This window comes from Crocodylus siamensis, chromosome 1 (assembly GCF_052110815.1).
Source record: "Crocodylus siamensis isolate JL-2025a chromosome 1, ASM5211081v1, whole genome shotgun sequence".
NCBI classification, from domain to species: domain Eukaryota; kingdom Metazoa; phylum Chordata; order Crocodylia; family Crocodylidae; genus Crocodylus; species Crocodylus siamensis.
Genome location: NC_143395.1, coordinates 105,066,467 through 105,138,555, shown reverse-complemented (window position 1 = coordinate 105,138,555; position 72,089 = coordinate 105,066,467). Strand labels below are relative to the sequence as shown.

At 43.8% G+C, this 72,089-nt stretch overlaps 1 protein-coding gene across 3 annotated transcripts; it reads left to right on the top strand.

Moving 5' to 3' along the window:
* The first annotated feature begins 19,943 nt into the window (after positions 1 to 19,943).
* On the top strand, positions 19,944 to 71,885 carry SLC2A12 (solute carrier family 2 member 12). 3 transcript variants are annotated; one of them, XM_090039618.1, is made up of 5 exons: positions 19,944 to 20,233; positions 30,660 to 31,997; positions 60,082 to 60,204; positions 63,579 to 63,711; positions 67,590 to 71,885. In XM_090039618.1, exons 1-5 carry the CDS (start codon positions 20,110 to 20,112, stop codon positions 67,687 to 67,689), a joined length of 1,818 nt encoding a protein of 605 aa, XP_089895744.1. In that variant the 5' UTR covers positions 19,944 to 20,109; the 3' UTR covers positions 67,690 to 71,885. The 3 variants fall into 3 exon arrangements, with proteins under 3 accessions (XP_089895744.1, XP_089895754.1, XP_089895764.1); XM_090039628.1 differs by lacking the exon at positions 60,082 to 60,204; XM_090039638.1 differs by lacking the exons at positions 60,082 to 60,204; positions 63,579 to 63,711.
* The last annotated feature ends 204 nt before the right edge of the window (positions 71,886 to 72,089 follow it).

Genomic DNA, 72,089 nt, shown 5'->3' with positions numbered 1-72,089 from the left:
CACGTTGCCTATGCCAGGCATGGAGGGGGAACATGCCTGCCTGCCTCTGTCACTGTTGTTCCAAGCCTACCCCAACACCCACACAGCCCAGCTGGGGCTAGGGTAATGCCTGGGACTGGCTGAACAGGAAGAATGGGACACTGAATCAGTTCAGGGAGTATGGGGCAGGAGAGAAACAGGGAGAGTTAGAAGTCTATTAATGTGTGCATTGGAAGTGGATGAAACTGAAAGATGAGCTTTCGGGGAGGAGCATGACTAGACATTGTGAGATGATGAGGGCAGACAGATTGGATCATGGATTGGGAGGTGGAAACTGAAATTTGATGGGCAAGAAGCCTGTGATTAGGTATAGAAAGGAGAGACTGGGATCTTAGGGGCATTAGGAGTCAAATGGTGATCTTGGTTGGGGACATGAGGACTGGCTAGGAAACAAGACCCAAGGAATGGAAACTATACCTGGGTGGACAAGGAGAATGGGCCAAGGAAGTGAGAAAAAATCAGGGCAAGAATCTAGGACCTTCTGAGCAGAGAACCAATTTCTTCCCTGTCATTGCAGGAGCAGGGCATTGGCAGTGCTCTCCTCTTCCCTGCTTTTTATCTATAGCATGTTGTAAGCATTCATTTTTGTCAGTCATACCAATATATATTGGTGCCAGTGTTGTTTAGATGAATTACAGATTACAAGTAATGTGGTGGAAGCTGTGCCATCCTCCATGGGTCCCACAGAGAGAGAGTTGTTCAGATTTACATGAGGCATCAGTAGGGCAGAGAATTGAGCCTGGGTCTCTCATGTTGTAGGATAGTGCCTTTACCACATGACCATCCTTCCTCCCCTGTTTTTGCTATTGGGCCTTGTTGCTTGTGAGGATTAAACATGGTGCTTTTGGAGCTTCCTTGAGTAAATGATTGCCTGCCAACAAATGGGAATTGGCTCAGTTGTCCAGTCCTAGTCCCTAAGAACACTCCCATACAGAGCCTGGACCAGAACCCATGATTCTGGAGTCTCACCTTTCCTCTGTTGTCAGCTGTACCTGTGAACCACGTGGGAAGAATGTGTTTCTGTCTCAAGTGCTGATCTCCCATGAGGATGGCAACCAACTGCTGGTTCTGGATTCTGTTCTTGCTCCTGGTGGTATATCTACAGTTAATAGTCATTGGATAAAAATCAATAGATAACAGTGCCCCGTTAAGGACAAGCTTCCAAAGCAGAGGCCATCTCACTGAATCACCCCTTTTTCCTTGGGAATTTCCTTTCTTGGCTGGTTAGTGAGCCAGCTTCACCAAAAGGAGGGAAGGAGATGTGGAGGTGAGGGGAGGCTATATCAGCATTGCCTAGCCTGTGGCCTGGTGGCTAGAGTGCTTTGCTGTGAAATGGGGTTTTTGGATGTAGTCCTGTTGGTCTAAGGACATAGGTAGACAAGTTTCTTTGGATAGATGTGGTATCTTTTATTAGACCCCCTGAGTAGTTGGAAAAATGTTCTTTGCAAGGTTTTGGGCACAAGCACCCTTCTTCAGGTGTCAGGTCTCAGGTGTCAGGTCTCTGCTGTTTTCAAGATCTCTGAAGAATGAAAGACACTAAAAGTGTGACAAGATGTCAGTGAGAATGTAAATAGGTGGAAATCAGGAAAACAAACGGTAGAGCAGGGAGGGGAGGAGAAAAATAACAAGGGAGACTCAGCTGTAGTTGAGTTCTCCAAGGTAGAAAAAAGGCAGTCCATGAAAAAAAGTAAATAGCTGGAAATTAGGAAAACAAAGGGTAGAGAAGAAGGGGAGGGGAAGGGAGGAAAGGAGGAAAACAAGTGTAAATGGTCAGGTCAGGCAGGTACCTGGTGAATCAGATGTCAGGCAGGTTGTGATGTCACAGGGATCCTGGTTTTCCAGGATAAAAAAGTGCAAATTCTCTGATAAAACCCTCAAAAAGCCATTATTAAAATTAAAGACCCCCCACAGTCATGCCCCCTGGCCCTGCTGGTGCCCCTCACTCCCCCTACAACAGTCTCCCCAGCCTCACTGGTGCCCCTCACCCTCTCCACAGGCCCCCCACCCTGCTTATGCCCCTCACTCCCCCTACACCAGCCCTCCCATGCCTGTGTCCCTCACACCCCACACAACAGCCCTGCTCATGCCTTTCACTCCTCCCACAGGCCCCCTGCCCTGCTCATGCTCCTCAGACCCCCCACAACAGCCCCCCAGCCCTGCTTCTGCCCTTCACTACTCCTCCCCAGCCCCTGAGCCCTGCTCATGCCCCTTGCCCCCACCCACAACCCCTGCTCCCCCAGCCCCACTGGAGGGGGCCCCCAGCTGCCAGGGCTATAGGGCCAAGGACCCAAGTCCACAGCTCCTTGCCCCCAACAGAAGGCTGCTGCAGCAGAAGGAGCACGGAGCCAGCTCCCCCCCCCCCAGCTGCTGCCTGCTAAAGGCTCAGGCAGGGGTGGGACTGGCTGCAGCATGCACTCTTGAGGGACACGTGGGACTCACGCTCCCCAGATCTGTATGTGAAGTGGGGGCAGGGCAGGTGCCAATGACGGCTTCTGCTCCCTGCCCTGATGCCCTCCCCCAGGGCCTCCTCAGTGCAGCATGTGCAACCTGGCATGGCAAGGCACAGTGGGAATGTGCAGGAAAGCTGCTTGCCTCTGCAAGCTCTGCGATGCCCTGGTGACACTTCCCCTGCAGGCAGGGCTGGTAGTGAGAGGCACAACCCTGTGCTGCTGCCCATGCTGCCCCTGTGCACACAGGGAAAGTGTGGCCAGGGCAGCATGGAGCTTGCAGAGACAAGCAGCTTTCCTGCACAGCCCTACTATGCCCTGCCATGGCGTGTTACACACGCTGCACTATGGAGGCCCTGGGGAAGGGTAGCAGGGTGGGGAGCATGAGCCTGTAGTGCACACCCACCCTGCCCCTGCCCCATGCACAGATCTGGGGGGCATGGGTCCCCCCTGCTCCCCAGGACTGCACACTGCAGCTGGGAGCTGGCTCCGCCCCCCACCCCCAGACAAGCCTGACCTGGCAATAGCATGCTGCTCCTGGTCCATACGCCATCAGTGGGCACTCTGTGTGGGGCTTCCCTCAACACCTTCCTTCTCCCTCAGCCCCCAGCCACACACCAACATCCTATCCCCTCCCACCTTGCTGGCTCTTCCCCCAGCCCTGGCAACACTCCCACTCATATCTGCCACCCAGGCCCATCCCCCAGGCCTGCCGGTGCCCCTCAGCCATGACCTGCAACCCTCCATCCCTTCCAGAGGCATCCCCAAGTCCCCTACAATCCCCACTTACCTTACACTCCCGGAAGAACAGCAAGCCTGTGCCAAGCATTGGCTGACTGAGAGCCTCAGGCCCTGCCCTTTCCTCCTTTTCCTCCACCTCTGGACAGGGTTGGGGGTTTCCCACCTTTTTTGCAATTAGCTCTTTTAGGCTGGAACTCTGCCAGCCTGCAGATCGCTTTGCAAAAATGGGAAATCCATGGGTATCTCTGCTAAGAAAAGGAAGGAAATTGCTTCAGATAAAATCAGGAAATCCATGGTTTTCTCTGTTTTTCTGTGGGAAACATAAAACCCAGATCTCTGGTAATGTGTCATAAATCCAATGTCTGTATTGAGTCAATGATTTTTTCTTTCCAGTAGATTTATGATGTGGAGTTCGTAGGCTCATCTACAAAGGGTTTTTTGTAAGTTCCCTTTGAGGATTAGTGTGGCACATCTACCTTTGGTGCCTGTCGCTTTAAGAGCTAAGAACAAGCAACAGAGCAACCTGCAGGTGGCTGCACCCCTCCAGTCAGGAGTCACATGGCCAGCAGGAGACTGCCTGATTGGGAAAGAGGGCTCCACTGCTAGCAATAAGAGCAGGGGAGCCAACAGTTTGCTGTGAGCAACTGGAGCAAAAGCCACCAGAAACTATGAGGATGGCAGGAGTTCTAGGACATGACCTAAAACTACACCCTGATAGGGTAGAAATGGTGTGGTGGGGCAGCCTGTAGCAGGTGGTCCCCAGGAAATGCCACACCAGTTGCCACCCCAGTGAAAGGAGAGTATGGAACGCCTTATAGCCTCAGTCCCCTGGTAGGTAACCCGGCAGTAGGAACAGGAAGGGGGCCAGGCATGTTTGTGGACACCTGGGATTGTAAGGCCCTGATGGCCCCACTGAGGGGGCAGAAGTGGCCCCAGTGAGGGAACAGAATAGTGGCCCCAGTGAGGGGGTGTGGAGTATAAGGGAGGCTGCACAGGGTAGGGTTCACAGTGATGGCCTGAAGGACTGTTTATAAAGGAGGCAGGCCTGAAGGGCTGCACAGGGGCATGCAGAGTAGGGTCTGTGTGACCTGAAGGGCTGTGCACAGGCTGGCCCCAAGAGATCGATGACATGTCTTAGTGAGAGGGCATAAGTGGGAGGCCCTAGTATGAGGGTGTGAGTTGAAGCCCCAAGGAGGGGGCGTAGTGGCCAAGGTAAATCTATGGATACCTGAGGCCAGATTTGGGCCAGAGGCTGAGTGTGGCTCAGCAATAGAGTTGGGGGAGCAATAGTGGGCAGTTTAATGATTTTGGATGCCATTTGTGAGGCATGGGACATGTATAGGGAAGGTTGGACCCACATATAATGCCCTATGCATCAGAGTACTTAATGGGCAGCTTCCCATATTTTAATATCAGTTTTTAAAACAGCAAGACATGGCAAATAAGACAGGGCAGACTGTTGTAGACAGTTGGGCGGGTTGACTTTGAGACCCAGCCCTGAGTTGGCCCCCCTGTCGCAATTAAAACTGAGAGGTCAGAGTGGGAATGATCATCTTGTGAAAAGTGTACACCCACAGGTAATTGGATATTTTTATATGTGCAGTTATTGTTGGTTTCTCCTACATATTTTCCATCAGGGCATTTGGTACACTGGATGAGATGTATATCATTTCTACAGGTGCAGGTGTAAGATAAAGGAATGGTGATAGTTCTGTTGTGGGGTGTGGTTATTTTCAGAGTGGTGGAGATGTGTTGGCAGGTTTTGCATTTCTTGTCCTGGCATGATCTGGATCCAGCCATTCCCAGATATATAACATTTCTGGAGGTGCAGGTGTACGATCCAGGAATGGTGATGGTTCTGTTGTGGGGTGTGGTTATTGTAGTCCAGACCATGCCAGGACAAGAAATGCAAAACCTGCTGACACATCTCTTCCACTCCCACAATAACCATACCATGCCAAAGCACCCAAAACCCCCCCTACTAAAGCACCTATCTTTACAAGCATCAGGTGAACTGGGTTGAAATAATGTGTTGCCTGTTCTGGGCATGTGTGGAGCTTGTCCTTCCTCTTTCCTCCCCGCACAAAAAGCACCCACCAACAAAAACCAAAGCCAGTGCCTATGAAATGAAGATAAAGCTACCCCTTTATCTAGACATGATTTTGTGAAGATTAATTAATTAATGTTTGTGAAACATTAGGTGATTAGTGCCACAGGAAAGCCCATGAGAAAACAAATAGTTCTCACTTCACAGCAGGGTTTGAATCGTGTTTGGCAAAAGAGGCCAAGGGCCAAACACTGGACAATGAGGAGAGAACAAAATATTGAATAGATTCATAGATTGTAAAGCCTAAAGGGAACATTGGGATACCCTAGTCTGAACTCTTATACTACATATGCCATTATCTACAGTTTCTGATCCATCCTGTACATGGAATGGGGCAGGGCTTCTATAGAAAAAACGGGAAGTTACTGTGTAATTAAATACTGCATGTAATATGTATGCACCCAGAAACAGAATTAAGGATGCACAAGGCACCCTTCATTCCAGCATCTCCTAATTTCTGAGTACTACACATAGCAAGCTTACTACTGTTCTATTCAGGTTGTTTTTTGTGTGAATGCAGTATTTGTCACATCAGAATATGCACAAGGTAGGTCAGAACTCATTGAGTGAAAACTAGTTCTCATCAAGAGATACAATCTATGTATCAAAAGCTATTTGCTTCCTTTCCACATTCTGTTTGAAAGTGTGGGCAGAAGGTTATGGATACTGTTGCTGAGAAAACTAAGTGAATGTCTTATTCTCCAAGATCATTTCCTCCCATTGCAGTAGCATAGCTCTGTAACAGCTGAACTAGGATAAGCTTCATGTGTCTTGGAGACAATGCTTTCTCACTGACTGGCACATGACTGTTCTTCCCAAGTGACTTAACCTGCTTTTATTTACTGAGACAAATCTGACTAACACCATATGCCAGGTCCTTAAAAATCATGAGACTGGCTTAGAAAGTATTTTAAAAGTACATGGTAGGTGCTCTATCTTTTCTGGTTTTTTAGCCTTTACAATTCCAGCACAATTTTAGTTTATGGTTTTCAAATTTTCAAGAGCAAGCAACTTACTGTTTTTTATGGAATATGAGACTCACGTGACTCAGGGAGCTGGGGCTTTAGCCAAAAACATCATGTGTATCAGCATCCCCATACTGAAAAATGGTGGGGGGATGCTTTAGTTAAAGTGCCCCCACTGTTATTTTTCAGCTTGGGAACACTGATAAACATGACTCTGGAGCCTGCTGGAGCACAGTAATTACCACACTCAATTAATCGAGTCTGCTCTGATGTGTTGTAATTACTAGGGCTGCGCGAAATTTCACCAGCTGTTTTGTTTCAACACTATTTTGACTCATTCTGAGCTCGAAACAGCAAAATTGAAATGAAACAAAGGGCTTTGAAACAGCCTTGAAACAAAATGCAGCCAGTCAAAATGTTTAGAAAGTTTCGAGTTTCAAAGCAGCCAGGTGGTGGGAGACAGGGGAGAACTAGAGCTGCGCTCCCAGCAGCTCCTCAACTCCATGTGGCTCAGTCTGGCTCTCCCCACCTCCCATGGCTGGGCTACAGGAAGCCGACAGCAGCGCAGGGGAAGGGAACTGAGCCTGGGCTCGGTTCCCCTCCCCAGTGCTGTGATCGGGCTGGGGAAGGGAACTGACCCCCATTGCTCAGTTCCCCTCCCCAGCACTACGATCGATCAGGCTGGGGAAGCTCAATCAGGCTGGGGAAGGGAACTGAGCCCAATCGCACAGCCCCCACAGCCCTCCCAGGGTTGTGGCCCTCATCCCTCCAGTCTGCCTGCCAGATGAGAGAGGCTGTTTTGAGCTTTCCCGTTATAGTCTATGGGAGAAATGTCAAAACAGCATCACTATTTCGATGAAACAAAATGGAACAGTGGTTTTGAATTGAAACAAAATTTGAAATGAAACGCTGTTCCGTCAAAACTTCGAAATGCAAGTTGAAATGGAACAGTGCCATTTCGCACAACCCTAGTAATTACAGCATGTCAGAGCAGCCTCTCTGCATGTGTATAGGCACTCAATATGCTTGCTTTTAGAATATTCAAGGTAGGGAGGCACTACAGTGACGTGTAATTTAAGGCCACCTACAGATGTGCTAACTTGTGGTCTAATTAAAATATGTCAGAGCAGAATTGATTAATGCAGTGTGCTCCATGTTCTAATTAGAGTGCTCCATCACATGTATTAAGTCCCCTCTTCCCCCTCACATTGGGAGATGGCCATTCAATGAACTTTAATTAAAGCACCCCCATGGTCAATCTAAAACACAGGGAGCTTAATACATGTGACAGGGAGCTGTTTTAATTAGAGTTGCTGTTGGGGAACTACTTTAATTAAAACAGCGTTCTCCCCACCCCCAGACATGTGTATAGACATCCTAAATGTCTAAATATATTAGTCATACAGATTGCTGAGGGGCAGACAGATACTTAAAAATCTAATTTTGTCCTTCTAGTTGGGGCTGATTTGGGGACAGGACATTTTCATTTTAACTTCCTAAATTGCTGTGCCTTCTCGAGGAGTCTGTGAGAGCAAGGAAGATAGCAGAACAAGCAGCAAAAAAATGACTGAAGAGATAGAAGTTCCCTGCCAAGTTTGGCTCAGCACCTACACTGAATATGCATTGAGGAGGCAGGTGGCATAGTTCTTATCCTACCTCATGTCCTTGTCTCAGAATTGAGGGGCATGGGACCCCACTTTGGAGGAAGATAGTGTAAAACATCTTCAAATGCTAAAAGAGACCAAATAGGGGAGAAACCTAGAGATCCCCGAAGGGAAAAAGAGAATTGAGAGTGGGCAGTGGGAAATGCCCCCACATCTTGGATGGAGAGAAGGAAAGATGCCTTACAACCCCCAACCATCAATGAACAGAGGCATAGAGGCACCTAAATCTCTTCACTGTCTTACTCAAGGGGCGGGAGCAGCTGAATTGTTTCCTGGCAATACCGCTACGGGAGACTAGGCTTACTGTTCCAGGGAGAGGGTACCATATGCCATACAGCAAGGGCAACTAGTTGATCAATGATTTCTGATTCATGTTTGTAGTAAAACATAAATAAAAAATCCAATCTGCAGTTTAATTTACTTGCTTCTATCCACAGGAACCATGACATTCATAGACCTCAAGGTTTTTTCACACTTAGTGGCAAGAAGAGTTTAACAAAGAGACTGACTTCATTACGAACAACTGAGTCAAATAGGTTTTTTGTCCACGTTCTTTTACTGAATCTCTCTTGTCCAGAACAGATGGTTTACCTGAATTGAAAAGGTTTGTTTGTTCCACAATGACTGGACTATTTGTCATATTTAACTTTCATCGTGTTGTGACTCACTGTGCAAAGCAGTGCAAAGGTACAAGGGGATATGGCTCCCCTTTGCCAGTTACGGACTGCAGTGTGCAGAGGAGAGCAGGCCCTACGGAGTGGTAACCATGCCCTCCCCATGCAAACAGTTAGGAGGGAATGGGTGAGGGCACCACAGTCTGCTTCTGCTTCACCCCAGGGCATGGCACAACAATATCCTGGGTCTTGCAGCAAGACCACAATTCAACCCGGAGTGCTTCTTCACACAGATATCAAAAAGAAAGCTGAGATCATTTAGAATTTGAGGTGCAGTGTTACTATAATGTAACATTTTTTTTACTCTGTGGAATCTCAAAAAAAGAAAAAAAAACCCACACTTTCTTCATGGAAGTAATTAAAAACTTTAAAAGGCTGCTTTTCCTGCATGACCTACCAGCTATGGGGAAGTAATTGTTTCCTGGCAGACAAAATATGTTTTAGTAATTTACATCTGACTAAAAAGGCAGTCAAGCATTGGAACAAACTGTCTAGAGAAGTTGTGGATTCCCAATCCCTGGAAATTTTCAAGATCAGATTAGATGGACACTTGACTGGGGTAGTTTAGTCAGCGGCGATCCTGCCTTGAGCAGGGGACTAGACTAGAAGACCTATGAGGTCTCTTTCAGCCCTCCTTTCCTATGGTCTCTCTCAACATGCATGAGCAGTGAAAGTTACTACAAAAGCCTGAGGTACATTTCAAAATGAGAGTGATTTTAGGGACCTCAACTCTCAGGTGGCCAACAAGACATGCTGTAGAGAGGGGTACCATTTAAATCATTAAGGCTTAGATTTTACAACTCGCAGAACATAGGCTGATATCTGCACCCATGGAAATCACAGTGCAGCAATCTGCATCAGCAGCCAACACAACTGAGATACTGTTAAACTCCAAACATAACTAACACCCCCTCCTCCAGAGTGCACTTGAAAGGCATGTTTGTATAAGTTAGGTTTAGGACATCAGCTTTCATGAAATCCATCTTCCATTCAGTTACTACCAGAGAATATACATTGCTCACAAATAGGAAATGCCAATCTGATTTACCATGTACTATAATTATACACCAATAGTTCTCCAGATTTGTATCAGTGTAGGTGGGGGGGAAGTTAAGCCTGTGACATTTCCAATTTGACAGGCAAAGGGACATTTGCCCTACAAGCCAGTTTTATGACATTTCCAAGCAGGGGGCTTCACCTAAGAGTCAGATAAACATTTGAACTAAACTGCCTGAGACCCAGTCATCATTAAGGACATAGTCGTTCAGGCCCCTGCTCTAACTCATGGCATGTTGGGGTGCCCCCCAGACCCAACAGATGTTTGCAGGTCGGGTTGGGGGGGCGGGGGTGGGAGGAATTGAGCCAGTCTCATGAGGTGAGGGGGCTCTGATCCACCCCCCACCTTCAGCTCAGGTCAGGCAAAGCAGAGATGGGGAAGGGAACAGCATGAGCTACCAGCCTGCCTGGCCTGAGCTACAGTGTGTGTGAGGGGTGCGGGGGGTGGAATGGGAGCCCAGCTTCCCCCAGTACCCCCCCACCCCAGCTTAGTTAGGGGTGATCCTGCCCTCCAGCAGCTTCCTCCTCCCTCCTCCTCTCTCCCTCCCTGCTGACACCTGGGGGGGCTGCATGAAAAACTATCCCTAGGGGACACAAGTTCCTAAGGTGCTCTAAAGCAGAGAGCCTTCATCTGATCCCTCATTTGAGGAGAATTAATTTTTTGTGTGAGCAGCCATTTGCAGAGCACTCCACAGCGATGCACATGTCACAGCCTGGCTGTGGAGCACTTTCAGGGGCCCAAAGGTGACTTCTATCTGCTCCCCAATTTATCTTGTTTTTGCTTTCATGAATGCAGCTACTGTACCTGTTTGATTTAGTCGGAACAGAAAAGGTGAATGCACAAAGCTAGCTGATGCAAATCAGGAGTGGTAAGCCTCAGTCACATGAGTCAACAGCCATTATATGTGGCTTTCCAGGATGTACACTTTCTAGAAGGTCTTTCCTTTTACTTGATGGAAAGGCAAGTCTACCATAGAAGGCAAGGCTTGGAGTAAAACTCAGTTTCTACTTCCCTTTCCGAGCTCACAAAGCTCGGTCTGTCTCTCTTGTTACGTTTTGTTCCTTTATCATCCCTCTCCCCCTACAATTGGCTTGATTTGTTTTTAAAACGTGGGTCCATATGCTTCTGGCTCAGCCCCAGCCACATTTTCAAGGCATTTTGGATGCTGAGAGAACAGCAGGTGCAGCAGGAAGCTGTGCGGGTGAGTCACCAGGTGTTGTACAAGGCATTAGGGGGTGGAGGGGTTGCTATGGCATGGGACTGGCTGCTGGGCTGAGCTGATTATTTGCTTTGTTAACAGATGTCAAGGGCTTTTCAGAAAGGCATTTCTTAATTTTTTTAATAACGGAAATAAATACATAAATACTTAATACTCCTCGGAGGGGGAGAACCAGACACAAAAAATAGGGTCTTAACTAGTAGGAAAAGTACTGGGAAGTTCTCTTCCCAGCTCTGCCACAGACTCATTATATGATCTAAACAAACACATATAGCTATTATGAGCCTCAGTTTTGTCACCTGCAAATAAGATTTCCTTAGCTCCTGTATGTGCTGTGAAAATAACTTTGAGTTTGTAAAATGCTTCTTTAGAGGGTGGGTGCTGTTGATTTGCAGCATATTAACTAATGATTGCTTCTCTTTCATACAAGAATACATTTTCAAGCGCAATACTTCTTTTTTACTGGGATATTTCCTTTTTATTCTGGGTCTTTGTTGCTTGTTTCTTATTTCTTCTGACTTTGAATGTTATTAAACAACACTTACAAGTTAGCAGGGAGCCTCAGCTCATTTTTGATGAGTTGGAAAGGAAAAGGATATTTGTGCTTTTTTAAACATTGTTGCTCATTTTCTGAAACCACCTGCATGTGTCTTGGTTTTGCTTCACAATGTCTTGATTTACTTGGGGTGCATCTACACGTGCACTTTACTGTGGTGCTGACTAATTAGCTCCACAGTAAAAGATCACTGTCTACACATGCCTGGCACTAGGGAGTCAACTCTTGGTTTTAAAAACAAAGCTTGATACTCTAAGAGGAAGAAAACCCAGGTTTGACTGGGTTTTTTAGGTGTATTTTTTTTCAACTTTTGGCCATGATATTTTGTTTCCAGATTTTGAAAGAGCTTGAGGTATACTGTCTCACTCTTTGTGAGATACACAATCAAAAGAAGATAAGATGGGGACACTGTTTAGCTCTCTATAATAAAAAATATGCATAAGGGAACTAGCAAGGACCAGCCCTGAGGGTGGCCATGACACCCTGTGGTGGCTGAACTACTCCTGCCCCACGGTGGCTCCTCAGGGTATCCTCCTCATTGCTTCACCGGTTACGCTTTGATGGCATTTGTATGTTACTTTGAGAGCCTGCCTCCAGAGTCCTTGAGTGAGCCTATGTGCCCTAAACATAGCTCAATCTGCTTAGCTGGAAACCAAGGCCCTAGTTGCACCAATGGACCTCAAGTCTGTTAACAACATTCTGGGCCTCACTGACTCCTGCAATTCTTGCTGGCACTGATCATGGCCCTACTGGTCTTAATGGTGACCTGCTGGCCTGGATTGTGCCTTAAGCCACTTAGCAATAACTGTGGCCTCCAGCCTCCACCATAGCCACACCCATGCCTCATGGGTCTCCAACTCTAAATCCTTTGGCCCTGTACTGGCTTCAGCCCACCAGATCCCTAACCCTTGCATGTTTCAAAGTACAGAGTGCCTCCCAGGCACCCTCTGTGACTTCCCACCATCCCTACAGTCACTCCCAAACCTCTGGTTAAGCCAAAACAAAATTCAAATGAAACCAGTCTCTAACTTAGATCCCAAGCCCCACCTTGGGTCTCTATACTACCACAGGAACCCCATCCCAATCAGGTGTCTCCCTCCCAGCCTTCCAGGTACTTCTCTAGGTTTGCAGCTTTTACCCTGTAGCAGTTCATGCTGGTAAAGGAGCCTCTCTTTTCAGGGTCAGGGACATAGTGACTGCTCTGTCTTAGGAGTTGGGCTTATATCTCCCTGGGATCTACCCCTTCTGGTCATGTGCTCCTCTGACCAGCCATAGGTGTGTCCCCTCAGCTCAATGAGCAGTCTACTGCAGTTTGCTTAGCTGAGCTACAGACATTGTTCACCTCCCTATCTGGAGATCTGCCCTTTTTGCCCATTGCAATGCAGCTTGCTCCCAGTTAGTCACTTGGGGCATCTTTATGCATGCTCTGGGGTAGAAGGAGGGGGACGACATTTTAATTAGAGTGACTCTGAGAGAAAACAGAAAAACTAGTGACCTTATTGCCAAGCATGTACAGATGCTTCCTATGACAATGACGTATGTTTGGGCTACTGGTTTACACCTCTCATTTTCTGTTTTACTAAATACAGTCTCAGCCCTTCTGTCTTCTCGTGAACTTTTTCTTTCTTCTTTTGCCTGAAACTGCCATCTTGTGAAACAGGTACTTCTAATTACATTGCATCATGTAGCATTAGTTTGTTAATCTGACCCAGTGTTTTTTTAACCTGTTCTATACAGGTCTTTCTCCCTTAGCCAGTTCTAGACAAGAAGACTTTCATATGTAGCAATATGAGATAGGTGACAAGAGTTTGAAAGCATTCAGCCTGTTTCCAACCCCCTTGGTGGCCATTTTCCCCAAACTAGGAACTACTGGTCTATCTTATCCTGCAGACTGGATGCCAGTCATCTCAAGGCTGTAGGCATTATTATAGAGGAATCACAAATATTTTCATATTGATCTTGTGGACTGTTCTCCCTCTATTCACAGTAATACAGACCAGCTCCCTTCCAATGTGTGACTGGATAACATTATGTGGTCTTTGCATACCTGGAAAATAAAATTAAGAAATAACATTTTAGCTGCCCTTTAACTGTGCAAGCACACACTCTGCTTGTTATTTTTGTTTGAACTCCACCCTCATCTCTTTTCTGCTTTTCACCATTGAGAATAAGGAGGGAAAGTTAGCATTTTAGGACCAAGCAGCCCTCTTTGTGGACCATCAAAAATACTCTGTGGATCTCCTGTTGTATGCAAATCTCTTGCTTGTGATCTTGGCTGTAGAGTTTGGGCATGAATTGCCACAGTTTCCTCCCTTTGTTTATGTTCATGGACTATAGCCAGCCCTTTTCCAGTTTCTTCCTATGTTTGGATGTCAATTAATACTAATGATATTGATGTTTCAGCTTTTCAGCCACAACTGTATGAATAGATTCTCTCAGTTGCTGAGTTATGGATTCTGTCACTCTTTGCTTGGTACTGATGACTTGACAGAACAACCCTTTGCATATGGCTAAGTGCCAAACAATTGATCTCAAGATAAAGTAATAATTCCCATTCATACTTAATGAGAGCATTTTTTACTGAGACCAGGCATGGAAAAATGTTTATAGCTCAAATACAGACAGTGAATATGGTCCTGAAGTTTCTTAGATTAGGGCGTTTAAAGTCCTGGGAAAATGGTAATGCTAAACAAATCTGGAGAAGGATTACTTTATTCAACTCAGGGCATGTCTACATGAGACACTTTGAATGCAGCAGACTAATTCTGCTGCACATTAGCACAGCAGGCAAAACCCATGCTAATGTGCAGTAGCATTGGTCTCCTGTATAGTAGCGTCACCTAAAATGTTTGCACTGGCACGATTGCACAGTAGCATTGGTTAGTGAACATTTGCACAGTAACCACTACGCTTAATGCATGTGTAGACGTGCCCTCCCATAGCTACTTCTATCAGCACACCACAGCTCTCCAATTGTTTTAGATCATCAACTCAATCTTTGAGTAATTTAAGAATCTCCCATCTGCATCTCAGTTCTAGTTTCCTGTACCTCACCTCATCTCCAAAATGTGAAGTCTTCCTAAAATCATAGACAAAAATTGTTTTTGGTTCACTTTGCAAGTTATATCAAGTTTTTCCTTTATATAAGCATGTCCAGCGGGGATCGACAAAAGCCATTTCCATGTTGTGATCACTGGTAACATCTCCAATAATCAAGAGCTCCTGAATTGACAAAGATGTCAAAGTGCACAGTGGTAAAGATACAGATCCTGTTTTTGTCTTATGAAAGAAGAATCTTGTCGTTTCATCCAGAGTTTAAAAATTTATCATCATTGAAAAAAATGGAGGACCTCATGCCATCCCTGTGTCACTTAGACATTCCTACGTTTACTATAAAGGGCAGCAAAAGAGAGAGGAGCCAGTGACAATGGTGACTTTCTGTAGCATCCCCTTATGAATTCCCGGTGGCATCACTTTTGAAGGTCTCATATTCATATCCTCGGTACTGCTGTTATTAGTATATTTTAGCAAACACCCTATTAGGAAGATGGCCTACCAAGCCTTGAGGCCTTTCTTATTTTTTTATTCACCCCTTATTCAGGCAGAATCTTATTCAATAAGAGTTTTGCCAGAGTAAAGATTAAGGCCTCAAGGGCTGGCCCAAAGGGTATACAAGTATATCAACAAAGATGAGTGATGTGGAAGATACAACAACTAGAAAAAGATAAAGAGGATTTAACTTACATAGTTCAAAGAAACAGCTGAACAGGGCAGATAAGATCCCAAGAAATGATATAAAGGAGCTGGCAAGATTTATTCAACATTGACTAAGGACCTATTACAAACTGAATGATCTGAAGTTGGACAGGTACACACTTACATTAAATGTAAGGATAATTTCTTAATGGAAAGAGCAACTTAAGAATCTATACGGCCAGCATCATCTAGTATCCAAGCACATTGCAATATTTTTTGTATTGGTCCTCACTGTATTCCAGTGAGGTACAGCAGTGTTAGTATCCTTATTTTACAGATGGAAGACTGAAACTCAGAGAAACTAACAGACTTTTCAAAGATCCCAAAGGACAATTGCAACACCACAAGGACAAGATAAAGTTTTAAGAAAACCTTTTAACAAATTGTCTTTTCACTTTTGACTAAATAAGGGACCAGCCTTTAAGAAAAAAGGCCTTTGAGGCTTTAGCAAAGGAAATAATCCAGTGACCATTTGTGTCTTTTTCCCCTTTAGTCTTGAGTATTCTCTGTTATCATTTGTGTTATTTAACAGTTCACCTACATAACTTTGTGTACTGACTTCTCTAGCACCCATAAAGATAAGATCTTTCTTAAAAGGCTACCAGAGAGGAAAAAAGGTAAAGGCTACACCATTTTACAGCTTCAGAGTAAGATAATGGCATAGCTGGGGAAAAATGAGGACCTGATTCTGTAAAAAATACACATACGGACCTAACTTAAAGGGTAGAAGTCCACTGATTCCCCAGGTGAGCATTTAATGTAAACATTTGTAAGATCAGAATCTAGGATTATGGACTGTTACCCCTGTTGTCAAGAATAAAGTTTGGAAAATTTCAGTTGAACAATAATTAATTAGGCACTTATAATTCAAAATCCACATAAAAGTTCCAGAAATTTCCTGAGAAGCAAACTTCTTTTCCTTAACTAACCCTGGCTGCATAAGGGAAATTGCCAGGTTATGATGACATATAGTAGGTATCTATATGGAATGGTTTTAGATGGGGAGAGTGGGTTCTGCATGTTGGTGTCACCTCTTATATATGACACATATTTTTTCATTTAGCATGCAAAATGGAGAGTTGTATCTGGAAAGAAAGACTGTTTATGTTGTTTAACAAGTTCCATAAGTAATATGTTTAGAAGTAGAAAACCTAGGAATAAGGAAAAGTTACAATCATAGCATTTCTCTCTGATTGTTGTTTTTAAAAAAGGAAACAATGCCTGTGTAACTAGCTATTCAAACTAATGAATCAAAAGCAGGTCAAAGAAGAAGATAGACATTTTACAATCCTACAAATACAGGATCGCCACTGGGTTTTCTTCACTAAGTTTTGGAATGGCAGTTTTGGAAAGGAAAAACAGGGCTCTAAAAATTCTTAACATTTGAGATGAGGGTGAAGATAAACCAAATGAATGTTTTCAGTTTTCTCTACTTTGTGCTCTCAGATCATCTTGATAAATCCTCGAGGGCGTTTTCTGTTTTCAGTCAAACAGATTCCTATCAAACATAATGGTAACACATGAAAACAAAATCAGTGGTAAACTTTTGTATTTGCAACTGTCTGAAGATGTGTCAAATTTTCTGCCCTGCACTTTCATTCACTTCTGTGAAACCAAAATTTAGGATATGAAAAAGTGTGGATGATTTCCAGCCCCACAAGAGAATGAAATGGGGAAGTCCATCATAGTTAGTCCCCTGTCCCCATGGATCTCCAGTGGGTCCCCTTTCTTACAATCACCCCATTCTTTGTTAGCTGCTAAGACCACCTAGTAATCATTCTGTGGTCCCAGCTGCTACTAGATCAATGGTTCTCAATCTTTTCGGACTCAGGGCACCCATTGGAAAACACCAGCTCTTAGCTTTCACTTGCTTTTTGACCTCAACAAATAATAGAGCAATTCTTCTGTTGCAAAATACTCAGAAAGACCACAACAGGCCAGATGTTTTTGATAGTATGGATTCTTACCTGAAATCTCTGTATTCACCTTGGGAATCATGTGTAGATATTTGCACACTGAACAGTATGGCACCCTTAAAAGGATCTCTTAGCAACCTGGAATGCCATGACACCCTGGTTGAGAATCATTGGTTTAGACCAGTGGTACTCAATCTCTTGGTTGGTCTGTGGGCTGGATCATGCCCTATGCTCTGGGACTGGGACCTACACTGCCTCTGCCCAGACCCATATACCTGGATTGGACCCCACATGGCTTTGGCTGACCCCTGTCCACCAGGATTGGGTCTGGAGGCCCTGCACTGCCCCCATCCAGTCCCACATGCTAAGATTGGGCCCTGGGGTCTGGGTATCAGACTCCATGCTGCCCTCATTTGGTCCCACATGCTGGGATCAGGGCCCACATGCCAGGATCAGACCCTGAGGCGCTGTGTCACCCTGACCTAGCCTCATTCACCAAGATCAGGCCTTGCATGGTGAGATTAGGCGCTGCAGCCTTGTACCACCTCTGCCTGGCCTTACATACCAGGATTGGACCCTGCGCCCCACTGCCAGTCACACTCTAGGATCGGGCCCTCTGCCTCCCTGCATTCTGGATCCAGTGAACAGGACCGTGCGGTCTGGCTCAGGGGGCTCCCCACAGGTCCAGAAATTTGGCAGCAGGGAGAGATGTCACTGTTTCCCCACTACCAAACTTTCAGACCCATAGGGAGCGGGGAAGCTGGATCACATGACACCAGGGGCCAAATCTGGCTTGAAGACCTGGGGTTGAGCACCCCTGCGCTAAAGTGAAATCTTGCATGCCTCTGGGTACTCGGTATCAGCTCAGAGCTGGAGGAAATTAATTACAGTGGGACTGAATCCATCAAGAAATCTGACCTCAAAAACTAGCTCTTAAGAGTGGGCAAGGAAGCCACACAAGTTCTTCCAAGGATGAGAATCTCAGAGGATGAACTTTAAAATGCCACATGGGGCAAAGCCCTAGCTTCAAAAATATCATTAAAGACAAAGGAATTAAGGGTTTCAGGCTGCAGAAGGTCTGAATAAGGGGTTAGCTGAAAGAGTATGAGTTTTGCCTGAAGGCCCTGTTTAGGGACAGAGCTGAGTCATGCAATATGCCAGCCCTTAGAAAAGGCTGGCTATAGATCAGATTGTCACATGGGAATCTTGTTATGGATAAATTTAGTCCTTGAAAAAAGTTTTCAGAACAAAATTACAGTGTTTTTCCTCCCATAGGAAGAGCCCACAATTATTGCCAAATATTCACAACGAAAACCACTGCATCTTTATGTCTCACGTGTGAATGTAATACACAAGTAGTGAGGGGGTTTTTTTTGGCGCAGCTCTGACAGCCTCCAAAAACATTTGATTCTTTGATATGCTCTTGCTTGAATTGAAAACAAAATAACAAGTGAAGGAAGGATTAGTCTGATGCATGTAACACAATGCCAAATGGACGGCTGGAAAAAAAAATTGGCCAGAAGAAATCTTAATCGAGTGGAGTCCAAAATGTTCAACCTTCTGGACCTAATGGTGACACATGTTGGAAAAGGCATTTCATTTCTCTTTTGTTGAATTGTCTTGTGAAGCAAAGGCTGAGTGATAAAGGTGTTTTGTGCCTGTTGTAATTATAGCAAAAAATGTTTGGGATGATTCCTTCCTGAATATGTTACCAGCTTCCCACCTCTGGCCCCACTTTCACCTTCCCTCTCCCCTTGTTTCCAAATGTTGATAAAATAAACAAAAGTTAAAACAAAATGATAACAAGAAAAAGAAAGTAATCAATCCAACATCAAGTCTTCCCAACACTAATAGCTAGACTGTGTAATACTTCTTCACACTGGGGAAAATTTATATGAATAGTGTCAGTTGAGTCAATGGGCCTACTAGGAAGCAGATGCTTACTAATATGAATAAGAGAGAATCTAGTTTTACACATGTAATTCATCATTCACTGTTGTTACCTTTTATTTTCCCCTCTCTCTCACCTTTTGTTCAGTGTCCTCCCTTGGTTTCACTGTAGCTAATGGAAATTTTGACTCCTTAGCAGGTCTCAGGATTGAGCCTTTTGACTACCTATTCCTTGGCAGGAGGTTGTCTTTTTATTTATCCATAAATATTGTATAAATCAAGGTTCCCAAATTTTTTCTTATTGAGTACCCCCTTACAGATTTACCAGCTGCCTGCGTACCCCTAACAACATAGGCCTTATATTTTAACCCTTTAAATGCCAGTTGTTGTTATGAAAATGAAATATGTCATTACACAATTTTTCCCATGTACCCTCCAGAGATGTCTTGCATACCCCCAGAGGTACATGTGCCACAGTTTGGGAACCCCTGATATAAATTGTTAAAAATATGCTGCCACCACCACTGGGTACTACACTTCAGAACTGAAGGAATGACACTGCTTTAGTGCCTGGTATTTCTCATTATAACTCGTCCATAATTTAAAAGAATTAAGTGATACCATCTGTGTGTTTTCAGTGCCCCAACTTTAGCTGACACAGCAAATGTTTTAAATCCCCCCCTTTGTGTTCGTACCCTGTAAAGAAAATAAAAGGTATATGAAAGTGAGAGAGACCCTTTAAGCTAATGGCTAAAGAATGTGCTTTGAGCTCTATGAGAATGCCTAATGTCTTCAACTATTTGTTTAAAGGCAAAAACAATACTTCCAAAAGATGGCCCTCCCACTTGCCTGTGATAGGCTACCAGGAATAGCAACAGCCTGTGTCACTGGAAAGGGCAAAGCTTTCTGAAATAGAAACAAAGTTGTTCACAAATCACTTTGTGGCTTACATTTAGTTTCTGTATGTTTCTGTAACGTGCTGCCATGAGGAGACTAAACTGTACACTGGTTGTCGGCATGAGAAGGGGAACTGCCCTGTGAAGTGTTTCAATCGTAAAGTGCAGGATAGAGCTGTTGAATGGCAATGGTACCTATGGAGAGCACCGAGGACCTCAGTCAGCAGTGCCAGAAAATGACAGCAGAGGAGACCGATGATAATAACAGATGCAGCAGCAACCTACATGAGCTTCCCTCTCCGACAGGTAAAGTGACATGGTCTGAAAACCAGCTGTTAATGAATAGGAGCAAACGTGTAACTATTGTTTAGGTTTTCAGGAAAATAATAGCCTGGCAAAATCCAGGGGGATGCTAAATTAATATTGTCTGTTTGTCCCCTGATTCCTGGCATTACGAGAGAAGGGAAATCTAAACAAAGAAGGAAATATCAGCTTAATTGTAATGGGTATACAAGATATTTTTCCTCAGGCCCATAGTTCATGCACGCATGGTCTAATCTGTAAATCCTGTTGCTTTTTGCAGATTAGTCACCTGAAAGATCAAAAGATTCTTTGGCACCTGTAGCAGCAACCATACACACTAAGGATCAAATTCAGCCCTCCGAGTGGAAACATTGGCATCCATTGACCTTAATAAGAGAAGCACTTGCACATCCCAGTGGTACCTTTGGCTCTGTATCTGCACCCTGAAAATCCACTAAGAATTTCTTCTGATGAGCGTATTTGCAAGTGCAGTAGCCAAATGCAGTATTTTTACATCTTTCTGTTTTAATTGTTGATTACACCAAGGTCATTGTTACATATACATATTCTTTACTCTTACTATGATCAGGAGTAGATGACAGTTATATTCTGTGCCCATAACTTAAAAATTCAGCTGGGTATGAAAAGAAAACTGTCACTTAAATTAGAGAGTACTATGCTCACGTTAATGTTGTTCATTTAAAAGTATATGAATTGTAATGAACTTGCACTAGCCCATATATGTTTAAACCCCTTTGGCACCAATACCTTCACCGCAGTTTAATAAAACGTTCAAGTCCAGTAATATCCACTGATATCTGGGATCACAGGAAGGAATTGAAGCTAGATTTAATCACAAACAGGAAGCCATTCAGTTTGTTCCCATACTACTACTGGCTGTCCTAGGGTACAAGGAAGAAAATGCAGATTGTTTTAGGATGGTATAGTGAATGGAAGCAATACAATTAAAATACACAAACAGTAAGGCAGTGGTTTTCAACCTTTTTAGAATCAAGGGATCCCTTGTTATATTCAAGGTACCCCTTGGAAAATGCCAGCTCTTAGCTTTAACTTATTTTTGGAAAAAAATAACATGGCAATTCTTCTTTTGCAAAGAACACAAAAATACCACAACAGGCAGAATGGTTTTGACACTATGGATCCCTATTTGAAATCCCCGTGTTAATCTTGTGAATCATACGGAGGTGTTTGTAACAGTGCTAAAATTGCAGTGTACCTTGAAGCACCCTTAAAAGGATCTCACTTCACCCTAGTTAAGGGTCACTAGTGTAGACTCAGTATAGAACAAGGACTATGGCTGGAACAACTTATGCAATTTAAACAGCTGGCCTCATGCTCAGAAAGTAAAGCCAAAGTCTTGATGACAACAATGCTTTAGAAATAAGATTAAGAGAATAAGAGACAGACACTGTACATGGAGAAACTTAGGGGACAGCATTAAGGAAGAAGGACAAGGCCACCATGTCACCCTTATGGACTTTTCACATACTTTCTAAGAAGCTGAAATTGGTTTTGGTGGATGAGAATCCTGGAGAATGTATTATTTCCCATTGCTGTTAGTACTCTCAGATGTCCTAGAGGCCCCAAGATCCTAGTCCCTGTCCACAAAAGCACAAAGAATAAATGAACAAAGGATGGGAGAAAGTAAGAATTACCATCCCCAGCTTAGACCTGAGGCAAAGAGGAATTAAGCCATTTGCACATGTCCAGTCTATGGCAAAACATAGGACCGAGCCCAGTGCCTTAACCATAACCAACCATCCCCTTCCTCTACCCCGAGCCTTAAACATCACAAGGGTGCATGGGGAAAGGGATGCTTCTAGTTCCTTATCAGCCCAGAGGCCATATTTCCAGGGGCAAATGCTACTCTGCTAATCACTTTCTCTAGTACTGTGCCTTGTTACCCTTGGCTGGGTCTACCTGTGTCTGCCAAAGAGCATCACAGAAAAAGGTAAATATCTAACAGATACATTAATTACCATATAGGTTTACCTGCAGAAATTAAGGAAGAGAGTATGAGAAAGTGCTCTAGAGAAGGAATACACCTCTACCCTCTCCTGAGCTTCTTGTTTCATTCCCCCTATATTCAACTTGCGCCATTTAGAGTATCAGTAGAGCACCCATTTGGGACAAAAGGATGTGGATGGGGAATAACTGGATCATGAATGCTGGCAGATATGTTTGTATTTTGCACAGCTTGTGGGCTTCAAAATTAGGAAAAGTAATAAAAATGAGGACACTTATGGTATGTCCAGACGAGCCCACACATGCCTCTTGCAGTATCTCAAACCCTTTTGAGATGCTGCAAGATGCACGTGCAGGAACAAAAAAATGTTCTCCACACTGCAAATTTGCAGCGGGGGAGCAACATTATACCCCTGGATATCCAAGGGTCAAACAATACCCTAGGGGGGAAAAAATAGGTCAGGGCATGGTTCCAGACCATGCCCTGAGACAACTGGAGGCTCAGTCCTCCACAGAGACACTCTGGCAGCCTGCCAGAGTGCCTCTGTGGTTGGCCCTTTCTCTGGTCCAGAAGCACACTGCAGGGACACAGAAGCAAGCTGCAGGGACCTGGACCTGGCTTCTGCCAGGTAAATAGGGGGTTGGGGGGATGGAGGAGGGGGGAGGGGAGGGGACCTTCCTCAACTCCCCATTTATTTCCGCCACCCCCTGTTTGTTCCCTCCACTCCTGGTTCTTTCCCTCCGCTCCCCATTCATTCTCCTCACTCCCTGTTCATTCCCCCCTCCCCCTGTTTGTTAACCCAGCTCTCTGCTCCCTCTCCCAGCCCTCTCCCCCCACACTCACCGGCAGGAGCAAAGAAGCAGCAGGAAGCTGGTGGCGAGAGCTGGGGAAGTCTCCATCTCATTTCTTGGGAAGCTGGAGACAGCAGGGGAACAAGCAGGAAGCTGAAGACAGCCTTTGAAGACATTCCCCTGTTATCTTCAGCCTCCTGCTCATTCCCCTGCTGTCTCCAGGGCTGGAGATGAGCAGGAGAAGGAGCAGGGGGCTGTAGAGAGCAGGAGGCTGGAGACAAGCCCCTGAAGATAAGCTGGATACCTCCCCTGATCTCTCCAGCCTTCTGCTCATTCTCTGCCACTGCTGGTGAGTGGGGAGTGGGGGCAGGCTGAAAAAGCAAGCAGGGAGCTGGGGGAATGAACGAGGAGGGAAATGAATGGGAGATGGGGGAATGAATGGGGGTAGGGGGACGAATGAGGAGCTGGGGGAACCAATGGGGGTGGGGGGAATAAGCCTTCTGCTCATTCTCCTATTCTCTCCAGCCTCCTGCTTGTTCTGCTCATCTCTAGCCTCTGGAGGCTGGAGAAGAGTCAAGAAATAAGCAGAGGGCTGGAGATCAGCAGGGGGCTTGGGGTACGCTGTAGCCCCTGGGGGAGCCTGGAACCCTGCAGGCAGGATAGTCCATGTGCTGGGGCAGGGGACCGCTGATGACCCGTAGGGAGTAAATGCAGGTGCGCGTACACCCCCTGAGCGTGACAGTGCATCCCCTCAGAAAAGGTGCCGCCAACACAGTCGGCAGTGCCTGCGGAAGGTCGCCACTTGCCACCACCCCCCCTGCCACCAATGGCATCTGAAGGCAGTCATCAATTGCTGCTGGCCACCGCTGTCACTGCCATCAGTGTCTGCAGGTGGTTGCCAACCCCTGGTTGGCACTCGCCACCCCTCCCTCCACTGCCGACAGCCCCGGTGATATCAGCAGGAGTTCCCCACTTACCGCTGCCACCACACGCTGCCATCACCAGTGCCGCCATGCCCTACCAGTGGCTGGAGGCACACAGTGTTCATGCAGGGGACCCACCCCTCCTAAGCAGCCCTTACACCCGTAGTCCCCCTACACCTACCCACACACTGACTCACATCCCTCCACACCCACCCACATCCCTCCACCCCACTTCCCATCCCCTCCTACAATCCCCACATCCCCCCATCACATACCCACCATGTGATAAGGAAGCCAAAAGTAAACATGAAAACATATAGATATTAGGATTTATTTTATTTGGATGCTAGAGACACTGCTAGGCTTCCAGTTTTCTTTAACATTGAAAATATAGCCAAAAAACATTGACCATCTGATCAATCCCCCTTTTTCTCTTTCTCTTGTTCTAATTGTGGAAGAATATGGATTTTGGGGCATTTTAAAAAGTGAATTTGTGATGCTACTTCACCCGTCTAGCTGACACAAGGGGCTACTGTCCCCAGATACTAAGTGGTTGGGCCTCAGAAGCTCCTGAGGGCAAGGAGCCCTGAGCTGCTGGCCAGGGCAGGTTTTTATACTGCTGGGGCCAGCACAGGCTCTAGCTCCCCCTGGCACCAGATCTGGGAAGAGCCAGGCAAGGTTATTTTGCCCCAAGTGGCACAATTTGCCCCACAACAAAGTGCATGTCTGAGCCAAATGCCCCAGCTCAAATTTGCACCGCTTCTTTTTGAGCTGTTGCAAGCGCACATGCCTGCATGTGTGGACATGCCCTTAGAGTTCTCAGATCCTCAGTCAAGCATGTCCTCCTGGGCACTCACTAAGTTGCTCTGCTTGGGACCCACATACCAGACCCATGTGCTTTCACACTTTCTCAAGTCAGAGCAGTACCTTGGCACAACCCTTTCTTCTCTGTTTCTACAAACACCTGTGGGAGAGAAAATCTTTTTCATCACTTCTGAGAACTGGAAGCTCTTCAGTTCAATTGCATAGCCCCCAGGAGTAGTACTGGCTCCCTTGGCCTCTCCAATTACTTAACACTCCCTTTCCCAGTGCCCCAGGCTTTCTGTGTTACAATCTGCCTCAACCCGAACACCTGATAGTTGAAGCAAACAGACACACTCTAAAAATAATCAGTTACCCTGCACTGCTCAACAGAAGTAGAGACCCATATAAAATAAAGAGCACCTGTATGGCATTCCTTCATTCATTTCCTCACCACTTCTGATTTGCCTGTGGCATTTGAGTCAATATCTTGTAAGGAGTCTCAGGTCCTTCCTCTTCTGCCTGTGGCTTCTCCTCTGTAGCAAGGAATTTCCTTGACCTGACTAGTCAGTTTTCTGAAACTCTCTCTGGCCCCTTATGGTAGGTCTTCACTGATACCAAGATTTGACTGAGGCTTGCCATGTGAGCTGCCCATCTCTGTCTATACCTTACCATGTGCCAAAGCATTGTGCTTTCTGGTCTGTGAGTAGAGCCCTTTCACAAACCAGCCTGAAGACTCCTTATCTGTCTTTCTGTGCTTGGCTGTCACTGGTGGCAGTAGAGACAGGAAGTAGGGTACAGATGGACAGGGAACTGTGGGGCTGTGGTGGGCAGACTCCCCGTGTTCATAGTGTCTAGTACCCAGGTGAGAAAGGGTGGGGTAAGAAAAGGATCCACCTCGGACCCTGGTTCTCATCAGAGCTTCTGAGCTTGGGCTGGATGAAGTTGAGGGGTCACCATAGGGGTTTACTGTGTGGCAGGTTGGAGATTTGAGTTTGGGGGAGTCCTTCAGTCTATCCCTGGTTTAGTGAAAGGGTCCCTGGAGCCTGTGCCTTTTGTTCCCCTCTTCTCAAAGCTTGTGTCATCTTCCAGTTCACTCTCCCTGGAACAGTCCACAGCTCCAAATCCTGCCTGGGAAAACTGGACTTCTCCCACACAGATGTGCTCCTTAGCCTCCCCATTGTCTTGTCAGTGTAGTCTTATAAACATATTAATGACTTTTTTATTTGTTCAGTAGCTTCGTCAGCTCCATAAAACCTATGCAGGGTTTATGATATGTGACAGACTTCCTGTCAGCCCATTGCTGGCCTGCTGTGAATGGAGGGGTTGGGAAAATGAATACACAGCATTCATAAAATGAATCAGAATTCATTAGTTGGACAAGGACAGGTCCTCCAAATTGTCACAAGCAAATGAGGAATTTATAATTTCATAAACTGATTATTAAAAGATAAGGGCAAAGCCTAATACAGCCATGTTGATTTATATTAGCTGAGGATCTGGCCCAGAATAAACTGCCAGGTGAAGGCTGCTGAAGTCTTGCAAAAGTCTTGAAACAGATATTAAGGAAACATCTAGGACACAGCTTGGCAACGTATTACTGCCCTAAACCAGAGTTAGCGACCTGGCTCCCTGCCATGGACTGCAAATTCCACCCTTCCCCAACTCTGTGCCTCCCCCTGGGAGCTCTTTTCTTAAAAATATCCATTTTCTTACCCCAAATTACTTCTAAGACAATAGAGAAAGGCAATGGATTGAAAAACATCATCTATTTCCAGACACCAGCAAAGAAGTCTAGATTGGAACTAATGATGTAGATATGAAATACTCCATATCCATTACCAATGTCCTCTCTGTGTCAGAAAATTTCTTTTTTCTAGATGGTTTTCATTCTTCTATTACAAATAATAAACAATTATAATATGGCAAGCAGTTTTATTTACACTTTTTGAAACAATACAGCTCCCTTGTTATAAACACAACGAAACTGAATTGCGTTTTAAGGAGGAATTGAAAAAAAAAAGACGCAGGTGCTTTTGTGCACACAGGAAATCTCTGTGACTGGAGTAATGTGAAATAGGAGGCTGCCATGATATGCTGGAAGAGGTTATTTCTGCTACAAATTGAAGGAGAGGTTAAGTTGACTTTTGGTGGAGTCACTTCTCTCTGAAAGCTTGTAAATGTCTGTGCCAAAGAGAATTTATCCATGCAGCTTGTAAAATACACTTAAAGAACAAATACGTTGCCTTTGGAATACATCATACTGCACCAAATTTAAAAATTTACTGGAAAGGATGTATAAGATATTTATTCCCCCTTCTTCACCGTTCATTTCAAATCACACAAGTTGAACATTGTACTATACTGTGACTAAAATGTTTTTCAGTATAAACATTTCCAGCAAATTTTCTTAAAGATAAGTTGGCTTGCCAGGTGATGTTGCTTTCTCTCTTGATGACGGGTGTGAGCAAGTATTTTTTTTTACATGGGAAAACAAATTAATATATTTTCTAAGTTCTTTGCAGTTCCAGTCGCATAACCATGGGCTATGGTGTTTATCACAGGCAAGAGAGGACATTTTTGTGGAAGTCCCTCATTAAAATATTAGCAGCATCTGACTGTGTATTGCTATATATTTTATAGGCCTCTCATAAAAATAAGAGGCATACTCTTAAGAAACTTTCTTCAAAAGGAATGCCTATAGACTCCCATTGCCAGGAGTTACACAAAAAGCAAATATAAAAAGGCACATTGTTAAAGCTAATGCAAACAACCTTATCTGGAAATTTGAAGGCAAAACTAACATTAAAGTCAGTGACAATTCTGTCTGGGTAAAGACTGAGGGAAAGCCGAGTAGAAATCTTAGGATTTAGCCTCCTTAGGAATTTTGGCTAAAAAAGACAGGATAAGCAAGGGTCTTTAAGGTTTGGACCAGTAGTGGTAAAACACAGCAATGCATTGTTTCAGGTAGCTATCCTATTCCATTGACTTCTCCAACCAATAGCTAAAGGAAGCATATTTTTTCTCCCTCTACTACTAATACAGTGCAAGCAGAGAATCAAAAACTGAAAAAGAAAAGAGAAATTAAGTTTCTTCAATTACATTAAAGATTATGTTACATATACCGTGGGCCAGATTTTTAGCAAGAAAAACAAGGTAGGTCAACCAAAGTAAATATTAGTACTAATTTATTTATAGCTTTTGCTAAAATGATGCAGAAAAATTAACAATAAAATTATGTATAATAATAAAATGACATAATTTGTGGTTACTGGCATATTACCCACTCTACTAATTTAAATGAAGTAAAAATGAACATAAGCTACAATGAATAGAATAACAAAATCAAAACCAGGAAATTCTATTTGGTTTTGGCTCTTAAAATGCAAATCACTGAAGTAAATGGTCCCTAGCCCAGTTTACTTCCTCTGAAAGTCTGACCCAAGGTGTAACTATGCAAAGTACAGCCTGAAGCAAGGCTAATGGTCTTAGCTCCTGCACACATAAAATTCACTATAACAAAGACCTTGATCACAGCAATTAAAACTTAATAGGCCAGATATCTTTCTCCTTTCACACCACTTTTCAGCCAAGGAGGTTGAGCTACATGTTAAAACCTGCCCCAGAAGAGTTAGTTGAAGGAGGTTGCATCTACACATGCTATTAATCTACACATGCTATTAATGAGCTTTAAGCTTGTTGCACATTAAAATAAAGTGCAGCAAACTTTCCCCAAGTGCATGTCTATACATGTACCTGTCAGGAGCAAATTTGCTCCCAATGGGAGCAGATCAATGGAGGGCCACTCCTGCTTTGCTCTGCCTAGGAGGAGCTCTGTGCTCCCCCAGCTGGAAGCCCTGGGCTGGCAGAGGGCACTGAGGTCAGGCCTGGGTTCTGGGGGGCAGAGGAAGCTCTCCCACCTTTGGGTCAGCTGCCTCCCACCCATGTGCCCCGATCAGCAAAGGTGGGAGCAGTGAAACTGTTCCTTGCCCTGGGCAGGTGCCTTCCTCCCAGCCCTGCATCCTGATCAATAGATCAGAGCAGGGGCTGGGAAATAGTCAGCTGCCTGCCTCCCAGTGCCATACCCTGTTGGTGCAGGGGCTGGGAGGCAGCTGCCCCAGGGAGGGAACAGTTTCCCTGCCCCCTGCTGCCTGGGCTGCCTGGGAATAATTTACCACAGTAGCTACTGTGCAGTAAATCCACACTCTTTATCTACAGGTAGTAGTCAACCATGCAACAGACTAATTTACTGCATAGTAAATGCTGCTCATGTGTAGATGGTGACACTTTACTGTGCTGTATATTAGTCTACTGTGCAGTAAACCATCTCATGTAGATGTGCCTGGATGAACTCCACTTTGTCACAAACACCATTTCTCTGTGGTATATATCTCTACAACTGTAATATCAGAAACAGTTCACTTGATCTCTAGTTGTGTGATAGCCAACATCATGCTGAGAAAAAGTTGTACTGAGAAAAGAATAAACTCAACAATAATAAACAAGAATTATCCATGAAAGAGTAGGGTGCAAGGACTTCTCAACAAGCCCAATATGATCAGTTACATCTAGCTTGGGACAATAAACAATGATTCTCAGTTGTAGAAAACAAGTTTATTTTAAAGTGGAAACACAATAGACATATGTTCTCCATTTTGTCTTCTTTTTCACCATCTGGTTTTTATTGCTGTTAGGGCAGCCATTAGAAACAATGTGAAATATCTGATCTTTGTATTATAAAGAATTCTAAGATTAGTAAAGAGTGAACTCCCAATGATTCAAAAGTTTGAACCTTCAGTAAGGTTGGCTTATCTGAAATTGCTACATTCTCTAGATGAGCAAGATCTGTTTGTCAGCCTCGCCCTGGTTACCAGTGGATAAATCCTTGTGTAGGCGTCTAAATGACACCGACATCCACAAAAAGTGATTGGATAAACCCCATTCCAGTCACTGAAAACCCTCTTAGGAGCCTTTGTTTACGCCCAGGAAAATCCCTTAGGCACCTAGATCTAGACTTATGAGCATGCTCAGAAGTAATCCAGTTTGAAAAGTTAGGTACCAAACTCCTGTCCAAATTCTTTTGTGATCCAGATTGCAGGTAGAAGGTGATCACAAAACACACCTAACCACACTGACAGCATTGAGTTCAGCAAGGTTACTCTTTACTTAAGGAGAAGACTATCATGGCTAAAATAGCTTAATGGTTGGAGTGTTTACCCAGGATGTGGGAAACTTGTGTTCTAGGGCCTCCATTTAGTCTCTGAACTACTCCCATTGGCTGTGTGGGGAGCCTAGGTACCTGACCCTATTTGGTTCACCCTCCTGTGGCAAGGCATTTGTTTTTAAATGTTGTAATATCTGAGTGGAAACTTTTATAAAATGACTTAGATCAGGCCCTATAGTTTATGTCACAGAGACATGCCACCAGAATCAGCATTCTTGTTGTCACCCTTAGCCAAGCAAAGACACAGGATAAGAGTTTATTTATAGAAAATAAACTCTTGTGTTACTTGTAAAAGTGCCTCTTCTAGTTAGGGTTGGAAAATGTAGTTGCATAGCTTACTTGATTACATCCCATGATATGCTTTTTTGTGTGGATGGGTGTTCAGTAACCTGGTTAGTAGATTTGCGTTCTGTTTTTACAGAAGGCTTATTTATTTAGGGCCTGATCAAAACAGCTCAGGTCTAAGGATTGGTAATCCTTTTATTGGCTTCTGTGATCTTATGATAAAAGGGAAATATGCATTTTTTCTGTCTTTAGCAACATCATCTCTGATATGTCCAATGGTTTTGGGTTCTTATGTATTTGTTTCTATTGTTTTGCCCAGATTTAGGGCAAGGTTTTGACCCCTGGTTTCTAAAATAAGTTTTTTACTGATTATCGCAATGATACAGAACTTACTGTTTTTCTTTTTCTTTAATTCCAGGATGTGGAATGTTTACCTTTCTGTCATCTACCATTGCTGCCATCAGTGGACTTCTAATGGGTTATGAATTAGGACTTATCTCAGGGGCTCTTCTCCAGCTGAGCAGTATACTAATGCTCTCTTGCAAACAGCAGGAAATAGTCGTAAGCTCCATCCTTATTGGGGCCTTACTAGCATCACTTACTGGTGGATTCCTGATTGACCGATTTGGAAGGAGAATTGCTATTATTGTAGCATCTTCTTTATTTGTATTGGGAAGTCTGATCTTGATACCCAGTGCATCATATGGGATACTTATTGTAGGCCGGATCATTATAGGCATTTCCATATCATTATCCTCAATTGCAACATGTGTATATATTGCTGAGATTGCACCGCAGCATAGAAGAGGCCTACTTGTGTCATTAAATGAACTTATGATTGTGACTGGCTTTCTTTTTGCCTACATTTCAAATTATGTATTTGCCAGCGTTTCTCAAGGCTGGAAATACATGTTTGGCCTTGCAATGCCATTAGGGGCTTTGCAAGCTGTTGCTATGTATTTCCTTCCCCCAAGTCCTCGGTTTCTTGTTATGAAAGGTAATGAAGAAGCTGCTAGCAAGGTACTGGGGAGGCTAAGGGCAACTTCAGACACTGCTGAAGAACTCATTGCCATCAAGTCTTCCTTGAAAGATGAACATCAGTATGGTTTCTTGGACCTATTTCGTTCAAAAGACAATATGAGGGCACGAATGCTAATAGGTCTCACCCTAGCGTTTTTTGTGCAAACAACAGGACAACCTAACATTTTATTTTATGCATCGACTGTTCTGAAGTCAGTTGGGTTTCAGAGCAATGAAGCAGCTAGCTTGGCCTCTACTGGAGTGGGAGTGGTGAAAGTAGTCAGCACAATCCCAGCCATCAGTTTTGTGGATCAAGTTGGAAGCAAAACTTTTCTGTGTATTGGTTCTTCTCTTATGGCAGTGTCTCTAGTCACCATGGGTTTGGTGAATTTTAATTTACATATGAACTTCACAAATATCTGTAGAAGCCAGTCTCTAGAAGATTCAGTTTTTCATGGATCAGGAAACCTGACTGCCAGTAATGACAGTCTCAGGAACCAGTTTGGCAGTATGACTTCACAGGATGGAATATCACTAAATACACTAAAGAAATCTAAAATGGCTAAAACAGAGGAACAGAACAGGACAGTTTTGGAAGGAGACATGATCTCTACAGGAAGTCAAATGAGATCGAACATCAAAACAGAAACTGTGGAAGTCCCACTACTTCTGAAATGGATCTCTCTGGCTAGCTTGCTTGTTTATGTTGCTGCTTTCTCCATTGGTCTGGGACCAAGTAAGTGGTTCATATTTTTTATTTCTTATAATGCATTATTTACAAAGGGGTTAAGTGCTAATGTAAAGCATCCATGAATCACTGAAAAGTTAAGTTTTCAGTTTACTGAAGGCAAAGCATGGTAAACAGCAGCCCAAGCTTTCAGCATACCATTCTGCCACTAAACCTCTGCTGGAGAAGCCAGCTCAAAATGATTAGAGAGCAATTCAGTCTTCATTGCCCATTCAGCCCCTTGCTAATGGTGATGTGGACTACAAAGGATTGAGAAAAAACTTAAGGCTATGGTACATCTAGGTACATACAGAAATTCTAGGCCCATTAAAGTTAACAGCAAAGCTCCCTTTAGTATCAATGAAGCTAATTTATTACTTCCCATCATGACCAACTGCTGTGAGATTTGAATCAATATCGCGTACTTGAAAAAAAATCTGTGTCCCATTGCCCCTGTTTTTTCATAGATTTCATAGCTATTTGGGCTGGAAGGGACCCCAGAAGATCATCGAGTCCAGCCCCCTGCCCCAGGGGCAGGAAGTCAGATGGGGTCATAGGATCCCAGCAAGAAAAACATCCAGGTTTCTCCTGAAAGCGTTCGAAGTAGGTGCTTGAACCACCTCCGGTGGCAGGCCATTCCAAACCTTGGGGGCTTGGACAGTAAAGAAATTCTTTCTTATGTCCAGCCTGAAATGGTCTTGCAGTAGTTTATAACCATTCAATCTTGTCATCCCTTGGGGCGCTCTGGTGAACAAACGTTCCCCCAGATCCTGGTGAACACCCCGATAAACTTTTAGGTGGCCATCAGATCACCCCTGAGCCTGTGCTTTTCCAGGCTGAAGAGTCCCATGGCTCTCAGCCTCTCTTCATAAGGTCTGTTTTCCTGATCTCTGATCATGTGTGCGTCTCTCCTCTGCACTCTCTCAAGCTTCTCTACGTCCTTTTTGAATTGTGGAGCCCCAAACTGGACACAGTACTCCAGCTGTGGCCTCACCAAGGCCGAGTACAATGGGAGAATGATGTCCTGGGATTTGCTTGAGAAGCATCTATGGATGCAAGCTGGCTTTTTTCTCACTTTACTAGCTGCAGCATCACACTGAAGGCTCATGTTCATCTTGTGGTCAATCCTGACCCCCTAGTCCTCCTCGTCCGTAGTGCTAGTCAGCATAGCACTGCCGAGCCTATAGACATTCTGCAGGTTTTTCCTCCCAAGTTCGAGAACCTTGCATTTTTCGGTGTTAAACACCATCAGGTTCTCATCTGCCCATTTCCTGAGTCTGTCAAGGTCAGCCTGGATCACCCGCCTTTCATCTGGTGTGGATGCTTTACTCTAAAGTTTGGTATCATCGGCGAACTTGGCCAGTCCACTTCTGACTCCAGTGTCCACATCATTAATGAAGAGGTTGAACAAAATAGGTCCAAGGACAGAGCCTTGAAGGACCCCACTGATCACAGGGCACCATGACGATTGACTTCTGTCCACCACTACCCTTTTGAGCTATTCTGTTTTCTTTTAATTCTCCCCATATCCCCCATTAAATTTTTTATTTCTTTACCGTGCAAATAATATCATATAGACATTAGAGCTATGCAAAATTTCACCAGGTGTTTCATTTCGATGCTGTTTCAACTCATTTTGAGCTCAAAACAGTGAAATCTAAATGAAACAAAAGTCTTCAAAACAGCCTCGAAATGAAACGAGGGCACTCAAAACATTTCAAAAGTTTTGAAATGTTTCAAGTTTGGAAGCTGCGCTTCCTTGCAAGGAAACAGACTCTAAGGAGAAGGAAGGGGAAAAAAGGGGGAAGAACTGCTCTGATATTGACTGTGTAGCTGCCCGGTGACTGTGATCCTTCTCTGAGGTCCCTTCCTATCCCAGTATTCTGGGGGAGAATCGGAAAAAAGTAGGGGGTGCAGGGGGTACACATACACTCCCTGAGAGTACCAGTGCACCCCCTGACTAGCCATACTTACCACTTAGGCAGTGGGTGGGGGGGACAGGTGGGAGTGCTGGTGTCCCACCTGCAAGCGCTGGCCAATCGCTGCAGCCGGTCCCAGAAGTGGCCACAGCCACTCGGGCAGCAAAATTGGCTGTGGCACCCCCCTCCCCCCCCCCAGTTGGTAAGATTGGCTGTGGGGGCCACCCCCGAGCAATGAGATAAGCTGTGAGGGGATTCTGCCTACCCCGGTTGGTGGGACTGGTCTTGTGTGGGGGGGGCATATGGCCCCGCTGACTAAGGTGGCACCAGTCACCCATGATTTTTACTGACTGGCTTTCTTGCCTGCATTGCATGCCAGGCCAGCCTCTGGCTTCTTTACTATTCCTTCCACAGCATACACACCAACTGCAAGTGCTTCCTCAGCCCGACAAAGGGTTTTTCAACCCAAAAGTTTGCAAGATATATTTCTTCAGCTATTCAGTTGGTCTACTACAAGATACCAGGCTGACCCAAAGAATCTTGTCTGCCAGTGCCATGTCCTTAGACCAACACGGCTACAACCTACACCCCTAGCACCTGTCCCTAGTCAGCTGACCGGAAGGACATAGGGCCCTGGGCACATCTAAGCCCCAGGGCTGGGGCTGGCAGGGAGAGTTCTCTGGCAGCTGCTGAAGAAGAAGCTCCTGCAGGAAAGGAAAGAAAGGCTCTAGTTTGTGACAATTTGGCTGTCTGAGATGCTAGTGCTACTGTGCTGCTTACTTACCTGTTGTTATTTAAAGTGGTGGACTGAGATGAGGCTGTAGGGGAGGAGGAGGCATAATTGGGGCACACTACTGTGTTGTATAGAGGCCCCAGCTCCAGTGAGGGTGGACCATAACACACACACACACAGTCACATGTCACAAGTATTGCTTGTCAGCAGCTTGAGGTGCAGTTTCCCAGAAACCCTTACACCTATCTCCTTGAAACATGACAGGCTTTATGGCCTCAGCAGGGGCTACCCTTCCTGCTGTTTTTATTTAAACATGGCATGAAATGACAAAGTTATAGGCATTTTTGTGATTCCCCATTATAGCTTATGGGCGAAATGTTGAAACATGTCAAAACAGTGAAACAGTTTCATTGAAATGAAATGGAACAGTGCTTTGAAATGAAAAAAAATGATGAAATGAAACACTGGCCCTCTGAAATCAAAAACAGAAGTCGAAATGAAATGGTGCTGTTTTACATAGCCCTAACAGACACCTCTCAGAACAGCTCATAAGCCCATGTTAAAAGCTCTGATAGCACTAATTAGCTTAGCAGCACCAACTCCATGATTAGCAAGGCTGAGGATCTGGATCCCCGACTACCATACTGCTTAGATATGGAAAACCAAAGTAAAATAATGCCCTATACATTACCCATACAGTGTCCTCCTCCCTAGAAAAATAACCAAAAGAAACAGACAGACAGCAGACCGTACCATCTAATGGGAAACACTAAAACTAAAGTGTGCTTTTAAACGCCCCCCCTTGCAGGATCCCCAGTAACTATAAGCTCAGGAATGTATCATTTCCTTGTTTTTCACTAACACATGATACGTTATTTTACCCATCAGGGGTTGATTTGTCAAACCAGGTTGCAGAATGTGCACATAGAAAGTCTATTATTTATTAACAGGCTGTGTGCGCCTATATGCCTTGACACAAACTAGGCTTGGAAACATCCTGTACTCTTTACACTTAATTACGATAAGAAGTTTGCCACAAGCATAATAACCCTGCTGTTACACTTAAGGCGACCCTTGCAAATATGTATTTATGTAAGATGTTGCTCATTTGGATAGCTGCAGCCTGCAAGAGATAAACATTTGCTGTTGCAAAGATACTAAGGCACAGCAGTTTAACAGCATTACTCTAGCAAACTGCAGTACATTATAGACAGTCTGCTGTCATTGTCATTGGTACAAATCCTAAATTACTTCAGTAAATGCTGAGTTACTGCAGATTTATAATTATGTATGGAGAGCACGAACATCCCAAAATCACAAACAGCAGGGACAAATTATACCATCAGTTCCTCTTACACTAATAGGATTTCTGGGAAGTTTATTAAAACTGATCATATGGTCATCTGTTTTATTGGAATGAATAGTGTGATCCAGCTGTAAGGATCCAATCCTGTTCACTTAACGTGGAAAATTTTAAATGTAGGTACTTTAAAATTAATCAAGCAGTCTGAACACGGGCACATTTGCAATATGCTTTGGAAATAAAGCCAATTCAAATCGGCTGATGAATCTATACAATGTAAAGTTACATGTTATACTTAGACTATACTTATTCTGTGGAATGCTAAACCACATTGAAGTTAGAACATACCGCGAGGTGTCACATGTTAAGGGTTAATAACATTTTTTGCCTACACAGCTCTGACTTGTCACTGGAGAGTTAGTGAGCAGAAGTGCGGCTAGGAGCTAGGACACCTGGATTCCAGTCCTGCTTTTGGTGTGGGGGCTGGGACCAGTGCATCCTGGGATGCTAGAGGACTGGAACTTGCTCAGTTTATTTCTGTGGAACAGACTGAAGTTACTTTAACATGAGCATGGCCCAGAGGTAACCCTTGCCTGAACTATGAGATGCTCAGAGGGCACTTAGCACAGGTTAACAAGTTTTATATGTGGATGCTCACATTTTAAGTGTCCTTAGTATGGTCTAAGTGTAATGTGTAACTTCATCCTATCTTTGCCTTTTAAGATCGTGAGGCAATTAGGCTTGCTCTTTGGGCATTTTCACAAGTGATCCAATACAGTGATTCATCTACTTCCACTTACACTCTGTTTTGATTCAGTACCATCACATACATTGATCTCACCCCAGGGCAGGGGGTTGGACTTGATGATCTACTGAGGTCCCTTCTGACCCAAATATCTATGAATCTATTAAATACATACTGTACAAGTCCCAATAGCCTCAGTTCAAATAAAAACACATGCATGTATTTGATACTGAGAGCAAGTGTTATGCTGGAGTCTGCATTTTGCTCAGCAGTCTACTGGTTAACACACTTGCTGATGAAGTCAGAGACCTATGTTCTAGGCCCATCACACCCCAAAGAAAACTTGCTTCTCAAGGAGCAAGCAATTGGGAATGTGATTGTATATGCTAGTGGCTAAGCACTCACCTAACAAAACAGACTTCCTTTCAGGCCTGTTTATGTATTTTGCTTTATATAGTCAGTGGATAAAATGGATAACTAGCATTACAGCCATATGCCCTATGTCCAAAAGACAAACTAAGGCCTGAGCATCATATGTGACTCCTGGCTTTTACTACTTACAGACAAAACTCTTAAAGCTTTCTTATATTGTATGGATTTCTTATATTAAATTTACAGGGCTTTTCTTACTGTTAGCTATAAAAATGCTCATTAACAGCAAACAAACAACTAAAATGTTTGGGTTTTTCATTCCCTGAATGTGCTAAACTGGCTTGTCAAAATGCTTACTCTTAAGCCATGGCCTATATGAAAGAGGAAGGGACAGCTATGCTACAAGGTAAGATCCAGGATATTCTGGATGGCTCAGCACATGAGAACCCTGAGGTATTGTCAAATCTCCACTACCCTTTCAGTGGATGCCACATGCATTTCCTGCTGTGTCTGATCTTACTTTTTCCTCTACATACTCTTTTGAGCAATTAAATGCGGAAGGTGACTGGGATACTAGCCCCAGGTGCCAATTGGATGGAGCACAAAAACAGCAGCCACCATACTGGCCCAGCTGCTGCTACCAATACAACCTCCCCCCGCCCCCACCCCACCCCTGAGCACAGAACTGCACAGGTATGCCTCTGTTTTTAAGTAATGAGCACCATAGAAAAGAGTGTCCACAGTCATAAAAAAGTTACTTACATCCTTTCCCTGTTCCTCACAAGCCATGCAAAGTTGGCCACAGTAGAGCCACTGGTCTGTTCTGAATGCATGTGGTATTTAGGACAGACTTCATTAAAATTCTTTTGGAGCATATACATAACTTCATCAATTCTTTATGGCAGAATATGCATAGTACAGGTCACTAAATTTCAGCTCTTCAATCTTTTTTTTCTCTACTGGGCAAGGACTTTCTGACTCCAACCAAAAGTCTAGTGACTGGTCAGGCTTCATTGGTAGCCATTTTTAATGCTATATACATCAATGGTTTCTTCTTTTTTCAAAGTTATCAGAAGCAATTGAAGTTTTGTCATCTATCATTCACTAGATATCACTATTTAGTGTTATTTATTGATGTCCCCAGACTACTAATGGGCACTGAATAAAAATGCTGCAAGAGAAATTTAAGCCTTTTTGCATTATAAAAGAGTCATAGACAAGCATCAGGGATATAGCTTGTAGCCATGTTGGTCTAAAGAAGAAGCAGAAGCAGAAGCAGACAAAACTCTTGTGCTAGAAGTGGTATCTTTTATTAACTCAACTAAATAGTAGCAAAAAATTTCTTTCTTTGCAAGCTTTTGGGTCCAAACACCCTTCTTTAGGCAGAGGAGAGTTCAAAGATTGTAAAAGTTATCTCAGATAGAAAAGAAATTTCATCTTGCACAGGGGAAGTAAAAGATAGTGTGGTTCCCCTGGGTTTTAAAGTCCATTTGTGAAAAAGTTTCTCTGTGAATATGCAGATTAAACAGAAGCCAAGCTCCAGCAGGTTTCTTCCCTGATGGTGTCATATGTCAGGCAGGGTTTGGACCCAAAAGCTTGCAAAGAAATTATTTTTTTTTTGCTACTAATGCTAAATAAAATATATCGCCTTTAGCACAAGAGTTTTGTCTGTTTCATAGACATGTGAGCATCTGCTTAGTCATGTTTTCATTTCATCGTATAGTATTTTCATGGTACCTGGTATCTTTTATGCAGACTAAGAGGGGCAGCTTCTTTTATCTGTTTTGCATTAATTAAGCTTCATGCAATGTGATCCACCTTCTCATTTGAACTCATTTTTAGCTAATAATTAGGTCATGTTATAGGTATAAAACATCAGTGTCACACCATGCTGCAGAACGGTATGTACCCATCTGTCTGGTGATGTTTACCAAGGCATTGCAAGCTCCTGTTAGCTAAGGTGCAGATCTGATACACCCTGAAGGCTTTGTTTTCATTTGCCAATTTCTGGCATTTAAAAAAAAATAAATTGGTGGGCATCCACCCTTAGCAGGAAATACTTGCACAACACATAACTAATGTCAACCTGAGAACTCTTGTTTGATTCCAGGGAGTGTTTGCAAAGAGATAGGGTCTCGCAGAACCTACTACCAGTAATAAGAATTTGCTGTGCACTGTACTAGAAGTCTGTGTCTACAAATGACACTATGCTTAACGCAGAATACAGTGGACGCATCTCTACAAGATGCTTACTGCAGAGCTGCCTAATTGTGAAATTATAACCATCTAGCTCATGGTCTGTAGGGGATTGTATCACTCAGCACAAATTAGAACAGCCTCAAGCTTGCTCTACCCTGTAGAAGGCTAAGGCCAGGGCAGAAAAGCAGGTAACCCAAACCAGTTACATTTGGTGAAGAAGAGATTCTGTCCCCAAGTTTACATTTATTTCAGCATGTAACATTCAACAAAACCAGACAGGGCTCAGGACAATGGTAAAACTAATTTAGATAAGTAGAATTCTGCACACAGTTCTGGAACTACAGGGAAGAGTAACCATCCAGATAAGATCTGCATTATGCAGAGTTTGTAAAGCTATGAAATAGATAACACTGATTTCAGTTATAGAAACACTGGATTTACAAAACTTCTTCCAAGACATGTGGGTGGTGGGTTTTTTCTTCTTGCTATTCAGATATGTCATATGGCTTTTATTCTATGGCAGGGAATGCATTTGTTGAAGGGAAGATAATGACATTTCCCCATTTTGGCTATGTATATGTAACCAAACACTTTATACAGCATGACTCTTTCTTCTAATGTAAGATCTTAACTGGTCTCTATGCAATGGTAGAGGTTTGGAAGCAGCTGTGATGCACTTTGTGCTTAATCCTCCGTGGTATAAATTGCTGAAGCTTCCTTAACTTGGTTCTTAGGTATCTGCAGAGGACTAAGTTTTCACTAGTAAATTCCTTAAGTGCTGCAATGGCGGCACTAACTCCAGGATGGGCACTGGTAGAATGCAGCATCTTACTCAGGGAAGAGATTTTTGTGCACATGGTTGTGAACTTGATTAGAAAGTAAGAGCCCAAGTTAATTCTAGAGTAAAGGAAATCCAACACAAGGCCAATACAAGGCCAATCTCTACTGGAGATGTGTGAAACTGATAATAAGGAAACCTAGAGCAGAGTGAATCATGCCTGGTTTCATTTTTTTTTTTTAAACAAACACAGATTTATGGTAGTTTTGCCAAATCCAGGCAGCCTCATTTAAAATTCAGATGAGCCTGAAGCCAAGTTTTGAATGAAACTGAGCTAACTTGTGCTTTATGTGGAAACTATGTGAAACTCATCTATTTTATCTGAGTTTCACATTGAGCCTGAGGTTTATGACAAAACTCAAGTGACAGAGGAGATCCTATTTGAAGTGACTGAATAAAAGATTCTCATGAACAGAAGTGCAACCTCTACAGAACGTGAAGGGAACAGGTTCCTATCCACCTTTTTATTAGGCAGTAGCAGTCTTCTTCAGTGTGGAGACAAATCCCATGTATTCTCATTTGGCTTATAGCACCTTTTTATGTGGTTTGAGCTATGTTCGTAAGCCCACAGAAACCAAAACCAAGGAACAAAACTATTTTTTTTCAGCCATTCCACTTGATTTTGTACATTAGATCCACTTGTTGCATGGGTCAAGGTTAAAAAAAATTAGGCTATGTATATCCATTGTACCTCCCTGTAGCCTATTCTCTTTTAACACTCAAAGCAACTTTAACACAGAACAAAATAGTTTCATTTTTGGCTCTATGCAGCCTAGGGACATGATAGCAAGGATGTCAGGCCATGCTCATATTTCTGAGCAAGATAATATTTGAATCTTTTTTTCCCTCCCAACATGATACTACTGGACCAGTTATTGGACCTTGAGGGCTAAGTCCTATTTCACTTTATATATCTACGTTGCATATACACAGCTGCATTGGTTCAGGTTTTGTTATTTACACGCAGTTTAGGATTATATTGTGCCTTGCAGTGAAATAGGATCATCCTGCCCACCTAGAGCTGAATCACAAACTGTCAGTGACAAACTTGCAGTTATAGTTCAGTGTATATGCTGTTTGGGTACATAAAAATGAAAAAGAACTGAGAAACTTGAAAATCTGGCAAAGAAAATAACTGAGGGAGGATAAATATTTCTTTCAATATAACCCATGGTCCCTCAGAAGATGTGGTGACATTTTTATGCTACAAAATACCATAAGCCATGTCATCCTGCAACAGACTGGAAAACGCAGGAAAGACAGAGTATTCTACAATGCTCATCTTTCTCTTTGACATGAAATGGAATAACCTTTCAGACTTTTATAAAACACTGAGTTACTATATTTCTGTGCACAAAAAAACTGGAAAACATGCATGTTTAATCAATTTGCTATATAGAAACACTCACTCAAACACTCAAAAATGGCATCTTTTATAATTTAGGGTTATTTCCCCTAAAAAATGAAGCCTAGATTCATATATCCCATGTGCGTGACAGAATCATGGGAGCATGTTTTGTATTTTAATACACTGACAGTGTTTTGGATATGATAGAGCTAGCTTACGCAGTCCATTGTTCTTATGCTATTCAAACCATGCCATCTATAGCTATTCTTCACATTGTGACCACTGGCTGATGGGCTGCAGTGTAATGAGATTTCATGCCAAAATGAAACCCTTGTTGTGGACTGCGTGCCATCGATCTTGCTACAGCTCTGCCTTGTACAACATTAGTTTGAAGTGTTTTATTTATGGGTTGGAGCACTCAACATTCAGTTTGAATTTTCACTGAATGCTGAATGTAAGTAAAGTCCCATCTAATTTAATTGTCCTTGGGTAGATTGATATTGAATTATAAATTTCACATATTAGTCTCTGATTTCTTAACTGCCTGAAAATAGGTTAGTCTTACCCAAGGCAGTGGACCAACTGAGAGTATTGCTTCTTTAAAACCATGCTTTAAAGCCATTATTGTTGTTTGTTTTTAATTATGAGGTTCCAAGATTATTTTTTTAGCAGATTTAGGGCTCAGCTCTGCACGTTACTGAATGGTGTAGCCCAAGTCAGATCATAACTTAAGCATAACTTGATTTTTATTAGAGACAAGTTGTTTCTTCCATGGATTTCAAAGGGCCTTTTCTGAACCTGTGATGGAAATGTGATTCCGGAAATGCAGCCACATGTCTGCAGTGGTTCAGGCTAGAAGTTGCAGGAGGTAGGGAGGGTGCTAGAGCACACCTCTCTGCTTGGCTAGAGCAGTGCTACTGATCTGAATATACTGTTTGATTTCAACGAGGCTACTTACAGGCATTTTTACACATGCAAGCACTGCAGCGCTGCGCAATTTGAAAAGCGCCCAGTGCTGCAGTGCTTGCAGTTGCGTGAGTGGTGAAATGCACATCAGCACTAAGAAAATGGTAGTGGTGCGCTTTTGAACTTCAACACATCGGAGGTGCTTTAGTTCAAAAGTGTACCACCGGGGATAGAGGCGGCCAGGGAAGCTGCACTCCTTGCCCCCAGTGCTGTGATGGCCACCTGTATCACGGGGCTCCACGCCACGTGCCTGCAGCTCCCACACTCACAGCGGGGAAGTCCTGCACTGGACTCCGTGGGGAAGCAGGCGGCAGGGTTTCCTCCACTCCCAGCGGGTTGCAGGGACTGGCGCAGCAGGGGGCAAGGAAGGCAGCAGGCCCAGGGCTACCCCCATTGCGAGAGCAGGAACTGCAGATGCAGGGCATGGAGCCCCAGTGATAGAGGCAGACAGGCAGGCTGTGCTCCACCCCCACCTCACCCCCATATGCAGCACTAGTTGGAGCCATACTCCACCGGGTGCCTGCAATGCCTGCATGAGTTCCCTGACCAGGGGCTGCATGTCATGGTGGAAGCGTGGGGGGTCCCTACACCCCCCAGCCTCACACCCATACCCTGCCCAGCCAAGCTCCGTGCTTCTGCTATCTCCCCTGGGCATGGGCTCTGTGCTTATACTCAGCTGCAACTCTACCTCTGCTTCCCTACCTGCTGCCCCAAGCGAGTTGATTTCCAGGAAGCCAAGCAGGTTCCCATGGGGCGGCTGCAGCAGGAGCCCTGCCCAGAAGCTGCTGCTATCTTGGCTGGGCCCTTCTGCCCAAGGGGGTGGGAAAAAGGCACAACAGGGTATGCTGGAGGGGTATACATGTGGGTGCCTTGCTCTCAGCCTGGCAGGGGAGAGGGCTGGGTGCAGCACAATTCTTTGGGGGGTGCTGCAGGCCTGGTGAAAGTGCCTGTCCCATGGGCTGTATTTTACCCACCCCGGTCTTGTGTATCAGTGTCCCCACACTTCAAAATGGTGGTGGGGACACTTTATCTAAAGCTTGTCAAATAAGCTTTAGCTAAAGTGCTGGTGCCATCATTTTGAAGTGTGGGGATGGTGATACATGACATGCTGGTGGCTGGTTGGAGCATGGTAATTACTATGCTCTAGCAGACTCGATTAATCAAATCTGCTCCAACACGCTGTAATTACAGACCGACAGGTGCAGACCCATGAAAATAAACCAGTGTAACTTGTTCCACTGGAGTCTATCCTTGATTTTTTTCAGGGGTAATTTTCCACTACAAGTCAACCCAGCGTAGAATTTGTTTCCTTTTGTCTCTACCTCTTTATATCAGTATAATTCTTATTACACAGGTTAAATGTTTTGTCTGTCTGTTCCCATAGAAGCAGAACCAGTATATCATATTTTCTTAAATACATCACACTGTGGAATAAGAAACACACTTTGTTTTTGAAAGAGAAAACGAAAGAAAAATATCTTTCCAGTAAGTAACTGGGTGCATCTACACATGCTCCCCACAACGCAGTTACTGCACTGGCATTTAGTACCGTCAGGAAGTGATAAATGATGGTGCAGTAACCGCTGTTACCAGCTGTCCCAGCGGCACATGGTTATTTTTAGCTGCTGCATTGCCATAGCAACACACTGTAGCAAGGTGCTCATCACTACGACGATGTAGCGTTGGCCTCACGGTTTGTGTCCACCAATGGATGCTACATCACCGTAACACATTACTATGGCAACATAGCATCAGACATGCCCACTGAGTGGAGTACCAGGCCTGTTCTGTTCATTGATCTATTCCCTGTGAACCACTGAAGATTTTATTTACACTTTTGCCCAGTAAGCAGCATAAACTATTCTTACCATATTCCTTGCATATAATATGTGCTCCAATTTCTAGCAGCTGTTTTTTGTGGGGAGTGTGTGTTGTATAAGATAAAATATGGTATTTCACTGCATAGAGTGGGGGTGTGTGCAGGAAATGCTTGAAGGGTATCTTAGAGGAGATAGAAGAGCACAATTAATTACTGTGCTTGAAATGCTTTAAATCTCTGCCTATGTGCTGAGTGTGATTTAGTAGTAGCAGCAGCAGCAGTAGCTGATATAGGTCAATAGCAATGCTGATGACCCCAAACTCATTCAAGATGAATTTACCCCCTCATCTTTTTAGACCCAAGGTTCCCCTTGATAGATTGACTATCCAGCTCTTAGTTTTCACTGGATTTTTGACTGCAGAAGAAAAATTGAGCAATTATTCTGCTGCAAAGACCTTAGAAAGACCACAAGAGGTTAAAATGCTTTTAACACTATGGATTCTTACTTGAAATATCTTATCTTGTGAGTCATGTTTACATGCCTAACACTATGTCTAACATTATGTGGCAACCCATGGCACCCCAAGAGGATCTCAAGGTACCCCAAAGGTGTTGCAATACCCTGCTTGGGAATATTAGTGGTATATACCTTCAAATGTGTGTGTGTGTGTGTGTGTGTGTGTGCGCGTGTGCGTGTGGCTCTAAATATCTGTATCTCTATATATGTGTATCTATATGTATAGATATATCCATAGGATAAATATATGGGATAAGTATTATACATATGTAGGATAAGTATTTTATATATATGCGGGGGGTGTATTATATATATATAGTGTAGTGATGGGATAAATATTGAAATAATAAAGAGTAAGTCTAAATATTCGTGTTTATATTACATTAACATGTTTTGCAAGGCAGTCCCCTATCAAGTGAATCTAATGTAGAACCTATAATAATCTTTGATATGATAATCAAAGGCTGCTATTATTTACCGATTTTCTTAATGGAACATTTGCCCTTCACTGTCGGTGGAATGTTACATTCAAATATTCAGGAAATAATAACAGCCTTTGATTAACAGATCAAAGGTTATTGAAGGTTTTATATTCACTTCCCATGACCATAGACAGCCTTCCAACAGAGAATGTCACTGTGACATTGAGTTCTGTGAGAAAGATTAAAGGGTACATATCTAAATTGAATAAAATCCAGTTTCTACACTGGGGGAGCTGATTTTTCAGAACTTCTTTGATCCTGGGCAGGCTTAGTGTTAAAGCTACTATTCAGCAGTACCCTCAATGCAAACTCACTGTTTCATTTCACATCTAAAGATAAAAACACCACGCCAAGTACTGCAGGGTGACAAGGAGCTTCATACCAAAAGGGCTTTTTAAAAACTATCCCTGGCTTAGAGCTTATGCCAAATGCAGCATTTAAAGCTTGCTTTTCAAGGAAACAAACAAAGGATAAATTGTAGTCTTCCATATTTGAAATCACAGTATTAAGATCAGAAAAACATTCTGCAGTATCATGTTATCAAGAGGGGTTGGTTCATAGTTTCCAGTGAGGGCTGATGAGTGCTTGCTAGAGACGTCACAGAAGGTACAAGTAGGATGATGTTAGTGCAGGGGTGGCCAGCCTGGAGCACGTATGCCGCAAGTGGCATGGGAAGCCACTGTTTGTAGCGTGTGGCATTTTGTGGAGGGGACAGGTAGCAGAGTGACAGATACAACAGGAAGCAGGAAACAGAGCAGCAGGTTGGGCAGGGAGTACAGGGCAGGAAGCAGAAAGCAGAGTATCAAATAGGGCAGGGAGCAGGAAACAGAGAAGCAGATCAGGCAAGGGAAGGGGGTTGGAGTAGCAATTGGGGAGGGTGTGGGTCTAATTTGTGGCATGCCTGGCCAAAAAAGTTTCGCCTCTACTAGGGTTAGTAAGGCAGTCGAGTGACCAATCAAATATTGTCAAATGACTCTATTTTTTTTTAACTGGTTAAAGATTATAAACATTTTCAAAAAACCCTACTTTTTTGTAGTTTTCTTGACAGAAATATGATTTTTTAAAATTGTTTTTGACACAGTTCTTAATGGAAACTTTTGGCTTTTTATTTGGACCTATTGGCAATTTTTTTTTTTTACAATTTTTGACTGGTATTTGACCAGACAAATACCCAACCCTAGCCTCTACTTGCGAATAGATCTTTGAACTAGCATCTAGAACACAAGGGTTTCAGCTGCTGGCTGAGTTACAAACTTCCAGTGTATCATCCAGGAAGTCGTTTTAATACATGAGGCATTATAGTTTGCCTTCTGTAGAAGAAGGATTATGCTTTCCAACCTCTCAGGGTTGTTGTAAGTATAAAAGTCCACTGATGATGGTGAGGTGTTCAGCCACAAGGATGATAAGAGCCATATAAATACCTAGATAGATGGTAGAGTATTGGGCTTGCCTGGAGATCTCATTGAGACAAACATACTAGTCTTTGAAGACATGCAGGGTGGCCACTGACCAGTCATTCACAGAATGATGAATGGCAACAAAGTTGTCCTGTGGGTGCAGTCTCTGTGGTACACCTTGTTGGAGCATTTAAGGAACTTTACGGCAAAGGAAAAAGGGCATTCAGACTACATGTAAGAGAAGCCTGGAGAAGTCAAGATTGCTTTGTGTAGTAAATTTTCTGAGGATTCTGAAGAAAGATGTTGCCGTGAGTCTGTGGAAACCCAAACACACAGATTTCACATGCCAGTGCTTTCCCAAGTTCCATGGGTATGACAAATATTATGATCATTTCCCTTATTTCCATTTGTACAAGGCAATGTGAATCTGTGTGCATATTGCCTTTCCTTATTATGTACATTTAGGGTGCATTTACATGCTACGTCGCCATATGCTGCACTACAGCTACATAGCAATGATGTGTCTACATGTGATCGCCAGCTACATCACCATAGCAGTGGATTCCTGGGTATAGCGTGCCACTCCAGCAACATAGGGGCAAAGTCTAACCGTGCACTGCACGCGTAGTAATAACTGCCCATACTGCGCTGTGCTTTAGTACTTCTAAAAGGAAGTACTAAAACACAGTGCCATAGCAATGTTGCCATTTGGTGACATGTAGACTCATCCTTAGAACCAAATCCTGGATCTTCAAGGGGGATTAGCATCTCACAGGATTACTCTTTTTAATGTAATGGATCAGGCCTCTGCCTTGGGCATGTTATTGGAATGGTTTTTGTTTGGTTCAGAAACCAAGTGCTTTACATAAAGGAAGCTATGATTGTGATGCACCACTTCCTGCACATATTGGCTTAAAGCTTTTCAGGAGTGCTATCACAGCAACGTTACACAATATGTATCTACTAGGGCTGTGCGAAACGGCACTGTTCTGTTTCAACTTGCGTTTTGATGGAACATGTTTCATTTTGAATTTCATTTCAATTCAAAACTGCTGTTCTGTTTTGTCAAAACAGTTTTGCTGTTTCGATGCCGTTTCAATGCTTTGCCCATAGGATATAACAGGAAAATCTCAAAACAGCCCAATAACTTCATCATTTCTGGCCTGATTTGGATGAAACTTGCAGAAATGGTAGCCCCTTCTGAAGGCACGAAGCCTGCCAAGTTTCAGGGAGATACATGCAGGGGTTTCAGGGAAATTGCACTTCAGTCTTGAAAGCAAAAAAACTCATGTCACATGTAGGTGTTAAGCCACAGTGGGGTCAAAACTGCAGGTGTGCTAACCCCTGCTAAGGGCATGAAGTCTGCCAAGTTTCAATGAGATAGGTGCAGGGGTTTGGGGAAAACTGCACCTCAAGCTGCAGACAAGCAAAACTCATGACATGGGTGACACTGTGTGTGTTAAGGCACAGGGAGGTGAAAGCTGCAGGCCTGTTAGCCCCTGCTGAGGCCATGAAGCCTGCCAGTTCTCAAGGAAATAGGTACCAGGGCTTCTGGATTCTGGGGCCCGGCACCTCTGGCTGCTGACAGACGAAACTCGTGACATGGGTACTTGTGGGACTGTGTCCGTCTTGGGGCACGGGGTGTGAAAACTACAGACCTGCTAGGCCATGCTGCGGCCAAGAAGCCTGCCAGCTGTCAAGGACAGGTGCAGGGGGAGTCTGGGTTCTGGGGCCCTGCACCCCTGGCTGCTGACAGGCAACACTCATGGCATGGGTGGGTGACACTCTGCGTGTGTGTTAAGGTGCACCCTCACTCAACTGAAACCAAGGCAGAAAGCAGGGCAGTTCAAACAATGCTGCCTTCATTGCAGTTTTTCCATCCCTCCCCCAGAGCACTGGGATTGGAAGGGACCTCAGGAAAGGATGACAGTCACTGGCCAGCTCCCCCCCACCCTTCCCCCCGCTGCCCCCTTCCTCTCCTTACTTTAGTTTCTGTTTCCCTGAAGGCAAGCCCAGCTAGAGCTTTGGCACTCAAAATGTTTTGAAAATTTCGAAATGTTTCAACTTGCCTCGTTTCATTTTGAGGCGGATTTGAAGCTCTCTGTTTCGTTCCAGTTTTGCTGTTCCGAGTTCGAAACGAGTCAAAACAGCATTGAAACGAAACTGCTGGCGAAATTTTGCACAACCCCTAGTATCTAGCCCTTGATACATTGTATAAGCTCCTCACAGAGGCCTTAGAAAAGTCTAAATATGGGAATGAAAATTTGCTAGGAGAGCAGAGCAGTCTTACTTGCCAATCCCCTGCTGCCAAATTTCCAGACCTGTGAGAAGCCCTGCAATTCAAACAGTGTGGCCCCACACATTAGATTGTGAGGGGGGAAATCAGTGCAGGGCCCATTCTGGTCTTGCAAAGCTGGACCAAGGCAACACAGGGTCCAATCCGGCCACACACAGCAGAGACAAGTGGTGTGGGACCTGATCTGGTCACACAGGGCTGGGCTGAAGTTCAGTCTGGATGTGCAGGGCCTGATCTGGGCACTGACCCTGGGATCTGGGCCATGGGCTAGCCCTGCACCACTCTTTCAGCTCACAGGACTGAAAAGTTGAGCACCACAGCTATAGATATAGACTTGCGTGCTAGAAAACTGAAGCTAACTACTTCTAGATAGCTTGCTGACCAGTGGAGTTCAAAGTTTTGAGTTAGATGTCTATATATGATGCATGGAGAGAGTTGGGTATTTAAAACTTGGTTCCCAGAAGTTGCGACCTGAGGGAGGAGCTGCGTACTTGAGGAGACAAGTTTTTGCTTAACCCCATCTTAAACATGGACACCTAGTTCTGGGCTGCTGAGAGGTACCTAATCTTGTCCTGAGCCCGTTCTGGAGTTGGGGTCCTGAGCCACTTTTTAAAAACAGTCATCCAGGATATGAGAGGCCTTGGTTTAAACCCCCTATCTGCCTGAGAGAATTTGACCCCACTTCTAGGTGATTGCCCACCCATTCCTAGGTGATTGCCCATATCATCACAGAGTCTGAAGTGGGGCTTGCTCAGCCCCTGCTATTGCAGCTGTTCCACTTTGCATGGAGCTAGTCAGAATGGTTCCATACCCTAGCTGTTAGGGCAGTCACCTAGGAGAGTTTCATCTGGGTGTGTATACCAGATCAGGCCCCACAAATGGGGAAATAACTTTTTTTCTGCATCCCAGCAGGGCTACTGCAACAGGCACCTAGCAGCTCAGCTCTCTCAGGATTTAAACAGTTGTATATGAACTTGGCAACAGACACTTTGCTGCTCATGGGAGACAAATTTTCCAAGGGAATTTGAGCCCTGAGAAAATCTAGGTGCCTGTGAGATTATGTGAGGGATTCATAAATACTAGTGCACCCACGTTTTTCTTGTGAATTCAACCTCTGTTTAAAAAATACAACTCCCTTTTGAAAGCATAGAGACTTGTTCATCTGTCTCAGTCAACACAGTTGCCTGAGGGTTAGAACATTCCCTTTTGGATACTGGAAGAGCAGGTTCATCCATCCAACAAGCTGTATATTTTTCTCTCCATACATTTCTAGAGTGAAATATGTAATAAGCTTGCATGCTTTGCTTATGAATTGGAGCCTTTGGCTTCTGTGGCCATTCCTCTGCAGATGCCTTAGAGGATTATCCCAGATTCAATATTCTGAGTAAGTAAACACCTTGCCTAGTGAGCAGTTTGCAGATGGGACAGCGTAAAACCCTATGTGTAGAAGGACAGAAAGGAAGCATAAGGACTGTAGACTGATGTTAGAGATAGAACCTACATCTTATGTACAGTATTAGAATTTAACTCAATCTCCATTGGACATTGGGATGACCTTAAGCACTAGTCATATTACTCCATATATGCCTATAGCAAGGTGCTGACATCATCTTTTGAATTGTTTGGGGATGGCCACTGTCAGAATCAGCTCAATGGGTAAGATGTACCTTACTTCTGACCCATCAGGGCCTAGACTTTTATAGAGCAGCTCAGCTCTTGCACAGCTGTTTTCAAAACAAATATATCCTGTGTATACCCTACAGAAAATCAATCCTTGTTCATTAATATTATTTTTAGCTTTCCCGCCTACCAGAAAATATAGTTGAAAAATATGTTATTATTTTTGTAGAACAGAGAAGTCAATTACAATTCTGGTCAAGCACATGGAGCTGAGACTGTATATTCTAACATGGACATTTATTTCATGACTCTGAGCATGAATTACAGGAGCAGGCAGGAAGTGAGATGAGGATAAAGTATACATTTTATGTTTCATAAACAGGTCCCTGAAAAGGGTGTTTACGTAATTGGTCTGTTTATCTCTAGATGATTCACTGTAACAATATGAACAAAGAGCAATGATTTTATGGACTTTAATACTATCGCAAACATACAAAAATTAAATTCTATTCATCTTGCATGTGTGATTTCAAGGATCCAGCCCAAAGGATTAAACAATAAAAATAGAAACATACTGGTAATATAATAGAAGGAAACAGTGAATGTAAGATTCACCACAAATCAGCCTGGTGGTCTGTCAGTGCAGTGCCTTGTATTCAGCAGCCAACCAATGCTGTTTCATAAGAGAAGATAGTAATTAAACTTTCACAACATTGATGTGCCTAGAAAATTATAGGATGCAGTAAAGGAGAGAAGATTTATTATTTGAGCCTTGCAGAGATCAGAATAAGCCGTGAGGCATAACATTTGATTATCCTTGTCTTAGCTTGCTTAGCTACCAATGGTGAAACTATTCAGCTCAAATGTAGATAACAGAGTTTGACTCGGTGATCTTCTAGAGATATGTCTTTTGCCAACTGATTGCATGCTCGTCAGAGAAATATATCCTTTCATTTATTCCATATTTACTGGCTATTATTTTTGAGTGGCCACGTTAGTCATATTGTGGGACAGACCCAGAAATTAAAGACAGTCATAGATACTTAAAATCAGAGGCAACTGTTATGACCCTCTAGTTTGACATTCTGCACAACACAGGCCATATGACTTTACTCCATTTTTATTGCATCACAGCTATTTGCCCAGTTTAGACTTAATGCTCTCTAAGTTTTGTCTTCTTTCCAGTTCAAACATTCCTGCCCTCTGCATGTTCCTGTAAAACTCTAGCTGTCTTTATTATCTTTCAGCAGAATCTTGCTTCTAAAGTATTTGCAAAGTTCACTGTCCGAGGGTAGTAATGTTGTCAAAACACTCTAACAGGTGGTGTTAATGAAGGGCATGTAGCTCTAACTCACCACAAAATTTGCAAATGTGTCTTTCCACACACTGTCTTCTTTATTTTTCTTGAAGAGAAAAAGTTTATAAAAATATGCTGTATTTTCTTGACTCACCCTCCCTTTTCTCCTAAACTAAAGCTCAAACCCTAGCTGCTGTTGAAGACTGGTGTCCATAGGTTGATCTATCATTTTGAAAAGAGCTAGAGTCTTGTGGGCTGTGAAATAGACTAGGAGTAAATAGCAGACAGGTGAGTTAGAGCTACATAACCCTCATCAACACCACCTATTACAATGTTTTGGCAATATAACTACCCTTGAACAGTGATCTGATTTTGGAGGAAAGGTGCCTGTTGTGTGTGAAAAACTATGGTAGTCAAATACAGCAAAATGGTCTCCATAGAGCATTGTTACTCTTTCAGCCATGCCCAGGTGCCAGACTTCCCCCTTTCCTAGATCAAACTAAACAGAATAGCAAAACATCAACAGAACCCACCACCTGCCTCTGTTATCCATGGAAAGAGCTTCACCACAGTGCTTCAATGCCACCTTTCTTCTCAGCTTCCCTCCCTCCCTAGTGTCATCTCTCTGGGAGCTTATAACTTCCTCCAGCAATCATTCCCATCAGCTGGCCCAGAGCTCCTAGGCAGGCAGGCTCTTAAACTCTAGCTCCTTCAACTGGGCTTCAGCCCTTGAACCATGCACCTTGTTACAATCCTATATATACATTTGAAAGAGTTGGGGGTCATAATATTGCCCCTTCTTCCTCTGTAGGCTACCAGCATTGCTAGCTTGTCACCAGTGGAAAGAGTTTCAGGGGCTGCTATTAATCTATCAATACCCATAAAGAGAGTGGAGAAGTAGGGGAAGAAGGGCAGGCAATGAGTAGAAGGTATCTGCTATTACTATAGGATGGCTAACTGAACCAGCCAGGGCGTAATTTACTCTGTAAGTTACTCAGCTGTAACGTATTCTGTGAAAGCAGTTAAACCACACCATAAAAAGTCATTCATAATCCAGAATAAAATGGTCCCCATGGTGCATTGTCCCAGTATAACTCTAGTGAAATAATTATGACAAGAACTTTTCTCATGTTGACAAGCTTTCAGACTCACAGAGCTTTCTTTGGAGTTTCTTTTGGCATTCTTAGCAGGTAGCTGCACTCTAGCCCCTATTATGTATAACTCAAAAGACTTGTTATTTTATTCTCCCCACAAGTTGTTCCTGTCAAATCAATGGGGCTGCTCCTGGAATTGGGTGCTGTTGTTTTTTTGATTAAGTGGATAAATATCTGGCAATTTAGCAAAATGTGAAGACATCCTTTCAGGAAGTACTTGCCCATGTAGCTTTCTGACAATACTCAGCAGAGCCATGGGTTTTGCTGAAGAAAGCTCTGTGGAGATAAAGAAGAGTTAGCTGCTACAGCAACATCTGTCACCACTTGCCCTTCAACTTTCTTCTTCCATGAACAGTTTCAGAGTTCCTTGTGTTGATTTGCTCATTGACTTTTCTCCTTGACTTTGGCAATTTGTTATAAATTCTTAGCATCCTGTGTTGAGAACCTTTCTCCCTTCATTGCTTATGGGATAATCCTCTCCTTATCTGGAGCCTGGACCTCTTGTTGATAACAATCCATTCTGTTCTTTTTGGAGTTTTACATACCTCTGCTTCCTTCATTGCTAAGCCTTGAGCCCGCCTAATGTCTCCTCACAATTTATACCCCTGAAACCCTGTGTTCTTTTAAGTCCTCTGAGCTTCATTTTTTAAATCCATCCATAAAGAACATGATCTTGTATGGTACAGGTGCAGAAAAGAGAAAAAATGATGAGCGACAAATAGAACACTCAGGGAATACAAATTCCTGTTAATGAGGGCAGAGCTATGCAGGCACCAATTTTCTCCTGCTACCAGCAAGAGTGAAGTCAAAGCAGGGACATCTTAGTCAAATGCTTCATTTGCAACCTGAGGATCACCTTCAGCCCACTGAACTTTACAGATGCCCCAGTTTCCCCACACTCCCTGCTCTTGCAGTATTGTTGTGCCACGCTCCTGAAAGTCAAGGAGATGGCAATGTAGTACTCATCGGATCTAAGGGGTAGATGTACTATACACAACATTTACACAGCCTCTGGACCACGCTGGGGATTGCCTCACTGAAAAATGGCAGACCTGCTTCATGTGCTCTCATAAATGGATGAAATGTGACCACCTCAGAGTGGTGCTAGACATGTATCCATAAATGTGCCTATTAAAAAAGAATTTTTGGTACATGTTCAGTGCTTCTCTAAGGTGGTGATATTACAGTGTTTTTGGATGTTGCTCACAGAGCAGTTGCATCATACGTCACTTCAAAGGTCCTTAGCATATTCTCTTGACAGTGTAGATGCATCCACAAGGGAATGAGGGGTATTTTCACTTATGACCTGAAACTAAGCCAATTTAAATTGATATGTATGTATGTATGCATTCATGTATTTGAGATTGAGGTGTCCTAGCTATTAACCATATAGATCTATATATTGGCTCTAGGCCACTCTTAGTTCTTAAACCTTTCCCTCTGCATAGCCTTTGCTCACACTTGAGTGGAAAAGCAATGGCCCAGTGCCCTCTGCTATGTACACACCACCCAAAGACTGTCATATTCAAGGCTAAACAGTATTGAAAATATGCTATGTGGTCATTAGTATAATGTGAGCTTGAAGCAAAACTGTAATACTGCACATATTGAGGGAGGGGAGAGAATTTTTTGACACCCCCCCATTGCAAGGTTGGGCTTTTTTTGTGAAATGCAGTTGCTTAAGGGAGAACAAATGGAGCATCCAGTTACTTCTCAATGTCTTTAGAGATGGGCAGGCTCAATTTTCAGGGCCCTCAGTAGGGAGCAGAGTCACAGCTTGCAGTGTTAATTATCATAGATCGAAGCTGGCACCTGGTTACTGGTACCCCAAGAGGAAAAAAAACATCCCTTTTGTAGCTGTTGCAGCTGCTGTCTCTTGGCAAAAGGACAGGTGGAAACAATCCAAGAGAGGTGTCAAAAGCAAAGAATCAGCTCCTCAGCCAGGAAAAGGGATGGACAAACTATATTAGTGTCATATTTCTGTAGTACCCACTTCACTGGCAGACTAAAACCAACACCACAGAGCCAACAAAGCATAGTACCTATGAACCAAAGCAAATAGTCTATAACTGAGTTATTAGTACCTGAACAGCTGAAACAACTGGACTGAATAAAAGCTATTAAACACTGATGTGGCTGAACCAAGCTATAGATTGCATGTGGGCCTGCAGTATATGTGAATCAAGACACACGTGCTACATTTTCTAATCATGCTGATAAACTGTATTTTAGCCCAAGGGGCCCTGTTTAATTGGAAAGGAATGGAAGCTTACTATTGAACAGGTACACACAAGAAAAGATGTGTTATGTGACCACGGCTATAGAACTAATGTAGTTGTTTTAAGAGCTAATGCAGTTAGGGCACCAGCACTGGCACACATGAGGAAATTGCCCCTTTTAGTGGTTTGATTACCCTTTTTAATTATTTAATTATGTAACAGTGTACACATTTGGTGGCATATTACAATTAAATTCTGTAAAATGTACACCTTTGGCAGCATGTTTTGATTTAAATGATTTTTTTGCTTAGCAAACTAAAACACATCCCATGTACTTTAGTTTGCCACATAACAAATTACAGCTATATTCCTCATGTGTACAAGGGCCCTATACAGAGAAGGTGGCAGGCATGGCACACGGAGCACTGGAAGCCCAGGTGTGCTCTGGGAAACTCAGGCTTGGTGGGCTTCCAGCACCTTGTGGACCATGCCCGCCACCTTCTCCGGCTGCCAGCATACCTAGCCACCCACCTATGGCCTTCCCAGGGCAGCCACCCTGTTCCCAGGCAGTCCCAGGTGGCGGGAAGGTGGCAGGGATGGTGCATGGGGCACTGGAAGCCCACCAATCCCAAGCTCTCCTGAGTATGCCTGGGCTTCCAACACCCCATGCACCATTGGATCCAGTGGGTGCTGCCTGTGAGCTGGGGCTGCACCCTGCTTGGGCAGCCCCAGGGAGTGCTGCTGCTGCAGAAGGAAGCACCGGGGCCCCGCAGCTCAGGGGCTGCACGACCCATCAGCAGCTCATGCGTGCAGGCTGAACTGAGGAAAAAAAGAAAAAAGCAGCAGGGGCCTGATCTTATTTTTTCCTCTCCCGGAGCTTGCCTGCAAGAAATAAGATGCCAGTGGGTCATACAGCCCCTGAGCTACAGGGAGCCCCAGTGCTTTCCTCTGTGGCAGCAGTGCCCCCCAGGATCACCAGGACAGGGTGCCAGTGGGCAGGTACCACTTGAGGGTGCCGCCACCATGGAGGGAAGCACTAGGGTCCCTTGCAGCTCAGGACCCTCCGGCAGCTTGCCCCCTGGCTGTAGAAGAGGTAGGCAGGCTCCAGGAAAACAAAAAAAGCGATTGAGCCCTCACTGCTTTTTTTTTTCACTTCACTGGAGCCTGCTTGCTTTGTGGTGGAGGAGTAGGGGGTATGAGCTGATGGGGATGTGAGCTGATGGGACCATCACTTCAATTTAGGGAGAACTAAACTCCTAGCACGTGTGCAAGTGGCCTTTCAGTGAATGTTAGTCTTGTGCAGGAATACATTAATGTACAGAACACTGAAGGTGTTTCCACCCCTGCAAATCACACAAATGATCCATCTGGTCTAGGCTTCTGTCTTAGGCAGTCAAGTCAAGTCAAATCAGTCCCGAGGCCACTGCTCCTCTACTTTGCCCTACGTTTGGCTAGCTTTGTGCACTCTGTCACCTGAAGCCCTGTCCAGTCTTGGACAGTGGTCAGTGCCAATTACTTCAAAGAAGAGTATAAAAAAAACCCCTTACACCAGTAAATAATGAACAATCTACCCAGAGAGGGAGGTTTCTTCCTAATCCTTCCATTGGTTAGAGATTGATTTATGCCCTGAAGAAAGGTCTCTCCCAAATGTTGCTTTAACTATATGTTATGCCTTTAACCCTAGCTCTCATTAATGTGGATTTTCTCATTACTGTGTTGAATCCTTTTAGGCTCCCGACTTTAATGATACCCTTTGGTAAGGAGTCCCACCAGCTAATTATGCAGTGTCTTTAACAGCATGTAATTAACTCATGGAACTTATTGTTTCAAGATGTTGTGGCGGCTGAGTACTTAACCAGGAACAAAAGAGGATTTAGACAAATTCATAAGTAGGTATTAAATACTGTAGTAGGGCATCAACCTCCAAAGTTGGGCTTCTAAATGCTGGAAGCTGTAAAGGAAGAGAGTTAGGGCAAGATCACTCTGCATAGGTCCTGAATAAGTATTCTTTCCTGGCATCCACCCTCTGGTACGATGAGATACAGAATATTTCTGGGATCAACGGCCTATAGCCCACAGGCTGGATCTGGCCTATAAAGAGACTGGATCTGGGCCATGAAGGTCCAACCGAGCCCAGAGCATCAGGCAGCACACAGCTGCAGTGAGCCAGGGCCTATCACAGGGGGAGAGTGATGTTCATCATACAACTTTAAACTTGTGTCCCGTTACTGGGCCACACCATCTGTAGTTCAGTATGAATTAATATTTTTTTAATATACTAGGAGCCTCAAAAAATGGCAGTGGCCCGGGCCTCTCTCCACCTCTGAGAGAGCCTGCACTGAGATGCTTGTCCCCACATGGCAACCTCCACAGCAGCCCTGCCAGCTGCTCTCTGTGCCTGTGCTTACCTTTGCTGCAGAGGGAAGGTATCAGCAGAAAGGGTAAATGCTCCTGGGGATGGTGGGGTGGGACTTGCAGCCCACAGCAGACAGCCAGGTCACAGAGGGCCTGGGGTGGCAAAATGTTGCTGATCCCTGGAATATTGGGGTAAATAGGCCTGTAGCCTGACCCAAAATGGCACTGCTTTCCTTTTTTGGCTAGTTTATTTTTGCTGCTTTATATTTTATGGCTGGTGTTGCTTGCTGTGACACTTTATACCTGCTGTGACTAATGATTCACACTTGGACAGCATTGATTGTGCTGTGACAATGACAAAACAAGGTTAATGAGATGGCCAACAATTGTCAAAGCCTGTTTTTAATTGGCTGGTTGACACAGTACTTAAAAACACCTGCAGCTTTCCCACGTTACAGGTTAAAATGTTAGTAACATTTTTTAATATATAGTGACTATGTAGACCAGGTAAAAGAGGTTTTCAATATTCCTATATAGCTGAATTGAAGTCAGCTTTTACCTGGTTCAGCAAGAATAGATTATAACAAACTATTAAATTGAGGTGCTGTGTTCTGACTATGTAGGACGGCCCTAATGTAGTAAGTCATGACATCATGGCTCTAAGGGTGAGATTATACATTTACAATTAGACCATGTTAATAGCACTTAAAACTTGAATGATGACACATTAAAGCTCATTAACAAGTGCTAAGTGCCCTTTAGGCATCTTAAAGTTACACCACTTGGGGCAAGGATTAGCTGTCTGTGTTATGTAGGTTGAATTAAGTTAACCAGGGAAGAGGGATGGGGTAGAAGAAGGGGTGCTGCTGACTTGATGCCCCCTCTAAATGGCAACCGCTGTCCCCCAAATCATTCCCCTGCTACCCTAATTTTTCCCTTTGCCCCACATCAACCCCTCCACTTGTGGATCACTGCCTTGCTGCCCTAATCAGCCTGAGAGTGGTGAAGGCACTGGTGGGAGGGTCCTCTCTCCCTGCCTGCTTCTGGGTCCTACAGATCTTGCCACCCCTGTGCACCCAGATCCAGTCCCTGTGCCTAAAAGGCGGGCAGGAAAAAAGGGTAAAAAGGGGACAGGAAGCATCTAGACATCCCCAGGCCCTGGTGAGGGCTGCATCCGGGTGCATGGGGTCAGCATGCACTGCAGAGAACCCAGGAGCAGTCAGGGAGGAGGTAACCCACCTCCCATTCCTGCCTCCACTACTGCTGCTGGGCTGCTTGGAGTAGCAGGGCAGCGATCTGGGTGTGGAAGGGCCAAACAAGCGTGGGGGATGATTCCTCCAGGACTTGACTGGGGGCATCTGGGAAATGTGGGGGATGAAGGGGCATATCCAGGCAATATGGGGGGAGGCCCTTCCTTCCCCTCCTTCCTGGCCTATAGTGTGGCAGTGAGCAGGGCAGGCATGGAGTAGTCTTGAAGTCCCCAGCCATGCCCCTGTGCACCATCCCTCTGGCAGCAGGTCTGAGCAGCGCCCATTAGAGAGGGTATAAACCCCAAATGTGTGACTGATCAGATCACTAGTTAACCTTAACATGGACCAACATTCTTTAGACTTAGCGCCTGCTGACTCTAATGTGCAATCTCACCCTAGTTCTTATTTATTCAAAGGACTCTTTGCCCTACTCTGGCAGTACATTATTCCCACAGTGGTGTGAGGCTTTAGTGTAAAGGAGAATTGAGGCCTTGGTGTACTTCCCAGTTTTAAGTAAACTCTTGATTAACTGTAACAATATTATTAGTCTTCCATTTGTGGTTAAAAAGAACAATGAAGAAACTCAAAGAAAACTTGTTTGAGTCTATCACATTGATTCAGAGACACATGCGCTATTCTCAGCTGGCTCTTACTCATATTCTCCCCCAAGTATCTTTTTCCCTTTGCACCTTTTCCAATGCTGTCCTTGCCAAATAAGAACCCTTAGTTATATCTGGTGCAACATATGTTCTAACACAAAGCATTGCCAAAATTCTATTTTTTTAATTTAAATTTCAGTGATTTTTAGTATAATTGTACCAGAAACCTGCAGTTGTTACTCTACTGAAAGAATAGCTCTAAAAGCCAGATGCTGATCCAGACTTATGGCTATGACAAAAAAACCTGAAGGTGCAAGACAGCTACTGTGAGCTCTCCTGATATAGCCCCCTAGCCCACTCCCCTTGCATGAATTAGAAAAATCCCAAGGGCTGCTCTAAGTCTTGCTTTCCTGCCAGTACCTTAGATGAGTTATTGTACCAACAAGAGACTGACAGGGCATGTGGAAGTTTCAGTCATGTTTCTACTCTGGCCACAAGGCTCAGGGTGCTCATGAGAGTTAGAAAGACAATTTTACATTGTGGAGGTAATTCTCTTTACAAGTTATAAGTGCTCAGGTGAATTTATGGGCCTAAGTATATCTGTTCAGGTTGGGAAAGCTTTACCTTCAAATATGGTGTCATTATTAGGTTTTCCTTCATTTCAGTGACCTGGCTGCTGCTGAGTGAAATTTTCCCTGGTGGAATCAGAGGACGGGCCATTGCTTTGACCTCTAGTATGAACTGGGGTATAAATCTCCTTATCTCCTTGACATTTTTGACCGTAACTGGTAAGAATGCTTTGTTTCTTCTCAAGTTCATATTCCAAATACTAGGCATACACTTTTTCTATCTGAAGAAGATTAATCAGTTAAAATTTAGAAATAAAATACAGGGGCCAAATTAATTGGTGCATCTACAAATATTGGTTTGTTGGTATCACTAACACCTTTTTCCATATCCTTACCATGTATGACAGACCAGCTTAGACTTCCTCTACAGCCTTATATTCACAGATCTGTAAACAGGTCTAAATATGCCTGATGTAGTAGAGTGGGCTTAAGAATAAAAGACTAGCCTACCATTTTACACATCACTTTTGGAGTTATTCACAGGTATCTAACTCTAATTTCCAGACATCACTTGACTAATCAGCTACAGAAAATAACCTAACATTCAGTCCTTGCTTTGCTCTAAACTAGAGCTGGCCAATAGCTGGCCCCAATAGAGGGGCCCCCTCGGGTCCCAGGGGAGGCACACCTGGGCCAAAGTTTAGCGAGGGACTAGTTAGGGAGCTTCTGGAGGAGCTGGACGTATTCAAGTCAGCCGGCCCAGACGATCTCCACCCTGGAGTCCTAAAGGAATTGGCCGAGGTCATTGCAGGACCCCTGGCATGGCTTTATGAGCGCTCGTGGTGCTCTGGTGTGGTGTCAGAGGACTGGAAGAGGGCCAATGTGGTTCCCATCTTCAAAAAGGGGAGGAAGGAGGACCCAGGTAACTATAGGCCAGTTAGTCTTACCTCGATCCTAGGCAAGCTGTTTGAGAAAATTATGCTGGCACACATCCATGAGGGGCCAGCAGGAGACTGCATGCTTTGGGGCAACCAACACGGGTTCATCAGTGGCAGGTCCTGTCAGACCAACCTGGTGGCCTTCTATGATCAGGTTACCAGATCATTAGATGCAGGGGTAGCAGTGGATATAGTCTTCCTGGACTTCCGGAAGGCATTCGACACTGTCTCTCACCCCATTCTCATTAAGAAACTGGAGGGCTGTGGTGTAGACACCCACACAGTCAAACGGGTCGCCAACTGGCTGGAGGGCTGCACCCAGAGGGTGGTAGTGGATGGGTCCTTCTCAACCTGGAAGGACGTGGGCAGTGGGTTCCGCAGGGCTCAGTCCTCAGACCCGCACTGTTCAACGTCTTCATCGGTGATTTGGATGAGGAGGTAAAAAGCACCCTGTTCAAATTTGCTGATAATACTAAGATGTGGGGGGATGTTGGCACACTAGAAGGAAGCAACAGGCTACAATCAGACCTAGACAGGCTACAAGGATGGGTGGACGTGAATAGGATGCGATTCAACACAGACAAGTGCAAGGTGATGCACCTGGGGAGGAACAACCGGCACCATACCTACAGGTTGGGGAACTCCACTCTTGTCAGCATGGAGGTGGAAAAGGATCTTGGAGTCATAATTGACTCCAAGGTAAACATGGGCCGGCAGTGTGGGGATGCAGTCAGGAAGGCCAACGGTACCTTGTCATGCATCCAAATACGCATCTCGAGCAGGGCCAAGGAGGTGATCCTCCCCCTCTATGCGGCACTGGTCAGGCCACAGTTGGAGTACTGCATTCAGTTCTGGGCGCCACACTTCAAGAGGAATGTGGACAGCATGGAGAGGGTCCAGAGGAGGGCCACTCGCATGACCTGGGGGCAGCAGGGCAGGCCCTACGAGGAGAGGCTACGGGACCTGGACCTGTTCAACCTCCAAAAGAGAAGGCTGAGGGGGAATCTAGTGGCCTGTTATAAAGTAGTCAGAGGGGACCAGGAGGCATTGGGGGAGTCACTGTTCCCCCGAGCACTGCCAGGAGTGACCAGGAGTAACGGTCACAAGCTGGCAGAGGGTAGGTTTAGGTTAGATATCAGGAGGCGCTACTTCACGGTCAGGGCGGCTAGGGTCTGGAACCAACTTCCAAGAGAAGTGGTGCTGGCTCCTACCCTGGGGGTTTTTAAGAGGAGGTTGGATGAACATCTTGCTGGGGTCGTTTGACCCCAGTATTATTTATACCATGGCAGGGGGTCAGACTAGATGATATACTCAGGTTCCTTCCGACCCTAGAAACTATGAAACTATGAATATTTTTTCTAACACTTTTTAAGCAGTTACATGTCCACTTTACTAGCTTAAATAAATTTAGTCTGGATTTTGCATCTGTGTAATTGCAAACAAAATTTAGCCCTCACTCTTCAATTACAAGACTCAGATACATATTTTACTAAAGCCAATGAAGTTTACATATTTGACCATAGAGTATACCTCAGAGCATCTACCTTAACTTTCAGTCCTTGACACAAATTATTGCATGTCAGGAAATTCTATTCTCTATATGTCTGTGAAAGATAACAAAAGGCATGTCTCTCTGTATCACTGATCCCATGTATTTTCCATTGTTCCAAGCATATCTGAAAAAAATTGATTATCCTTGCCTGAAACTAAAATGTGTTAACTCCTTGATCCATTTCTGGCACACACTTCACTGTTGACAATGGAAATGCTGGAAACTGCCAGCATGAAAGGATTAACTGAAGGCAGTTGGAATTTACTGAAATATGCTATTTGGCTTCATGAAATTTGCACAACAAAAACAGATACTTGTTTAATTTCAAGGAGCCCGAAACATTTCTGGCCTGCAGTGTAGTAGAAACAATGACTATGAAAAAGTTTGTAGGTGTTGCAACAAAAAAATCAAGCAAGTAGAACCTGAATAAACTGTAGCTGTTGACCTACAGGTTTCTGGCCCAAAGCACAATTAAATATTCATCTTTCCTTCTCAGTAACAGTTAGTTACAGACAAGGGGGTACAGATTGTATGGTGCCCAACTTTCCAGCCCCATGAGCCAGATGAGTGATGTGGGGTTGGTCTGTGGGCTAGTTCCTGCTCAGAGTTAGCACTTGGAGGGGTGCAAGCCTATACACTGGCCTGATCATGCATGCCAGATCCAGCCATGCACTGGCCTGACCCTGTGCACCCTGATTTGGCCATGTACTGGCCTGGCCCCCTGTGCTGGATGTGGCTGTGCACTAACCCTGAGCTCCCAGATCCGGCTGCAGAGCAACCCTACACACGAGGGCAGAGCCATGTTATTGAGCCTGCAGGGCTTTCCACAGATTGGGAAATTTGGCAGCAGGGGAGCAGCAATAACACTGCCACTGCTCCCCCACCGGCATCAGATTTATGGGCCAATGGAGAGTCCTCTGGGCTGGATGACATGGCTCTGTGAGCTGGATCTGGTCCACAGGCTGGAGGTTGAGTGCCACTGGTGTAAAGTATTTCTTCAAGGTGGCTGAGCATCTGAGTTAGGATTTGTAAGACCTCACTGGTTAAGATACAAATAGCTTGTAACACCAAAACGTACACTTTTTTTTATTTTTCTTCTACAGACCTTATTGGCTTGCCATGGGTGTGCTTCATTTACACAGTAATGAGTCTCGCATCCTTGGCTTTTGTCATCATGTTTATACCAGAGACAAAGGGCTGCTCTTTAGAACAAATATCCATGGAGCTAGCCAAACAGTAAGTATGCAAGATTGTTTATCTTCCCCTATGTGCTACTGATAGAAAATCAACTTTTTTAATGCCACAGATCAACAGGGCACCACATGGGTTTTCTTGGAGCATCACACTCATAAAGGGCCTGATCCTGCACATACTGAATGCAGTGGCAAAGAGCACATAACCCTTCCATGGTGAGGATTAAGCCCCAGAGGAGGAGACAGTGCCTTCCTTTATCAACCTCATCACTTCAGTTGTTTTACACTGAAGTATGGCCTGGTGAATCTGACCTATATATGATGGAAATGGAGACCTGAAAACTTCCAAGGTTTGTTTGAGCTTTAATAAGGTTCTTTTAGACTGGGCTTAGCTCAGTCGCTCAGGTCTGCACAAGTTGTTTGGGAATCTCAAAAAATATTGCTCCCAGAAAGTTTTATATACACCGTTACCCTGTTTAATAGGGAAGATTTTGGTGTAGAAACAGTGATGAGGATGCTACTACTTTCCTTCCTTCCACTGGGAATCCTGTGCATGACTGAGTCCCACCTGTTCCCTTTCACGCCTCATAAGCAGAGCTGACTCTTTGTGATTAGGTTTTTAAAAAAAAATCTTGCAGATCTCTTGGGGAAACAAAAATGAAACAGTTCATCCACAGTCTTCAAACTTCGCTAGTAAAATTATCTATGTCCTATAACAAAACAACCACTTAATAGTCTTCTGCTGTCTCTATGCATGATTCCATTCTGCATTCTCCTGTTTATTCACTTCCAATTTAAGAAAGAAAGAAATGGGACTGATATATAACTCAGATCTTTCTGGCATGTTCCAAATGTAACTCTTCATCAGCTAATTACCTCATCAAAACCAGCTCCAGAAGTATCCAGCGTAACACGTAAGAGGGTAGAGAAGCCAAAGAGAAGTCAGTCGGCCATAGTTATTATTATGGGGCCACAGAACAGATACTATTAGGTGACATCCTTTCCTCTACTGAAGTCAACAGGATTTTTGCTACTTACTTTTGAAGAGCAAGGATGTCACCCATAGGGTCAGATCCTCCTCTACCTATTAGAAGCCTAAGTGTGACTCCACTGCATCCTACTTGAGTGTCTAGAAAATGGTTAATAAAAATGTGGGTGTATCTGCTGCATAGGACACAAGCAGGTAAAAAAAAAGCAGGTGTATTAATAGCTTTTCAGGGATTTGAGGAGAGTGGAGAAGCACTGTACTTCAGCACCTAACAGGTGAAGTAGAATGTGGCCTGTACACTTTTGGGTAGTCAGCAAATCACCATCTAAATTTAAGTTGATTATTACCATCACCTTTTCTGTTGCAACATTGTTCACTGTCACTAGGTGCTGTCTATCTAAAGGACAACTGATAATAGGATAAATTGGCTGGAAAGTGAGGTTAGAATCATTCAAATTTGAAGATAGTCATCTATGTTTGTCCATGAGGGTAATTAATCTCTTTATAACTAAGGGGTGTGATAGATTCTCCATTACCTGTTGTTTTAAAATCAAGGCTGGATATCTTTCTAAAAGAGATTTTCTTGTTCAAACAAATTGTATTAGTTCTCGTAAGTGTTCTTTCTTTGCACAGTAGGAAAGAATAATTCCTTCCATTTCAAGAATCCCTAGATGAAATCCTAACTAGATGATCACTATATATGCTTACAGTGATTTCTGACCCTAAAATCTAGGAACTCCTTAAGAATACAACAGTGATTGCTGACTACCTGTCTTTGAAATACAGATTAATTGAACAAATCTATAAATTCACTTTCTTTTGCTCTTCCTTTTCTGCTCCATCACTAAAGAAACTGCAGCAGAAATAACCAGTGAGGATTTGTTTCATACCTTAGAGTGTTTTCTGGTGCCATATAAAACTAGTTTAAATTAAGAAATTAAGCAAAATCTGCCATCTAGTGGAGAAACATTCTACAGCAATTCATAGGAGATGCTTGGAAACATAGGGTACTTCTACATGTGCTTCAGGGGAGGGGGCAGTACTCTAATTAGAGCAGTTCTAAGAGTTGTCTTGTGTATCAATGTCTCCACACTTCAAAATGGTGGCAGGGGAGCTTGAACTTTAGCTTGTTAGATAACCTTTAGTTCAAGTGCCCCCGCCACCATTTTTAAACATGGGAATGCAAGAGGCTGCTGGAGTGCAATAATTGCCATGATCCAGCAGACCTCATTGAGTCTGCTCTGATGCACTGTAATTCCAGCGCATCAGAGCAGCCTCTGCACTCGTGTATAGGCACCTATAGCTTCTAAAAGCAGAAGCAGGAAGCAATAGGAAACAATGCCTGAGACTGTTTGGATTCTAAATGTACTTCCGTGAGGATGACAGACACACAAATGAAAACAATGATTTGCTGGTAGAATGTTGTTTTTTCTTTATACATTCTGAGGAAACCACTCTGAGCTTCATATCAAATACTTTCCTTCAGTATCCAACATCCAACCTAATAGATAAGTATGGGGTAGTGTCTTTTACCTTTGCTTCCATTGCGTGTAGTACACATCAGTAGCATAGTACACATCAGTCATTCTACATCACCCATATTAAGAGAGAACCACAACTTTCCTTGTGCCCTCGGTCCTGGGAAAAGATAGTAATGTGTAATTGTCATCCTCTTCATGTAGAGAACAGAACTACTGCAAGTTGCTAGGCAGTTATGTTACCTATGTATACAGATGGCAGGGTAGATATGTGTCTTAATAGGCTATCTAAATAAGGCATATAGAGAGAGCAGAAGCTTTCATGAACCCTAGTTCACTTCATTAGGTGCTATGAAAGGGCACCAATACATACAGGCAGCGCTCAAGTTTAGATTCAACAGAAACTTGTTCCTTTTATTATTGAGCATATGCATCTTTGCATTATAAGCTGGCCAAATGTACTGTAATTACTTATATCCAAGATGAAGTTTCTTGTCCTTGTTGAACATGGGGAAAAGCCACTCATCCTGGATTTGAGTACAAGGTGAGGAGGCCAGGCGACTGCTGTGGTTCTGACTGGCCCTGAGCCCGAGTCAGGGCTGGAGGCAGAGCTGCAGCAGCCACCTGCCACACTGTGCCTGTCCCCTGCCACCTTTGCTCTCACAGCTTCTGACCCTTGGTGCCTGTCCCTCTGCCTCCCCCCAGCTCCACTGCTTACCATCTGTTGTGGCTCCAGCCCCATTCAGGCTTGAGACACAGAATGTATGGTAGCTCTGGCAGTGGCCTAGCCACACAACAGTGGCAGCAGTGGCAACAGCTCCAGCACCCCAGGACTAGAGCTGTCACTGCTCTAACTGCTGCTACATGACCCAGGCAGGGCCAGAGCTAACACATACTTTGTACCCTATACCAGAGTGGGGCTAGAGTCATGACTCATGGCAAGTGATGGGGTGGAGGCAGAGACTGTGGGGAGTTGGCAGGGAAGCAGACACCAGGGGCACAGGCGCTGTGGGGGGAGCAGGAGATGTAGATGGCAAGGGGGATAAGTGGTGGAGCTGCAAGGGGCAGGAGTCAGGCTGCCTACCCCCTCCATCAGCTGTTACCCCTGCCACGGTTTTCTCTGCTGTAGCAGCACAGGGGCACAAATTTAAGATGACCCTCTAATAATTAGATTCCGTACATACATAGAAATTAATAGCAATTTTTCCATATATAAAATCTAATTACTGGGGTGGGGCAGTCATCTTAAATACCAAGTCATCTTTGATTTGGGTAAATACGGTATTTGTCAAAGAGATTTATCCAGCAAATCCTTGCTGTGGCTGCTGGTTTGCTATTTGACAAGCTGCAATCAGAATTTATTCTTCATTACTGACCTGCCCCCAGATGAGGAAATATTTTAAGGGCAAATACTTTCCTTGTTTTATTAAATGCTAAATGCTTGTTTTCTTTCAGGAAGTATGTGAAGAATACCACTTGCTGGATCAGCCAACGAAGAGAGAAATTAGCACCAATAGAGCTTCCCAAGAGAGAACACTGTGAGCAGTTCTACTAGACTTCAGAAGGATGTTCGTTCATCCAAGGGGAACCTATGTGGCCTTCTCAAGAGAACTAATGGCCCCAAATATTCATGAATGCTATTATGTGAGAAACCTTAGTATCTTATATACACAAACTAGTTTCTATTCCATTTCAAAGTAGTTTTTCCTTCAGTGACAATATTCTAAAATTTAAGATTTTTGTAGTTTATAATTCATTAGAATCCTAGATTTACCCTACTTTGCCAGCATCCTTCACCTTCTCTGAACTTACCAACCCCTTAGATGTGGAAGGTGAATGAGTGCTGAAATACTAGGAACAATTCTGATCAGCCATGTTCAACCAAGATGAAGTCAAACCAGAATTGATACAGAGGAGTATGAGAATTATCACACAAATGGAGAGTCTATGTTACAAGAGGAAACTAAAAGAGTTCTTCTACTTTAGCCTAGCAAAACAATTGGTGTCTGTGAAAATTTAAGGGTGCATGCACTAGGAAGGGAGGAGAACTATGTGAGCTAACGGACAACATTGGGCACAAGAACAAGTGGATGGATATAAGGTGGACCATGAATAAATTCAAGTTGAAAGTTAGAGCAGTGAGGTTCTGGAACAGCCTTCCAATAGGAGAAGTTTGAGGTAGATATAGACTTACTTTTACAGGGAAGCTTGAGTGCTTCAAAGAAGTCTTCAAGGGCAACTTGAAAAAATGAAACATTGAGATCAGCTCGTGGGAGACTATTGCCCAGGACCTCCCCAGCAGGAAGAGTGCTGGAAGGATCTCAGTACTTTGAAACCTTACAGTGACAACAGGAGATGGAAAAGTGGGAGTGACAGATGTAGAGTGTCATGGACCAAATCAAGAATCTGGAGTTACCTGTCTCTCATGGAAAAACATGCCAATCCTGAATCAGTGTCATCAGCCATCTTTGGACCCACAGATAAACAATCATACGGAAGATAGTCATCCTTGACTGCAAGGGATTGCTAAAGTATATGATATAGTTGCCTGGAACAGTAGGAGACTGATCTTGGTGACCCAGTAAGTCTCTTCCTGTCCCATGTTTTTATGAAATGAAGCAACAAAAACTTTTGAGACAGAGGCATCTGAATACATGACCAGCTCCTTGAACTGGTGGAGGCCCTAAAAGAGATGAAAAGAGATAGGTTTTACTTCCCAAATCATACAAATTGAGATAAAAACAATTAGAGTTGACTCTGAGATCAGTTTTCTTGTCCTAATGCAGTCTTGGGAGTATAAAGAAAGAGTTTGTGTGGCACAATTAATAGATGGTAACATTATTTGCATACCTACATGCTGTAAATCTAAATCATTGCTGTTCTGGAAGTATTGTGTCAAACTTGGATTGGATTCCTCTGAGTCAGTCTCTGCTTATTCCAAAGTCCTGGTCAGGAACACAACTGCAATCTTTCAAACAATTATCATGTACCACATATTAGGCATTAGCTAGCTCATAGTTGTTTCTCAGTGAGCAATAAGCTTGATTACTAAAGGCAACCATTGATCCTCCGGATCGTGTTGTACAAATAAAATAACAGCAATAAGAATTGAAGCTACAGTGCTGAACCATTGGATTTGGAAGACTACCTTAGCAATTGGCTGATAGAGGAGGGCTTGGAGAAAACAAATTAATAAAACACAAATTGTCATGTTCCAAACCATTGTACATGCTGAGTAGGACCTCCAAGCAGTAATTAATGGAAACCATAACCAACTAGTTGCATTCCTCATGTCAAACTGTAGCCATGCAAAGCAGGAGGTAACAAAGGTTATCATACCTCCACTTCCTATGTGGCTTAGTTGGAAATGTTTCTGATCTCTTTGCTTAGAGGACTGATAATGGTCTATAGAGTGAAGTCTTTCAAGTTTCAGGTTTTTCCATCAAGGGTTCAAAGGACCATTTATTAGCACAATATATGTCAAATCAAAGCCTATAGAGAAGCTAGAGAAGAGTCAGGAACAAACTTATTAATAACAGTAATTAGGAATTTAGCTACCTCAGAATGTGAGCCTACTGTTAAGAGTTCCACTATATCCTTCCTGCTATGGAGATCTGCAACCTAGACCCTGGGAGAGTTGACCAAGTCCTATCCAACCCTTCCTGTAAAGAGGAGATAATAGTCAGAGCCTGTTCTGCCAATGGAAGAACAATACACATACCATATTTTCCAGAGTTTATCTTATTTTAAATTATATATGCCATGGTGCTGCTATCATAGGTGACAGTTCTAGAGACTGGTAGATGTCATGGTTAGCTAGGGTTTATTTAATTCAAGCATTGCCGCACAAATATAATATTACCACAGGCATCACAACTCAACTTTAATTTCAGGATGTACATAGTGTTACAAAGTGCTAACCAGGACATTATTTTCCCATTCTGTGAAGAGGTTAAAAATGATAATGCAATGTTTCTATTCTGCTCTGGGATCAAACTGAGATCTTTTAATACTTTTCATGAAGAGCGAGTGTGGAAGAGACAGCCCAGAATAGTCATGTGGTTGGGAGAGACAAGGATCCTTGTGGTGATATCTTTTATTGGACCAACTGCATGGTTGTGATAAAGTTAGACAAAATTTCGAATGCAGTGCATTCTTCATCAGGCTGGGATCCTCACTTGGGATAGGGGACACCCAGGTTCAAGTTCCTAGTAAGAGTTCAGCAAGGCAGGGTTTCTCACACCCCAGGTGAGAACCTATGTAGCTAACCCAGGGTCTCATTCTGACCCCCAAATTTTACCCCTGGATGTGAGAAACCTTTGGTAATGAAATCTGATTTAGAACAAGAATATATCTGGGAAAGGCGTCACTGTTGGACTTGGCAGTCTCTTGGTTTTCTAGCAAAAACCTCTCTTGTTGGAATTCTTGATCAACTTCAGAAGGAAACAAACAAGCATCTAAGGATATGGCTTTGGATTCTACACGAGATGCTGACTGTGTGGGTTGTTACTACGCAGTCATTTAGTACTTGTATAAACAAGTTTTTCACTGGAAAACAAAGAGACGCCTTTCCCAGATATATTCTTGTTCTAAATCAGATTTCATTACCAAAGGGGGTCAGAATGAGACCCTGGTTACCAGGCAGTAGTGCTGATGAACATCTTTTTTATGATGCTACTGCACAGTCACCTAATATTACTGCACAGTAGTGTTGCATCATGGTTTTTGCTACACATGCTACTGTGCAGCAGTATTGGGTTACTGCACAGTAATATCTCATGTAGCTGTGGCCAGTGATACTCAGCCTCAACGCCTTTTATCTAACCAGTATTGTTAGGTTAAAAATATATTTTTAAAAGTACCAAGGCCCTGAGTCAGTAGAGGCCAACCTTTATGTCAGGCATGCTGCAAATTAACCAAGCATCCTCTCAGCATCAGGCCCACTTTGAACCACCATCCCCCACCAAACTGCTGCTACTCTATCCCACCCCCATGGCTGCCCATGGCCCTTGTGACATGCATGCGACAGGATGGCTACTCCTGCCCTAGGTTATGGGAACTGACAGAATATTAAAATATATATATAAAATACTATTAAACCTATTTGTTTACTTTTTTGTGGTTGTGTCTGGGCAGTTTTGTTTACAGAAAACAAGAGAATCAAATTCATTTTCACGGCCTCGAGCACTTCTGTTGCACACATTGCGGTGCTCTTAAACATACAGTGAAGTTAAAACCAGCCCAACATAAAATAGGCTGTTGTTCTTAGAGACTTGCAAAAACTTGTTTCTGAAAAACAAAGTGTGGGGAAAATTCAACATGACACTGCTCTTTTCATATTACTCTATTCTCTGGACATCCATGTGCATTTTTGGCACTGATGCTGTACTGAGCTCTAGGCAGACAGACCTGTATGCTCACTTCATGATTACACCAGTAGAGGATTATCAGTGCTGCACACCTGACTCAAGGCTAGCTATCTTTCTTCACAAATCATTCATTTGAAGCTGCCAAACCACCCTGTCAATTTGTCAGCAACTTTCCATTACTATATTTGTCCAGGTATTCTCGGTGCAATATTTGCAGCAGTTCATAGCAAGAGACCATTAACTTCTTGATTTCTGATATGCTGCCTCTTTCCACACATTGTATTGACTTATCGCCAGCATTATATTACTAAAGGTTTTCTGTAATTACTTTCCGTGATCAGGAACTTTTTCCTTCTCAGCACTGCACTTTTCTAAATAAATCTTTGAGACTGAATTAAGTACATGTTACATCGCACAAGTGCTTGCACCAAAACATAACTAATGTCTGACTTTGAAAATACCAGGGAACCTGCCTTCCAGCCCCACAGACACTGGGGATATGTAGAAAAAGCAATCCTCCTTCCTCCGAAAGGACATGTTTGTGCTCCTGCTCTCTCACCTCATCATTCCCATTGACACAGATATC

What these genes read in the sequence shown, in the direction of transcription:
- SLC2A12 (XM_090039618.1), top strand. Translation starts at nt 20,110, where the DNA reads ATGGCAATGGTACCTATGGAGAGCACCGAGGACCTCAGTCAGCAGTGC. An exon ending in TGAGCTTCCCTCTCCGACAG is followed by an intron (nt 20,234 to 30,659) that starts GTAAAGTGACAT and finishes CTTTAATTCCAG; the next exon opens with GATGTGGAATGTTTACCTTT. An exon ending in GACATTTTTGACCGTAACTG is followed by an intron (nt 60,205 to 63,578) that starts GTAAGAATGCTT and finishes TTTCTTCTACAG; the next exon opens with ACCTTATTGGCTTGCCATGG.